Genomic DNA, 66,227 nt, shown 5'->3' with positions numbered 1-66,227 from the left:
GAAGTCTTTATAGATCAAGAGAAATAATTTTTTATTTATTCATTTTATTTAAATTTTTCTTTCAGTTTTATTGAGATGTGATTGACATATAGCACTGTATGAGTTCAGGTGTGGAGCATAGTGATTTGATTTACATACATCATAAAGTGGTTATCGCAATAAATTTAGTTAACATTCATCATCTCATCATTCATCATACTTCCAAAATTAAAGAAGTATGGGAAAAAAATTTTTCCTGTGATTTCATCATTAATATTGCTCTAATACTATTTCCTTAATTTCTTTTCTACTTAATAGCCTACTAATTTTTCTTCTCTTTAGGTGAAAAGGGGACAGGGAAATCAACTCAGAAGCCATTACATTATAAAAGTTGTCTCTTTCATCGAGTTGTCAAAGATTTTATGGTTCAAGGTGGTGACTTCAGTGAAGGTAAGACTTTAATTCTTACTAAACAAAATCAAATATTCTTTTTTTATAAATTTATATTCTTTTATTCTTATGTACATTGATCTGAAAGTTAGACAAGTATCTGGAAGTACTGGTCCAATTTTCTTTTCAGCCCACTTAATCATTTGGTCAAACAAAAAGTACTGGAAATTCCTTGGTGGTCCAGTAGTTGGGATACGAAGCGTTCACTGCTGAGGGCCCAGGTTCAGTTCCTGGTTGGGGAACTGAGATTCTGTAAGCTGCCTGACATGGCCAAAAATAAAAATTGGAACAACTCATAGAAATAGACATAAAGGAGGAAAAACGTAGGAAAAAAAATTCATCTTTGATGCATGAATTAATTTCAGAAATTTGCTTTTGGATAAAACACAAGACATTGGCTTCCCTGATGGCTCAGTGGTAAAAAATCACCTGCCAAAGAGGGGGATGCAGGTTCGATTCCTAGGTCAGGAAGATCCCCTAGAGAAGGAAGTGGCACCCCACTTCAGTATTCTTGCCTGAAGAATCCCATGGCCAGAGGAGCCTGGCAGACTACAGTCTATGGGGTCACACAAGAGTCAGACACGACTTAGCAACTAAACAACAACAACAACAAAAACCCACTATATATCTCTTAGTAGCCTTTCTGTGTTCATGTTTCATTTTGTCACATCCAGTTATCTTTTACTACAGTATAGTTTTTACTGTCTTTCTTTTTGTAAAAATACTGAAACTGTGTTTTTAAAGACACTTTGAAAGCTACTAGTAATTTCTGTTAAAGGACCTACACAATCATTAGAATCTGAACAGTCTTTTTTCTACAGATATTAATAGGCTTTGTCACACTCATATTGTTGTATCAGAGAATAGAAAAAGTAATTTGGGAACTTTTCAGTATTATCTTTTATGATTTGCTGTGAACCTTTGAGTATTGTTGGTATAAAGTCATTCAGGTACCTACTTTGTAAGAAGCATTTTGTTTAGGAATACTTGAAGGAAATTACTGACGAAACAGTTCTAAGAGTTCACGCTTTTCATTCTTAGGAAATGGACGAGGAGGGGAATCCATTTATGGAGGATTTTTTGAAGGTAAAAATATTTATGTTTAAATTAAACATTTAATGTTTACTTGTAAATTAAAAGCTTCATCTTAATCTTTATTAAAAGAGAGATTCAGCTGTATTTCTTAGTGATAATACCAACATTTTTGTGTGTCCATTTTTCTATGAAGATTTTTTAAAAAAATCTTTGATATTCTAAATTTGGCTGTAATGTTTTCCCCAAATTTACGTTTTCTCTGTGGAATTTCTATTAATGTGAAGATCATTTGAACGAGTAAACATGTGGTTGTGGAATTAATTTCATATTACCCATCTTTAACTTTTGGGAGTCAGTGAAATTTCACATTCTTTTTTCTTGTTCTAATACAATATTGGAAGACAATCTGCTTTCTTTGCAATAAGCTATTTTCTTTATCAATAGCAGAAATTAAGTTAATGAGTACCTCTGTGTGCTAAAAATAATATTGAAGAAAGATTGGTATAGTATTTGGATTTTATAGCAAATGATTGAAAATTAAAAATATTTTAATATGAAAAGATAGGGGAGGGAATTGGTTAATATTAGATTTCTCTTACCCTGACTTTTTAATCTAAATTTTGCTTGGCACTAAAGATCACATGATAGGAACCCAAGATATATAGAGGGGTGAAAATGAATTTTGAGGGGAAAATTATGCCTGTAATGTAACTGAAAACTTTGCTTCTTTATAGATGAGAGTTTTGCTGTTAAACACAATAAAGAATTTCTCTTGTCAATGGCCAACAGAGGGAAGGATACAAATGGCTCACAGTTCTTCATGTAAGAATTTATGATCTGATTTAAAATATCCGTTTTTTGGTGTGTCATTTTTCTGTATTCCTGCTACTGATCACTAATAAGAGAGGTACCTATAAGGGGGAGAATTTTTAAAGGTGGAAGAACAAAGAATTTAGCAATACAGCTGGCCTCCCCTTTTGCTGAAAGGGGAGGTCAGCTGTACTGCTAAAGTTTTCAAATGATGAAAGCTTTTGTGAAAAGGACACAGGAGCCAGTTTGAAGGGGTAGAGTTTCCACTGGCCAAATGAGGACAAGTTGAGCATTGATTATTTTGAAAATAAGTAGTGATGATATCATATTATCAAATAAAATAGAAATCCAGGCGTCCATTCAGAAATAAATAGTAAATGAATAAGAAGGGAGAAAGAAAAACTTCTTAGTAGAATGCAACTAATACATGTAAAAGAAATTGTAGAGTTAGAGATGTCCCTGTTTTGCAATCATCTCAGTAGTAATTGATCCAGGAAAAAATTATCTATGGAGGATAAATTAAGGAACAGAATATTTGCAGTGAGTATCTCTTTATAAATTACTTACTTAAAAGAGAGTAAAAAATGTTCCTCATTTTTCAAAGATTCTGTATTTGTGAATTTGCTAACTTACTAAGTTTATTTGTAATCCAAAGTCAATACTACTACTGTTTTCCAATTCTGACCATTAAAAAATTGTTACTAGGGCTCATGTCAGCAATTCATGTTTTTTATCATGTTCCATGGGTAAAAATTTGCTCTGCTCTTCAGTAACATAAACTCTTTTGGTCTCAGAAGAATTTAATCTGTAAGCACCATATGGATTATTTCTGTGTTTCCTATTTCATATTTGTAACTCCCTTCTTCAACCATGAGAAATCTCTCTTCCATTATGTTAAAAAAATTCTACTCATTTGTTGACTCCTAGATTTAAAAATTGCCACCCTATAACACTGGGAAAAGTAATGTACTAACTAGAGTTCACTGTTTATAGCAATTTTTGTTTTTAAAGTGAGGATATGTAGTTATCACATTTAAAAGTGACTTTTGTTAGTACTTTCTAGTATAAATTTTGTATGGTTTTATGACTCAAAATATGTTATATTCATTTGTTTCTGATTATATTTCATTTGTTTTTCCTGCCAGATTGATTTGGTTTTTGTCCTCTTTTTTAAGCTTTTAAAACATTAATATGATTCTAAGAGTCAAAGCAGAGAGAATACCATGGAATTATCACTCCCACCTAACTCTTCACTCCATTTCCATTCCCCCATTTTTTCACCCCTTTTTACACCACCTGTCCATATTAATAACCAACCTCATTAGTTTCTGGCTTATTTTTCTGTGTTTCTTTTTACAAACATAAGCACAGATGCACACTTTTTTCTTATTTTTCATTTTTTCTTATACAGTAGGTAGCATACTGTACATAATGTTTTTCTCTGTTCACTTGATATATCCTAGAAATCATTTCATATCAGTTCATAGAAATCTTTTTCATTTTTTTCATAAATGCATAGTACTATATTGTATTTTTATATACTGTAATTTATTTAGCCAATTACCTATGTGTGGATGTTCCTGATTTTTTAAACAGAAACAGCTTATATCACGTTTGTTGTTTAGAAGACACAGATTAAAAAGAAGAAAAACAATCCTCTCCCCAAATGCATCTTTTCATGGAATAAAAATACAGAGTTGCATATACTCTGTAATCAACTTTCGGATGTAATATAAATTTCTTTGTATGTTACTAAATATGAATTAGTATCATTTTAATAGTACATGTTAATCCATTGTTTGAATGTTCTATGGTTTTATTTATTTAATCTCAGTTTTGAACATTTGGTTGCTTCTTGTTTTCAAACTGCTCCAGTGAACACTGTTGTACCTATTGTTTGATGCATTTTTAAATTCTTCTATGTAAGTGACTGGAGGTTTACTTAGTCAGATATTTATACATGTTTAAGGCTTTACATATATATTGCTGCATTGACTTCCAACGTGAAAGTGAAGTTGCTCAGTCGTGCCCAACTCTTTGGGACCCCATGGGCAGTAGCCTGCACCAAGCTCCTCTGTCCATGGCATTTTCAAGGCAAGAGTACTGGCGTGGGTTGCCATTTCCTTCTCCAAAAGGAAGTGCTAATTTTACCAGATCCTCAGCAACACTGTTACCATTTATTTTCACTTTTTAAAATAAAATCATTCCTGTGCTAACCAAAACCCCTGTGTTAAATTCACATGTATATTCTCAGAATCTTCCTAGTGTTGGTTTCTCCTGTCCTCTTTCCAATTCTGGTTAACTCATCTTTACTTCTTTGTTTGTTTTTTTTTTTAACAGAAACAACTTCAGTTTTTTAATCTTTAAAAAAAATATTGTGGTAACATATAAAATTTGCTGTTTTAACTATTTGTAACTAAGTCAGTGATATTATTTATATTCACAGAATTGTGCAGCTACCACCACTATTTCCAAAACTATTTCATCATTCCATAGAGTAGCCATTTCCCCTTCCACGCAGCCACTTGGTAACCTTTATTCTACTTTCTGTCTCTGAGCATTTGCCTATTCTGTATATAGAAGAGGAATCATACAATATTTGTCCTTTTGTGTCTAACGTATTTCACTTAGCATGTTTTGAAGGTTTATCCATGTTTTATAGCATGTATCAGAACTTCCTTCTTTTTTGTGGTTGAGTATCTTTCCAGTATATATACATACCACATTTTGTTTATCCATATTTATTTGTTAGTGGACATTTGGGCTGTTTCTACTTTTTGTCTGTTGTGAATAATGCTGCAGTGAACATTGGCACATGGACGTATTTGTTTGAGTCCCTGTTTTCAGTTCTTTTGGATATATACCTAGAAGTAGAATTGCTGGATTATATGGTGATTGTATGGTTAGCTACTTAAAGAACCATCAAACTTTTCCACAATGGCTACATCATTTCACATTCCTACAAGCATCATACAAATAATGCTAGTTTTTAGCGTTATTTGTTCTAGTTTTGCCATTCTCATCACTTTTTCACCAGTCTGAGAATGACTGTGAAGCACTGCAAGTGTTGATTTAGGGGTTACAAATAAATTATAGTGAGCAAGCCCGTGGGCAAATATGCAGTCTGTGAAGTGAGGATTTACTATATCTTGATGCAAATTGTATATACTGAATATAACATAAATACATATATAGTGTACACCTAGGTTTTTACATTTCTAGGTGCTTTTATCAAGTTGAGGTGATTACAGCTGTTACAGTGAGAAAACAATAACAGGTTATCACTTTTTAAAAAAAGGTGAGCTTATTTTAAAGTTCTAACTTGTACATGAAATACATGTATACGTTAGAATTTTTTTAGTAGTATTGCTTGTGTTTTAACCAAAGGTTAGCTTAAATTGTGTTCCTTCTTTCAAATTTCTAATGCTTTTTAAAAGATTTTTTAAAATAATGAATCTTATACAGTACCCATCTTTAGTCCGATGTATCAGTATTCTTCATAGCTACTCAGATAGCAGCTTTCTTAACTACAAAGTTTTAAGATTGATGTGAAGAAAAAAAGGATTTTTTAAAATGACTTTGCTTATTTTAGATTTTGTCTAAATTTTAATGCAGATCTCTTTCTTCAACATGAGATTTACTTTATGTTAGGGATAACAAACTCTAAGACCTATAGGTCTTAGGCAGGTAACATAAGGGAATAAAGACTGCTGGGATGAGAAACTTAATTATTAATCTTTATATTAGAAAAGACAGGAATACTCAGCTTGACCAATTATTGCCACATGCCAAGTGCTGCATCTTCCAAGTTTTACAAAAGGTCTGGAATATGGATTTTTATATAGAAGTATCCAAATTTGTAAATCTTGGCAGCTAGTTTAAAAATTTATAATATACAGGATGGACCACTTCTGTTCAGGCCCCATGGAACACATGTGAATGCATCAGAATGTGACCTGGGCTCTAACTGTTTAAAATGCTAAGGCTGAAAAGCTCTGTTGTTAAACTGGTCCAATGTTTTGGTAAGTTATGGTATACCCAGATAGTAGATATTGTACAGTTACGGATATTCAGTAAGAACCCAGTTACATGCAAGAAACATGGATGGATAGATGTAACAACAAAGCATCAACTTTAAGTTCATGTATGTTTTCAATAATGTATAGGTGTTTCAGAACAAAATTTTGAAAATGCATTATGTCAAAAGCATCTTGCATTCGATTCTATTTAAGATTAAGGTAAATAAGATCCTATTATGTTAATGTATGTATGAATTCTTGTTTTCTACATTGTTTCCAATGCAGTTATTTTCTTTTCCTTTTTAGAGATGCTAACTTTGTTTTTCTCTGACTTTGTTTTTATTCTTCTATTTGATGACTTCCAAAAGAACAACAAAACCAACTCCTCATTTAGATGGGTAAAGATGATTTTCATGTATTTTACAACCTATTTTAAATTAATATATTAAAATAAGAAACTTTTATTTAATCATCTTTACTTGACTTTTTAGGCATCATGTGGTTTTTGGGCAAGTGATTTCTGGTCAAGAAGTTGTGAGAGAAATAGAAAACCAGAAAACAGATGCAGCTAGCAAACCATTTGCTGAGGTGCGGATACTCAGTTGTGGAGAACTAGTTCCAAAATCTAAAGGTAAATGCAAGTGTATATTTCTGCTAACTTTTATGTGCACAAAACAGTCTTAAATTAGTTGGCATGAACTTTATACTAGAGTGAACATCAGTATGACATTTTTGTGTATTTTTAATGTATTTTTGTATTTTTTAAATGTGTTTTACCTTACTCCATGTTTTGTTGATTTACTGTGAAACTGATTAACTTTCCTTGTCATTAATTTATAGTAATTCATCCTTCTGCTTCCACGTTATTTTTTAGATTTTTTGAAAAGTGTAGTTGTCTAAATAGTATGGTAAGTTCTCTTCTAGGAAAAGAGTGTGGGGAGGATGACAATTGAAGAGATTAACAGGCTAACAAACTTTATGGGGATAAATCATTTCCCCTTCATGCACTGCTTAGATTCATAAGCATCTGCCACGTTTGAGACACTTTTTTTACTTAAACAAGAACACTTCAAGTTAACACAACTGGTAGTTTGCTGTGATACTATCTGAAATGGTAAGAACTTGGTTTTAAGTATTTAAAATCTTTATATTAAATATGTAGTTTCTATTGTTTATTACACATATTGAGTCTGACAGTCTCAAAGTAATGAGGTGAGTTTACCTTCAAATCTGTATGGAAAGCAATAAAATATTGAATTGACCTATTCTTAACCATCTAAGAATAATAAGTAATATCAGTACTTAGTTTTTCATGTTTAACAAATGTGAGCATCATCTATAACCTTTCTTCTCTCAGCTTCATGAGAACTGTATAATACTATTTCTCTCATTTTACAGATACAGTCAAGGAAATTGTTCTTGACCACATCAGGGAACTGGACCCAAGTTTGCTGGCTCCAGATCTAAAGCTTTGTTTCTTAGGTGTTGCTAACTCATTAAAATCTTTAATATTCCTTTCAGGATTCCCCTAAGTAGAACATTCTGTTCTCAAGTTTTAAGTATACTGATGTGCTCTGTAATATGTACATTTCATTTTGCTTTAATATAAAAAGACCCACAATGTTTCTGGAGGAGAATCCACAGACACACAGACAGGGTTTGTGAGATCTTAGTTTCCCAACCAGGGATCAAAGCTAGGCCCATGGCAGTGAAAGTATCAAGTCCTAACCACTGGAGTGCCAGAGAAATCCCTGGAGAAGACTTATTTTTAATAAAAACTAAAAAGCAATCTATATTGAACTTCGAAAATTTTAGACCATGAATCTTGCCATTTTATTCTTCAAAGTGTTGTTGGTACAATTAGAATATTTTGGTTTACATTTCTTCCCATATCATGTAGAAAAGTCTTCATATTTTATTTTGTACTCAACAGTTGTTTTTTGGCTTTTTTCTTGTGTTTTATGATTTTTAAGGATCTTATGTTAGGATCTACTCTTTGCTTATAACAGTTAAGAGTGCTGTGTGGTTACATATTTAGAAAGAGATTGAGGTAATTAAAAAGCTTACATCTTAAACCATAGAAGTTATCATAGACTCTCTATTACATTTGGTGTAAAAATTCTTTTTGGTATTAACTGGTCAGTGTTTGAATATTTGCTGAATGGATGAGAAGGTGAATGAATGTCACTGTTTATATATTATTATGTTTTTATCATATATTTTCACCTGAAGTGATAAATACTAATTTTGCCCGTGCCATTGTGGCCAGGAAGTTGTGCTGAAAGCTGATGTAGTGTTCTAATGTGTGTTCCTCAGACTCATGCTAAGGAAGCATATCTTGCCCTTATCAGTTTCATCAGTTGAGGAAAATTTGTCCCTTTGTTAGTGTCTTCGCAGGAGTTATTGAAAAGTTCAGGTTTGTTTCAAGCATACTGTTCATGCCTGCTCTGTTCTGGATCATACTATGGAAGGATCACAGTTTGGCGCCTGTTACCCTACAGTCCTTCAGTTATCATTCAGAACACTGGTCATAATGAATTTTGTCATGCATATGTATGATCTTTTTTTTTTAGGCGTAGCTATGTCTTACATCCAGTTTATGTTTGATGGCCTTCTTACAGTCTTAAACTGGAAATAGTCAAAAAGCTTTGGGTAGCACAATGGTATTCATTGTCATCATATTCAAAACCTTGTTTGAGGGATACACATCCCAATTTAAAAAAAAATAAATATAGAATTTTTTTTCTTTTCTTTTTCTAACTTCCTTAAAGAAAACAAAAAGACTTCTGAAGAAATCTGACTGTCTGGGCCCACCTATATGTGGTCTTGGTGAGTCTGGGCAATCATCTTGTGCCTTTGTCCCTTTGCTGTTGTGAGATTGGAAATTCTACTTTTTCTGGCTATTTGAATGTGCCTGAGAAGGTTCAGAGTCAAGGAGAACATCCTTCCAACAGGTGCAGAGGGGGAACACTGGAGACTAACCAAAACTGCATCCATGTAGAGGCTATCAAGGGGCGGGCAGAAAGGAGGAGAGAACACAGACCACTGCTTTGATAAGAACACTTCCTGGTTTTTTAGAAGTTACCATGATCTCAGATCGTGCTGGTCTCTTCAGAGTTCACTGCAGTTAAAGAGATATCTGTACACCTTTACCATGCAGCATGAGATGGGACCAGTGATATATTAACAGAGTACATAGAAACACGAGTGCTGAGTTATGGCAAATGGCAGTAAACAGTTAAATGAGCAGAAATCTTGCATATATGTAATAGAAAACAGATTACCTGGCAATACAAAAAGAAGAGCACAACAGAGGAAGCAGCTGGTAAACCTTGTTCTTAGGGAACAGTGGAAAAGATCAGAGACTCATTTGTATGGTGACAGGATCCTATTTCAGTGTCCTTATTCTGGGATTAAGAGCCATGGTGATGGCACTTTTCATGGAAAATAGTGGGATATTAAACTTAGAAACTGTTTAGAGGGGAGACCCAGTAATTTTTAAATGAAAAGAGGGTTATTTTAGGTATAATTCCATTTTTCAAACCTTATTTTGATGATGGCCTGGAAGTTTTCTTCAATATAAAAGTTTCATGTGAAATTAATTGGTATAAAATTTATAGCTCTCAAAAAGCTAGTAAAGCAGCATTTTCTTACCTTACATTTTTATAAGTAAAATGTTCTGGAAACTTGTCTTTTCACCTTAACATCATACTAGTAAAGTCAGTATCTGGTAATATTACCACACCTACCAAGAGTTTAAAAGTGTTGCTCTTTGTAATTCCTTTTTTTCCATTAAATCCATTTATCCAGTTAATGATTCTTAACTTGCATTGTGTTTTGCTTTCAGTACTATTTCATTTTATTTTAAGGATAGTTACATGCTTATAAATGATGCTTTGAAATAGATTTTATTTAAGTGGTTAGACAGTAGGTTTGGGGGTTTTTTGGAGAATGTGGTGACAACTGTTAACAGATTTGAGAGTATTAAATTTTCTTCAATTTTAAAAGTTAATACATTTTGTTCAAAATTTAGAAAGCATAAAACAGTAGTCATTGAAAAGCCTTTCCTCATCTCTGTCCATGTCTCAGGCAGATTATATTGCCCTAAAAATAGTTATGAATCTCCTTCTGATCTTCTGTACTGTTGTGATATTTTGCTTCTCTCAAATGCTTACATGAAAAGTGATGTGAAAACTAAATAATGGTTTCTTAAATGTATTTAATACATTTAGAGGGCTTTCCTGGTAGCTCAGACAGTGAAGAATCTGCCTGCAATGCAGGAGATCGGGGTTTGATCCTTGGGTCGGGAAGATCCCCTAGAGAAGGGGATGGCAACCCACTCCAGTATTCTTGCCTGGAGAACTCTATGGACAGAGGAGACTGGCAGGCTGTATAGTCCATGGGGTTGCGAAGAGGTGGATGCGAGTGAGGAATTAACACTTGCATCCTCAATACATGTAATAGGGAGACTGGGCTTGCTTTTTAAGAAACCAACTGGAAAGAATCACAATGTAAAATAAGTATGAATTGGAGCTGGTGAATAAAGCTTTGTTAATCATGGGGTAAAGCATGACTATGTTTTGTCAGGTAATTTTAACAGCTGTATTCTGTGCTTGTTGTTGTTGTTGTTTAGTCACTAAGTTGTGTTCAGCTCTTTGAGACCCTATGGACTTTAGCCTGCCAGGCTTCTTTGTCCATTGAGATTTCCCAGGCAAGAATACTATAGTGGGTTGCCATTTCCTTCTCCTGGGGATCCTCCTGAGCCAGAGATTGAACCCATGTCTCCTGCATTGGCAGGCAAGTTCCTTACCACTGAGCACCAGGGAAGCCCCTTCTCTGCTTAGGTGAAATATTTTTATTTTGCCTGCATATTATATAGTCTCAGATATTTTTATTTAGAGTTTCTCATATTCATTATGAATTTATTTCCTTCCTTGGGTTTCTTTAACTTTTATTCTCCCTCCTAATCCCCGTACCTCAGGTTTTTAGTATATACAAGTAGGTTTTTCAGTTCACATTCCCACTCTGCCTCACCAGCAACAGTGGTCTTGGGATGAGATGAACAGGTGGATTCATGAGACAAGATAGGCTTCCCTCAGCACTAAGCGTATTGATCATTATGAAAGGATGCAGGACAAGAAGCAGCACAGCTTGAACAGCAGTGTCATAGTGGAGATCTCTGGTTCTAGGCAGAGCTTGCATATGTCCCGGGCATCTCATGCTTAGTATTAATAGGTTCATGGTCCTGAGAAGCATGATAAGGTGAGAAAAGACTACCTTAGTTTAGTGAAGCTTTTACCTCTGGTATCCCTTCAGCATTTATATCTAGTTGCCATTCTCCAGTGCAGCAGCATCTCATCATTACTAAATCTTGATGGTGAATCACAAACCCTTGGTCAAGTGTACAGTAACTTAGCCAGATCCTCATTTAACCTCTACAAATCAGTGCACTCCTATAAATTCTGAGGTAAGAGTTTCAAGAATCCCCAGCAAGATCAGCAGAGCCCTAGAACTTCCCTGGTGGTACGGTGGTTAAGGCTCCATGCTCCCAGTGCAGGGAGTGCGGCTCTGATCCTGCAGGGAACTAAGATCCCACATGCCACACAAAATGTCAAAAACAACAACAACAATAAATCAGTAGGTCTCAGGCCTGTTCAGCAAAGCTACTCAGCTGACCTTTTGATTTGTGAGAAATAGTAAATAGTTGTTGTTTTAAGCCACTAAATTCATTTTTAAAAAAAGTTTCAAGAATCATTTGGTCCAGTGCCAGATCCTCAGGTGTTCCTGAGAGGGGAACACAGAAAGGTTACAAACCAACTGTGAACCCTTTCAGTTAAGGTCAGTAAACAGAGAGCCAATAGTCAGTCCCAAAGATAGATTTTTTTGTCCTCTTTGATTTTTTAAATTATGGAAAATATTAACATTTACTAGAGTGGTTGAAATAGTATAACAAATCACCATGTTCATTACCCAGCTTTACCAATTAACTTATGACCAATTTCATGTTTCCTATCCTGGGCCACTTCCATTTCCTGTTTGGAGCAAGTTCTAAGCATAATGTTTTTATTGATAAGTTTTTCACTATTTATCTCTAAAAGGTGACTCTTCTAAAAAAAAGTAAGCATACCATAAGCATATGCAGGCATATACACATATATTCCTAAATGTAAAAAATCTTCACAGTGTTCACATTTCTAAGTTTACAAATGTTAATTTTTTTGATTTTTGAGTTTGAATCGAAATCAGGTTCAAACATTTGGATTGGTCTTGTCATTTTTTGGTTTGTTTTTCACAGATTTCCCACCATTTCTTTTTATGTTTTCTTGAGATTTATTTGTTGAACAAGCTAGGTCATTTTACCTGTAGGGTTTCTTTCCCATTATTGCACACACTGAATTTTACTACTTGCATTGTTGTATAATGTAATGTGTTCCTTCTGTGCTTCTGGTTCGTATAACTTTGTAGTTAGACCTAGAAAATTGATCAGATGCTGTTTTGTTTTCTTTTGGCTGTGTGAGTGTTCATTGCTGCGCAAGGACTTTCTCTCGTTGTGGGTGGGGCTACTCTGTTGTGGTGCGCAGAATTATCGTCGTTGAGGCTTCTCTTGTTGGGGAGCACAAGCTCTCGGCACGTGGAGATCAGTACTTGCAGCACGCATGCTCAGTAGTTGCGACTCATGGGCCCCGAAGTGCTGGCTCAGCAGTTGTGGCCCACAGGCTTAGTTGCCACGTCGAATGTAGGATCTTCCCAGAGTAGGGATCAAACCCATGTCCCTGCTTTGGCAGAAGTATTCTCAACCACTGGATCATCAGAGAAACTACCCCCCAGCCCCCACCCCTGTTTTAATTGGATAGTTGAATTCACTTCTTTAAGTCCACCATGGTTTGAATTAGAATAATTTTAGGTGGGCCAGGCTCTATCCAGTCTGTCACGTCTTTCCCCAGTTCCTGATTAACTTCACTTATTTGTGTTAGTTTCCTAGTCCTTAAATCATTTGAGTTTGGTGATCCCTTTTAAAAATTAAAACTTTCTTTGACCCAAAATAAAATTTCAATTTGAAATTAACTTTTTGGGGGGCTTCCCTGGGTCTTCATTGGGCTTTCTCTATATAATACAGCATGTGGGGGCTTCGTTTGTTGGTGAGCACAGGTTCTAATCATTAGAGGGATGCTTAGGCATTGAATAAGCCCATTCCAATGGAATCGTGTTTCTTACCTTTCCACATACATGCAAAGTATTTTTTCTGTTACTTCTCTCCTACAGTTCTGCTTCCAATATTGATAATAAGAGAAAAAGTTGAAAACTATAAAAATATTAGAATCTGAGATTCTTGAGTGTTATTTCTGTGCTTTAAAAAAATGTTATTCAACTAATTCCTGAAATTGACTTAGTTTAGTGTTTTTACCTGTTAACTTTCCCAGAATTCTTTAGATACAGATATAACTCAGACCCATGAATCTAGTGGATGTGTGCGTGTGCACACGTACGTTTTCAGTGATGCCCGACTCTGTGTGACCCCATGGACTGTAGCTCACCAGGCTCCTCTGTCCATGGGATTTTCCTGGCAAGAATACTGGAGTGGGTTGCCATTTCCTTCTCTAGGGGATCTTCCTGACCCAGGGATCGAACCCATGTCTCTGATGTCTCCTACATTGACAGGTGGGTTCTTTATCACTGAGCCATCTGGGAATCCCATGAATCTGAAGGTCTGGATTCTAATCTTGAATCTTAACTGCTTTCCTGTATGTACTGTTCAGTTCAAATAGCTGGATGAACTAAGTGTTAAATACTGGACTTGGAGAATCTGCCAAAAAAAAAATCTAAATTTCCTCTTACAAAGTTTGTCTAAAAAGTGTTGACCGAACCATTTTGCTTTTTATTAAAGCTAAGAAAGAAGAAAAGAAAAGGCATAAATCATCTTCCTCCTCATCATCCAGTGACTCAGATAGCTCAAGCGATTCTCAGTCCTCTTCTGATTCTTCTGATTCTGAAAGTGCTTCTGAAGAGAAATCAAAAAAAAGAAAGAAGAAACATAGGAAAAATTCTCGTAAACACAAGAAAGAGAAGAAGAAGCGAAAGAAAAGCAAGAAAAGGTCTTAATTTACTTTTACAGTACTGGCTTTGTATTCTAATTACCTGTTTATATATAAAGCTATTGGGATATTGAATCAATGAAAAAATAGAAATACTTCATAGCATGACATATAAGACCATTCTGATATTCTGCAGTCTATAGATTAAATTTGGGTACATTTCAATTTTCAACAAAATCATTCAGTTCATTTTGTCTGAACTCAATGACTTTTTGATTAGATACGTTTGTATTTTATGGAAGGAATTTAAAATTAGTAAGAATTGTAGGAAACCAATGAGTATTTTCCTTTTTTTTTCCTCCTATGATAGCATAAAGCAGATTATGTCAGCATATTTACTTTCTTTTCTGTTGTGTCTGAAAAAAATCTTTGTACTAAAGCTCACATTCATAAGCCCGTTGCCTCTAAAGCAGTTTCTTTTCCTATATTTTAAAGTATTTTAAATTTATCAGTGCAGTGCATTTGGAATATTTTGGTTCCATTTTAAAGGAAAGTATTTTTTGAAAATGTGATAATAGGTAGATTTGGTTTTGGTTTTAGGTTGGTTTGTCAGAGGAACGAGTATTTTCCCCATGTAACTGCATCTTTGGTCAGCAGTGGGGGGCCAGATGATAGATAAATAGAATATTTACAAAGGAAAGAAAGACCAACAATTGGAAACTTGAGGTGGGTACATAATAACCAAATGGAACTTGTTTGTGTATTTCTTTTAAGTGCATCTAGTGAAAGTGAGGCTGAAAATCTTGAAGCACAACCCCAGTCTACTGTCCGTCCAGAAGAAATCCCTCCAATACCTGAAAACAGATTCCTAATGAGAAAAAGTCCTCCTAAAGCTGATGAAAAGGAAAGGAAGAACAGAGAGAGAGAGAGAGAGAGAGAATGGTATGTCAATATGTTTATTTTACAAAGAGCCCTTCATTCTGTACCACAGAACTTTTCTTTAAAAAGAAAAAAAGCAACAGTTTTTAAAATTTTAGATAAGGTTTAATTGGTGACCTTGTCCTAAGATTGAAATTTTTTAATTGGATAGTGTTAGCAAAGCTCCTTTTTGCCAGTCACACAGCTGAAAAGATAAATTGACTTAATTTAGACAGATTTTTAAATAAAAGTGACTTTTTAAAAAACCACTACAAATGGCAAAAAGGTATGTTAAGTGGCATTCCAGACAAATTCCATGTAAAACAAATGTTTTACTTGGTTACTTATATACCTTAAATTTTTAAGCAAGTGAGAACCTTTATGTTTCAGTTTGTCTGGTGGGAGAAAATGCTTTTTTCCTTGCCTGGTTTACAATATTGTGGTATTGAAAATTGATAGTATATTCAAGTACTTTGACAATGTTTCTACATAATTCACATTAGTTGTGTTGGTTCTTTATGTATCATTTTAATATTCAAAAATAGGGAAAAAAGATAGATATCTTTCTCTTATTTTTGATCAGAAATAACATAAAAGTGATAAAAACCTGCTCATTCACCCTGTACTTTCACAATACAGTAAAAATATAAAAATAAATCTTGGTTACTTGAATTGTGTTAATTTTGATGGATTGAATTTTGTTTACTCAACTGTTAGGAAAGGATGTTTCTAAGGACATAAACATTAAGGAGAAAATATTTGAACTACTTTAAAATACATTTTCAAATATAGCGTACATAAATGTTGTTAGTGCTAATATTCATATTATTATTTGAAAATAAGTAGTTTCCCTTTTTTATATAAAGCATGATATTAAATATTTTTCTAATTCAGACCAAGTTATCTCTTTAATTCACATCAGTTGCACTTATCCATAGTTTTATCACCAGTGAATAACTGCTGGTAGGATAATGAGGTACTTAAGAATCAGATAGCTTTAAAATTGTTCTCTTAACAGCATACAGCCTACTCCAAGTTTTCTCATGTTCCTTAGCACTATCAAGTTGACTTTATCTTCGTAAAGATTATGTAACAGTATGTCTCAACAAAACAGTTGGCATTTGGGAACAGAATAGTTGCTCATCCTCATGCATTACAAGATTCTGGCATTCCTGACTTGTGGTCACTCAGTGCCAGTAGCACCCTCTCCTCACTGACAGTTGTTAAAATGCTCCCCTACGTTTCCAAATACCTATTAAAACTGATAATATTCCTCGTTGAGAACCACCATTTTAAGTTTATTCGTTTAGATTAATAGAGCGATGTTCTCCAGATTTATTTTTATTATATAATGTGTTTTAATTTTCCCTTTGCTTCCTTCTAGTAATCTACCTAACTCCCAGCCTCCTTCATACCAGAGACGACTTTTAGTTACTAGGTCTGGCAGGAAAATTAAAGGAAGAGGACCAAGGGTAGGTGATTATTTTCCCAGAAATCCTGATAATATTGCATTTATCTTAAATCTTGGAGTGTTTGATTTTTTTTTTCACATTAAAAAATTTTTTTAATTTAAAAAAATTTAAAATTAAAAATTTAGTTAAAATTTAGAGTAGATGTGGATATTGAATTGTATGTTCTCTTTTTATAGTACTTCTTTGTGTTGGTTCTTCTATGCTGAAAGTCCATGAGATGTTAATGGATTTTACATGTACATGGTATAAAATGAGATTGAGGTTTTTCTTGTGCCTCTTTATTACTTCCTGACCACTGTGTGTCTACTCTTATTAAAAATTAATCCTATTCTTAGGTTTCATGCCCTTTTTCTTCACTGGATTCTTCTCTTCAGAATTTAAATATCTTCTTGTGTTTGCAGCCTTTTAACAAACGAGGCTATACTTAGTATGTTATCTCTTCACTTCCTACCTGTTCCTTAGGCATTCCAGGTTGTCTTCTGCTGTTCTCCTGAAAACAGCACTTGCTTTATGGTCAGTTCCATGTCACAAAATCCACTGGATCCTTCAGCCTTTGTCTTTGTTAATCTCCCTCCTTGTTACTCTTTCTCCTTTACTTCCATTGTCTTTTCTCGCTGTCTCTGGCTAGGCTGTCTTAAATTCCCAATGCCAGTTCATACTCCTCTGCCTGATCTTTAAATACTGTAGTACCTTAGAGTGCTGACTCTTCTCACTCTCTTTGCTTCTTGGGCAGTCTCATCAGTCTCATAATTTCACTGGGTACCTGTGCACTGAAAACTCAGTTTTTCATCTGCTTTTATGGTACCAGAGCCTTATTTGATGACTGTTTAGGTGCCTAGTGGACACTTCGAACTCAGCATTTACAGGGTTGAGCATAAGCACTCTTCTTCTTCAGGCCTGACCCTCCTTTAGGTTCCTGGTCTCAGTGATCAACACCTCCACTTGTGCAGTTACTTAAACCTGAAGCCCAAGAATCATTTTATTTCTCATCTTTCTTTTCTACCGTTTATAACTTCTCTGTCACCAAATCCTGTTCGTTCAGCCTCTCAGATATGCTGAAATCCATCTACTTCTCTCAAGTTACACTCCTACCATCTGAGTTCAATTCACCATTATATATTCTCTGAACTATAAATGGCTTCCTAACTGGTCTCATGGCAGTTCTTAAACTTTTTTGTCTTAGGACCTCTTTACACTCTTAAAAATGATGGAAGATTTAAAAGAGCTTTTGTTGATGTGGGTTATAGCTGTCAATATTTACTCTTTTAGAACTTAAACTCAAGAATTATTTAAAACAAGAATATATAAGGACACATTTCATTAGCAGTGGAAACATATCAAACCATGTCATGCCTCATTGATTTCCTACCTGAAAATTGGGAGAGTTTAGTTATTTTAGAGGGCATGGAAATATCAGACATTTTTTGAAACCTAAAAGTACATACACTTTAGCAACTGTTGTAATACTTTCATGTTTTTATATGTTAATTTTTTTTCCCTCTATTTTTTTAAAGCGTTACCGAACTCCTTCTAGATCCAGATCAAGGGATCGTTTCAGACGTAGTGAGACTCCTCCACATTGGAGGCAGGAGATGCAGAGAGCTCAAAGAATGAGAGTATCGAGTGGTGAAAGATGGATTAAAGGGGATAAGTAAGATTTAACTCTTATTACAAATGTGGTAATAAGTATTGTTTTAACTATTTTAAATTATTTGATTTAGAGTCATTTCAGTAAAATCTTAAGGAAAATAGAATATTATTTCAGCTAATAAAGTCTCCCCAAAACTTTTTTTTCTTCATTTTTTAGGAGTGAGTTAAATGAAATAAAAGAAAATCAAAGAAGCCCAGTTAGAGTAAAAGAGAAAAAGATAACTGATCATAGGCATGTGTCTGAGAGTCCAAACAGGAAAAGCGAAAAGGAAAAGAAAGTTAAAGACCATAAATCTAACAGCAAAGAAAGAGAAATCAGAAGAAATTCAGAAAAAGATGATAAATATAAGAACAAGGTAAAGAAAAGGGCCAAATCAAAAAGTAAGAGTAAGAGCAAAGAGAAATCCAAAAGTAAGGAAAGAGACACAAAGCATAATAGACATGAAGAAAAGAGGATGAAGTCAAGGAGTAAAGAAAGGGATCATGAGAATGTTAAAGAAAAAGAAAAACCCGACTCTAAAGGAAAAGATCAGGAAAGGAGTAGAAGTAAAGAGAAGTCTAAACAGTTAGAATCCAAAAACAATGAGCATGATCATAATAAAAGTAAGGACAAAGACAGACGTGCACAGTCTAGGAGTAGAGAACGTGATGTCACTAAAAGCAAACACAGTTACAACAGTAGAACAAAGGAACGAAGCAGAAGTAGGGACAGGAGCAGAAGAGTGCGCTCCAGAAGCCATGAGCGAGACCGCAGCAGAAGCAAGGAGCATCATAGACACAGGGAACAGGAGTACAGGAGAAGAGGCAGGTCACGGAGCCGAGAGAGAAGAGCGACGCCAGGAAGGTCAAGAAGTAAAGATAGGAGGAGGAGGAGGAGAGATTCACGGAGCTCGGAGAGAGAAGAAAGTCAAAGCAGAAACAAGGAAAAATACAGAAACCAAGAAAGTAGAAGTTCACACAGAAAAGAGAATTCTGAGGGTGAGAAGAGAATGTACTCTAAAAATCGTGATCATAGTAGTTCAAATAGTAATAGGGAAAAAAAGGCAGATAGAGATCAAAGTCCATTCTCAAAAGTGAAACAAAGTAGTCAGGACAATGAATTAAAGTTCTCCACCTTGAAAAATAAGGAGGATGAGAAGACCAGATCCTCAGTGGAAAAAGAAAACCAAAAATCAAAGGGTCAAGAAAATGACCACGCACATGATAAAAATAAAAAATTTGATCATGAATCAAGCCCTGGAACAGATGAAGACAAAAGTGGATGAGTGAGTTATATAAACTTCTTATTTCCATTCTGTCTCAGATTTTAAGTTTTAGAGACTTGCTGATGATCTTCTTTATGTTGTTTTTTTCTTTTCATTGTTTTGGGATTGTCTTTTTTTTTTTTTTCCCAATGTGGACTTTATTGAGTTGATCTTTTGATAATCTGCAGCCTGGATAATTTGTACTGCTAAAGTTTTAATAAACTTGAAATGAGAAAAACATTTTGGTGTAATACTGTGTGCTGTGTTTAACTATTTCATGTATGCTTTTTTGTGTTGCAACAATCAGCCAGTAGCAAACATGCTCTTCTATTCCCTAATTTGTGTGATCAGCCAATTGGAAAGAAGGATAACTGATTGTTGGAATACATTATTATAGAAGCTTGTGTTTCTCATGATTAAAGTAACTTTAGAAGCCACTTGGTAGAAGAAATCTTACATAGATTTTTTTATTGCATTTATAATAGAGGCTTGCAACAGCAGCTTTTAATTATACAGAAGTGGGCCCCTAATAACTTGAGATATTAAGTCATCACTTTTGATTTTACAGTAATTTGTGCTTTAAAATATTTATATTGCACTTCATATGTTATTCTTTATAGTGCTACCAGTAGCTTGTTTCTTATTTTTCCTGTTTTATCAACTGTCTATAGATATAGTTGAGTATTTTTTTCAGTTGATGTACTGATTGGGCTTGAGTTGCTGTTATACAGCATCTAACAAGAGCTAAACCTTGAGGATCAGGTTGTAATTCTCAATTCTGTGTTTCTTTTGGTCTGAAGAGATGAAACTTACTTTTGGCGAATGTTCTGTAATTGTTGTTATTGTCATTGCCCTTCTCTAAAATGAAAAAAAATACTTTCCTCACTAAAACATACCACTCATGCAGGTCTTTGTTAGACAAATTCTAAAAATTGTTGGTACTGACCCATTAACTTACGAGAGTTCTCTTTTTGGCCACTAACCTAGAGTTCAGTGTTAACGTTGCATGGTGGTTGGTTTGTTTTTTTTAACTTTGACTGACCCCTCTAAGTCTCATAACTGAGTTTCAACTGGCAAGAAAACGCATCTCTTTTATATATGTACCACAGGCTGTAGCATGTTTATGACTCTGATTTCCTTCTCTTCAGGTGGCTTTGTATTATTACTACTAATCATTATTTTAACTTGGCATGTATAACATTGCCACATAGAGTAGAAAGTGGCAAAATTTGATAGCTTACAGAGTTAAACACTAAAGATATCCAAAGTCCATTTAGAAGTTTGTGTGTTGTATATTGCTATTTTAGTGATGTGTGGCCTTTTATTCTGTAATTTCTCTTCTAAATAGAATACTGAACATCCAGTAAACACAAAACCTGCCTCATTTGAAAAGAAATTTCAGAATTCCAATTAGTAGTTGCCTTTAGAGTGTTTTGTACTTTAATATTTGTCAACATAGTATCAAATAGCTACTTACTTATCCCTGATTTGATACTTACAGCTACTTATTACCAGGCAGCTTCTTGGTAAATCCAGTAGCTACTCATGCTATTTGTACTGAGCAAAGCAATGCTTATTAATATAATACTTCCCATTATTGATTAATACAGTAATGATACTTATGTAATAAATAGGGTGATGATTATAAGATTGTTTGGATTTCCTGAAACAAATATCCATATCAGGGTCTTACTGAATCTTTTTCCTAATGATAAAAGTAATAAATGTTTATGATAATCCAGGGTGATTGATTCCTTAGAGATTTTTATCACAAACCTTAGAGATAATTGAGTCCTGAGTCCCCAAGCTGTATAATGTGTTATATATTTTAGTTTTCGCTTGTCTTAAATTCAGTGAACTGCATTTAAAAAGTCTTTGTTATAAACTATTTGAGCTTCAAGAAGGGTGCTGTTTAAGAAAGGATTTCTAATAACAACAACAAAAAAAGAAAATCCATGCTAATTAAAAAATACTTGTATGTTGTCTGATCCCGGAACTTTTATCTACTAAGAATTTACAGATAAGTAACCACAGGGGGGAAAACTAGTAATTGCTTTAAGTAATATTCTATTTTGGTTATCAAAGAAGCAATTCCATGCTAAGCATTATTTCTAGACTTAGAAAAACTGTTAGCTGTTTTTACAGTTAGGTATGGTGAAGGAGTTGAAGTGAAGGATGACAATCAGCTAGATTTTATTTTCAGAATGTAAATAACATTTAGAAAATGAACAAACAGCATTAACCATACATACATCTGCCTTTGCATCTGAATACTGCACTGATCAAGTAATTCTTTCATTACCTTTTTAATAGTTGTGCAACCCTTTTTACTTTGAACAACTGTTTTCCTGAAAGTCAACTATTTGTTTCCTGCCAAGTTGGTATAATTACTTTGAGGTAAACTGTAAACTCAAACATGTTTAAGCGGATTTAAATCCATTTAAAGATTTTTAGTTTGCTTTTATTGCCTGGTTGGCAATAACTGAGAAATGAAAATTTTTTATGATTATTTCCTGTGAATTCTTTTTCTTTGTAAGTCATCTGCCACAGAATTGACGCTTCAGAGAGATTAATGTTAATGAGCTTGTAGGGAAGATACCAGGTTGCTTTAAAACATTTAAAAACTATAGAGCATGATAGTTTCTAAGTTGTCTTAATCAGATCCCTCACAGAGATTTCAAAGAATTTGTCTTATAGAAATCTTTGCACAAATGTAATATTAACTCATCTGAGCTTTGCCTAATGGCCTTTGATCCTTGTGCCCAGTAGAAAATGAAACTGAAAAGTAAAATTTTCTTTAATATTGGGGATAGCTACGTGTTGGTGTTCTGGTATTTGGAGTAGTAATATTAATTGGCAGTTCTAATTTGTTTTCAAGTTAGTGGAACAAATCAGTATATTTTTTAGTAGTTGATTTTGCTTTACTGTAGGTGGCAGTTTGTTTTTTTTGGTAATCACACTTTGAACTTTTATAGTAGATGTCTATAGAAACTTGTTTCCTTTACCTTCAATAGAAGGTACTTTAAATATACACCATATCATTGTTAAAAAGAAACATGAAATGGGCTGTTTTTCTGTCTCCTTTTGGTTGTATTTACTGTAATCATTCAGTTTGGTATTCCAACATTTACTGTTGAATAGACTCCCCAAGGGTAGTAGGTTTTAACCTGTTTTATTGTGAAAAGATTTGTTTTGCTACAAATTCTTGTTTGAAAAATAAACTCCAGGAGTGGAACATTGGCTAATAGTGAGTTCCCAGCTGCCTTTAAAGGATTGAGGCAAATGTAAATTCTGGCCTGTGTTGTGACACAAGTAAATACGAAAGGAAAAGAAAAATCACAAATTTTTAAAAATTCCATCAGGAAGGTTGAAGAAGGGAGTTGTCAGGGGATTTGTTTGTTTTCATGTACAGGGAGGTATGGTGGGATTGATTGGTGTGTTTCCCCACCACCACCTTTTTGCAAGCAAATACCTATATTTACCAAAAGCACATGCTGTATATTTTGTTTCCCCTTTGTGTGTTTATAGTATTTTGAAGGATAAGATAATTGGGTATTTGTATGTGAGGATGTTAAAAGTTGCGGCTGCTCTCTTTGTGGAAGGGAAAAACAAATGAGGTTAAAATGTACTTCTTTTCCTAGCTCAAAAGTCACTGTGATGTATATTTTTTTAATGAAATTTAGGAATAAAACTTGTTGCAGTTGTATAATTAGTTTCAAAATGCTGCTTCTCTTATCATTAGTCTAGTAACTGTTAAACTGTTTTATGCAAACTGCATTTTACAGACTTTAAACTCTGAAACTGTATCAACTTTTATAGTTAAACATTGTATTAAATAAACTATACTATCAAATGGTTTGTTTTGTATTTTTTAAATTATTGATTGTATTAGTTTATTTGGACTTTATTTTTATTAAAAGCTAATAATGAAATAAATCATTTAATACTTTTTATTTTACCCACAAGGATACAGAAATTGTACTGGGAAAAAACTGAGCAGAATTTTAACGGTAGTGAACTTCTTTTAAGAATTTAGCCAGCAGTGACAATTTCCAGGTTTAGGGATAAGTTTTAGTGTACTTGTTTAATCGTAATGCTTCATGTTGCAAGGTGTCTTTTGCCTCAGCAAACTTTTAAGGTTATACATGGAATTAACTATCTACTGGAATGGTACCATTTGCTTTTTAATTCCTCCAAATTTCTCAGCAGTGGGAACATTGTATTATATTCTGTGCCTGCTAGTTTTAATATAACACTTACCGTTATAAAGCCATATAAACGTTAACTAAGTTTTATAAAACATACTGTCTAGTTTTTGGTTTCTTCTTCTTTTTTTTTTTTTTTTAATTTAAATGAGACGTCGTTAGGGAAAATGAACCTAGTTAACTTGAGAGTCACTGAACATATATATGCTTAAATAAAAACATTTTGACCATTCAGTGATTTATATGTGTTAGTAGGTGAATATTACTAAATTTTCAAATTCTGGAGTGTTTTTAAATGTTTTATTAAGCCAGGAGAATATGTAAAATGTGAGTGTGTCATATGGACTGTACAGATTTATGTATTAAAATACTTTTAGTTTCACTTTGTGTTTTCTATTTTCATTGCTTTCTAGGTTTCTTTCCTAAACATATTTCCTAATACTGTATTTCTTTTTCAGTAGTGCTGATTCATAATTTTTACACCTCCCCCACCCCCAAGACCTCTCAATAACCCGAAATGTTTTAGTTCCAGTTTACATCTTTGCCACAAGTTTTAGCTATGCTTTATCGAATTAGTGGATTCGAACAGTTGTGTGCTAACAGGTATAGATAACAGGGTTTCCGTTTGGAACAATGAAAAACTTCTGGAACTAGATAAATGGTAATGGTTGTACAATATTATGAATATACTTAATGCCACTGAATATTCTTAAATAGCTAAAATTATACATTTTGTTATATATATCATTTATCAGAATAAAAAAATCTGACTTAATCTTGAATGGGGAAGAATCAATTAGGTCAGACATAATTGTACTTAGATGAAAAGCAGCTTTATTAACAAATTATAAGCATATAATTCACTTGAATGTGTAGCTCAGATTAGCTACAAATTAGTCTTCTTAATCTTAAAAATAAACTTTTTTCTACCATGTAAAACCTAGCCTTCCCTTAGACTTTTGAAAATTATTATATTTCGATCCCCGAGAGTTATAAAAAGGGAGCTGGACTCCAGTGATATCATTCGCCTGATAGCTGGGTCTTAATCCACCTCTGTCCACTAAAACTGGTCCATGGCCACCTCCAGGTCCTTCCTGTACAGCTTTTACAAGAGGATAAATATATTTGTTTGTCGATTCAGACTCAGATTCAATTACTTCTCTGGCATAATCCTGAAATTCCTTCTCCTTTTCAGCCACAAGTGCTTCAGTAAGTCTGCAGTACTCTGATTCTGCTTGTTTTGCTTGCAGTGCATTAAACTTATGTTTGGCCTGTTTGGGAAAGAGAAAATATAACTACATAGTGATACGTTTAGAAAATTGACCAATTTTCTAAACACACATAGCATATGAAGTTGTAGATACAGCTTTTAAATTCATTGACGTTTGACAAGTCCTGACTTAACTATATAATTTATTTCAGAAATTCTCCCATGCTTCTCCCATTATGTTCAAAGCAGTGGCTCAGTGAAGCTTACCTTACTATGTGATTGTACATCTTCAAACAATATAGCATGAAGTTAAGATTAAAATAACCAAGTTTAAAATCCTGTTTCTACCGATTATAAGGTGTGTTCTTTCACAGGTATAGAAGGCATACCAATCACTGTCCCAGTCATCCGCTATTCTGAAAGGATGCACCCAGACCTGCTATCCCAAACCAGCCACATACACCATGTGACCCAGCCACATAAGATTAAATCTTCAATGAATATCTGAATTAAGTTAAACTAATTACATTCTCTGTTTCCTAAGAATCTGAAGTTGGACATTTATCAATGTAGGCTGATCAGAAGCTAGGTAAAATAAGCAACCTGTCAAAGAACTAGTTTACTAGCATTTCATTTTTTCCTTTTTATAATTTACAAAAATGTTCTGTTTATATTATATGAAGTGACTGATGGCTTTTTAAAGATTTCTATATTTTGGTTGATAGCTTTTCATTGTATCTGATGCATTTTAAGAAGTGCTGAGTTTATAAAAAATTCACTTGTGAATATATTATAATAACATTCATGCAAATATTTTCAAAATCAGTAACCAAACACTTCAGCATAAAATAGTAGCTTAAAATCAAACTGAAATTTCTGATGAAATAGAACAACTATTTTGTATTCAATACAAAACCAAATTTTTATTAGAAAGCTGTATTTCAACGCTAGGACTTTTATGCTATTTGTTGAATAGGGACAGACACCAGGAATTTGAAAAAAATAGAAAATGACATTAAATAACATTAAGAAAAAACAGAAAAGGCTAAAAACTGTCTCATGAATGGTAAAATGCTAAAATTTGGGATCCTGACAAGGAGCAACTGGGATAAACTGATTTGGTAGCAGTTTTGTAGAAACATTGAGGGAACAGGGATAAATGTTTTTTAAGTACAGAAAGGAAATGAGAGTGGAAGGAAAGGATAACCATAATGGATCATATGACTGGTACCTCAAACTATATACGTCAAATACAGATTTGTAAAATATTGATTGGTTTAAAATCCTAAAAATGATCACTTGGGAGGTAAAGTAACAAAAGCCTTAGGAGATGTTAGAGAGCTAATCATTTGAAAACAAAAAAGTGAAATTCAAATATTTATCCTGTCTTAAAATTGTATTTAAGGAAACCAATTGCTGATCATGAAAATTTATTTGAAAAGCAGTCAATGAGAAGGAAGGAGAAAATGCATTTTGCCACCTACGAATTAAATCTAGGTAACAATCACCAAAGTCTGCTTGTGTCACAGAAAGTGAGACAACAGTTATCACATGCCTTCTAGGGGAAATACACAGCACCGATTGTGAGGGATTTTCAGCAAGAAATTGAGCCTGAATCTGACTTCCCTTGGATTTTGCATGAAATATAAGGAACTATACTACCCTGCATGGCTGCCCACAAAATCCAGACTGTAATTTGAAAAGACAAACCCAGTTCCTTCAACAAATTGCAAGATAAACATAATGAAGACAAGGAGACTAAGAACAAGAAGGATGGGAATGAAGGAAGAGTTACAGGTTACAAGAAACTTGAAAGATATATCAATCAACCAAATAGAATATATGGACCCTGTTTCATCCTCAAAAACCTTTAAAAAATAATTCATGAGACAATCTGGTGGAAATTGAAACAACACTGAATGTTAAATGTTACATATTTTTTGAATGTTTTAGGTGTGATAACAGGATTGTGATTATGTCAATTTCTAAAGAGTCCCTGGGTTTTAGAGATAGATACTGATATATACATTGAAATATACTGAAATATACATTGATAAAATGATAATGATATTTGGTATTTGCTTCAAAATAATGTGGCAGATCCTACTTCTGATAATGGCCACATGAGGTTGGGCAAAACTCCACAGAAAAGTTGATTATTAAAGTCAACCATTTCAGAGCATTGGTAAATGACTATGTACAGGCTATAGCTTGAAAAGTTTTTTTTCCTGAAAAACTAGATCAGAAGGTAAGAAGTACAAGTTCATAACATTCTTGTCTGGAAGGCATTGCTATCCCTCTAGCTCAGGTTGTGAAAACAGGCAGATTATTGGACAATGACGGCAGATTCTATTTGGACCAAGTGACAAAACAGCTAGAAATAGGATGAGGAGATTCTGGAATGAGAGAGAGCTGTGTAATCATAAATCTACACACATTCCTGACTGATAAAAATACAACCACACAGGAGAACTTTTGGACTACCAATCTCAACCTGCACACAGCTTTCATAGCAGGCATAGGAGTAAAAGCTTTACTGGCTAAAGGTGTCTGAACATAAACTCTACCCATATTACTGGATGAATGTCAAACAAAACCAGTACAGTGAGGAAAGAACCCTAGGGATCCAGGCTTTAAAACGTAAAAGTGAGCAAAGACATCAGAGGTACTATGGTGAAGGCAGATTTCATAGTTTGCATCCAGGGAAAGCAACTGCCTACTAAAAAAGCAACAACCCTCAGAACAAAACAATCTGCAACATATTCTATATAAAGTGTTCGATTTTCAGCCAAAAATCACTGCAAAGAAATAGGAAAATGTTATATTATTTTCAGGAAAGAAAGTTCAACAGAAAATTATATAACTTTAATAGTTATAAAAGTTACAACTATTAATGAGACTACATATTGACTTTGGCAATTAGATTTCAAAGCAGTTATGAAAATATCCAGTAAATTAAAAGAAATATGCTCAGAACAAGTGAATTGGGAATCACAGAATTAGAAACTATAGAAAACTGTAGAGTTGAAAGTTCAATAACAAATGAAAAGCTCACTAGGTGAGCTCAGCATCAGAATCAGTGAATTTGAAAGTAGGTCAATAGAAAGTATCTATCTGGAGAAAAAGTTATTGACTAAAATGAACAGAATGTCAGATTTCTGGCACAGTATCAGATGTCTCTGCATGTGCAAACTAGGTCCCTGAAGAAAAAAGGGATAAAGAGGTAGGAAAAAATACTTGAAATAGTAAAATACTCCCCACATTTGGTGATATTAACTAGCACGTCCAAGACCCACCACAAATCTCAAATAGGAAAAACTCAAAAAAAAAAAAAAATCACAGTCAATCTGCAGGAAGCCACAATAAAAAAGCTTGTAATCAGCAAGAGAGCAAGAGACAAATGACACATCACATACGGGGACAAACACTATTAACAGATTTCCAGTCATAAATGGTGAAGGCCAGAAGACACTGGAACAGTCAAAAGGCTGAAAAAACTAATGACATCCAATTAATTTCGTATCCAATAAAAGCAAGATAAAGACTTCTCCATAAAAACATTTGTCACTAGCCTACCTGGGCTATAAAACGTGCTGAAGGAAGTCTGAATGGAAATGGTCAGTAAGTATATGAAAAGATGCTCAATATCACTAATCATGAGGGAAATGCATGTGAAAACCGTGAGATACCACTTCAAATCCATGATGATAAGCAACAACAGACAGAAAACGAGAGTTGAGAATTTGGAGAAGGTAGAACTTGAACGTTGCTGGTGGCTCCATGAAATGCTGCAACTGCTGTAGAAAACGGTATGGTGTTTCTGAAAAACAACTGCACAGAATTACTATATGATCTCGCAATTCCACTTGTGGGAATATAAGCAAAAGAATGGAAAGCAGGAACTCAAACAGGTATCTATCTATATAACAGTGTGCACAGAGTCATTATTTGCAATGGCCAAAATACGGGAACCACCCAAATATCCACTGATGGATGTGTGGATAAGCAAAATCTGATATATATGTACAATGGAATATTATTCATCATTAAGAAGGAATGAAACTGACATGCTGCAATGTGAATGAACCTTGAAGACACTATGTTCAGTGAAATAAGAAAAAAGGACAAATACTGTATGATTTCACTAATATGAGGTACTTAGAATAGCAAATTCACAGAGACAAAAAGTTGAACAGTGGTTACTAGGAAATGGGAGGAAGACAGAACAGACAGTTGCTCTTTAATGTGTACAGAGTTTCAGAGTAGGATGATGAAAAAGTTAAGGTGACGGACAGTGCTGACAACTACATCTCAGTATAAATGTGCTTAATGCCCTTGGACTATGATTAAAAATAGTAAATATGTATGTTTCACCACATTAACAACCCAACTAAATAGCTGGCAAAAGATTTAAGTAAACACAAAATAAGGCACACAACAACTAAAAAGAACATGAAAAGATGTTCAACATCTTTAGTTAGGAAATGCAAAACAACACCATGAGATAACACTATGCTGCTGCTGCTAAGTGGTTTCAGTCGTGTCCAACTCTGTGCGACCCCATAGACAGCAGCCCACCAGGCTCCCCCGTCCTTGGGATTCTCCAGGCAAGAACACTGGAGTGGGTTGCCATTTCCTTCTCCAGTGCGTGAAAGTGAAAAGTGAAAGTGAAGTCGCTCAGTCGTGTCCGACTCTTAGCGACCCCGTGGACTGCAGCCCACCAGGCTCCTCCGTCCATGGGATTTTCCAGGCAAGAGTACTGGAGTGGGGTGCCACTGCCTTCTCCAAACACTATGCTAGAATTGTTAAAAATTAAAAGATGGCAATAACAAGTGTTGGCAAGGATGTGGAGTGACTTGTTTTTGCATACATTGCTGGGAAGAATGGAAAATGGTAGAGCTATTCCGGAAAACAGTTTTCAGAAACATGATTACATGCCCAGTCCTGCATACATGTTCTCAAATCTCTGGGACCCCCACTCACCTCAGAAGTGAAACCTATGAGATCCCAATCAACATATTCTCTGGAAAATAGTTATAAAAGAGGGGAAAAAGTAAAAAAAGCATTATGGCCTGCCATATGCATTTGTATTTTCTTTCACATTTACTAAAATGCAATTGAAACTGAAGAAAGATAAATATCTGTACAAAAGACATAAACCTAGTACGGAAACTTCAATACTGATAAAAAGTAACTTCACATTTTTAGTACATTTTATTGTGTCATAACCATAGCAACTGTCTAATCTTACTTGGTAAAACTGTTTTGGGAACCAAAGTTCATGAAATCTATATTACATATTTATTTATAAGTAGGAATAATTACCATTTGCTGAATATGGGCATCTTGAACTTCTCGACGTTCTTTATCAGCTTTCCGCTTTTTTTCCTTTTCATGCTCCCAGAAAATCTGGTCTGCTTTTAGGATAGCTAGCAATTGTTCTGTAGCCTCTGTTTTCCTTTGTCTTTCTTCTTCCTCTTTATTCTTCATCTAGATGACAGAAGGCAAAAGAAAAAACCATTTTTAGCAACCAATGGCCTTGAAGTTAGCAAGTTCCAAGTGGAAAGTCAGCCAGGCGCAATGAAAGCGCCAAAAGTTGGGGTGACTCCCACATGGCCAATTTACTTTTTGTTCTAGTAATATCAAGAAACAATGAAAACGTAAGTAGAATGATATTGGTTTTAAAAAATATAGGAACAGAAAAGCAAGACCATCTCAAAATAGGGAAACATTTATAGCATTATATAACTGCTATAATGCTTAAAAACTAAATCTTACGAAAGTCAGTCATGTAAGGGATAAATTCTGAAGTATTAAGATACACAGAAACACAATGGGGTAATTTTTACCTGGTTTATCTTAAAAACATTCAAATGAAAGTTAATAACTTTTTTACATTTCAGATGCTTCTGAAACCGAAGAGACTATACTTTGCATCTATAAAGATCTTATTTGTAATTATCATGTCATCTTCTATTAGAAAGTAAACATGGTCTGATTTCAAGAATATTGGAAGATAATTTTATGCAATGTTTTTCAAATCGCTTAGTTTTTTGTCAGAGAAGCAGAGGGAGTAAGTTAGGAGAAACTGCAGCAAAGGGCTCCATTTTGTTTGATTTTTACTTAGTGAATTGCTTACCACAAGAGCTCTATGTTCTGCGATTGCTTTTAATTCTGCTTTGTTTTTTTCATACTTTTCTCTTTCTCTTTTTTCCCACTCAGCCTCAGCTTCTGCAATATCTCTAGCAATAATCAAATCTTCATTGTCAAATTTCTCTTTCATTAGTTTACTCAGGAAGTTATTTATTCTTTCTCTCCGTTCCTCCATTAGCCTGTAACAAAATAACCATTTACTAGTCAAGTCTTCAAGAATGGTTTTGTTACGGAGCCAACATACTTTAAATGAAGATAGATAACTTTCCTTTTGCACCAGGTTAAGTCCTCTCTCTAGTTCAGGGCCAAGCATAGTGCCTGGCACATCATCAACAATAACTGCCTATCTGTTAAAGGAATGGGGGCATTTTGGTTTAGGAAATTGGGCAAAAACTTTTAACTTGAGTTGTGACATATTCACTGATCAGAGTGAGTTTGCAAAGCCACACTGGAGAAGCGAAGAGAAAGGACACAGTGCATGCCCCAAGGAAGTGACAACCTAAAGTGGGAAAAGGGCTTCCCTGCTGTCTCAGTGGTGAAGAATCTGCCTGCCTGTGCAGGAGACACAGGTTTGATCCTAGTCTGGGAAAATCCCACAGGCCATGGAGCAACTAAGCCCAATCCACAACTGCTGAAATCCACATGCCCTAAAGCCTGTGTTCCACAAGAGAAGCCACTGCGATGAGAAGCCGCGCTCTATGACTAGAGAGCAGCTTCTGCTCCCTGCAACTAGAGAAAGGCCACACAGCGCCAAAGACCCAGAACAGCCAAAAAGTAACGAATAAAAAAATAAAGTGCAGAAAAGGCAGTTACGGAAATAACTATGCAGGCAAAAGGCCACAATAAACCTAGAAAGTCATGTGGGTAAATGGAAAAGGAAGCCTTCGTGGAAAAAGTCACATTTCACCTGCGCTTTCAAAAACAAAGTGTTTTTCTAAACACTTTTATTGATCATCTACTATGTGCCAGGGACTATTGCAGCTATTGGGACATAGAAGTAAACAAAAACATTAAAAATCTCTGCCTTTGTGGAGCTTTCACAATAGTTGGGGTAGAGACACAGCAAACTAAATAATTAAAATAGTATTGGATCACCAATGAAAAAAAGCCATTAAAGTGATAAGCAATGTGGGGTATGGGGTTATAATTTTAAATAACACAGGGATGTCTGGAATGAGAAGACAATATTTGAGTGAAGATCTGAAAGAGTCAAGGGAGGTGAAAATTTCCCAAAGAGGGTACAGGAGAAACTCAGTGTAAGTGAGGAAGAGGGAAAGAAAGAGAACAGTAAGGGATGAGGTTTGGGAGAGGGAGTTAGGGTCACTGGGAATTAGGATGGGTACAGAGCCTTATGGGCCATAATCAACACTCTTAAGTGTGGTGTGAAGCCACCAGAGGGTTTTGCACAAGTGTAAAGCATAATCTAGGCAAAAACACGATGTACTGTATCTTCACTCATCTCATCCCAAATTGCTCACTAAGGTAAGCAACGACCTCTACATCTGTTGAGTGCTGTACTTTAAAACTCTTTCCCTCTAGTCACCTAACACTGATGACTGCTCTCTGCTTAGTAAATTCTCTCTCTCTCTCACACACACACCCTTTGCAGTTTCTTTGCTTTTCCTCCATTCTCTGGAAACTATTCCTTGGTCTTCATATTATCTTTGTTCTCCATTTGACCTTTAACTATGGATTTCCACACGGACTATGTCACCTTCATTTCTTATCTACTCCCCTAGGTGAGCTCACCTGTACCCACAGTTCCAGCTGCCACTTGTATATCAATGGCTCATAAAGCCATCTCCAGCTTTTATACAGCTCTCATACCAATCTCCTAAAGCAGAGATATTCAGTATTTCCAGTCATCTACCACATAGATGCAGAGACATTACTTTGCCAAAAAAGGTCCGTCTAGTCAAGGCTATGGTTTTTCCACCAGTCATGTATGGATGTGAGAGTTGGACTGTGAAGAAAGCTGAGCGCCAAAGAATTGATGCTTTTGAACTGTGGTGTTGGACAAGAGTCTTGAGATTCCCTTGGACTGCAAGGAGATCCAACCAGTCCATTCTGAATGAGATCAGTCCTGGGTGTCCTTTGGAAGGAATGATGCTAAAGCTGAAACTTCAATACTTTGGCCACCTCATGCGAAGAGTTGATTCATTGGAAAAGACTCTGATGCTGGGAGGGATTGGGGGCAGGAGGAGCAGGGGACGACAGAGGATGAGATGGCTGGATGGCGTCACCGACTCGATGGACCTGAGTTTGGGTGAACTCTGGGAGTTGGTGATGGACAGGGAGGACTGGTGTGCTGTGATTCATGGGGTCGCAAAGAGTCGGACACAACTGAGCGACTGAACTGAACTGAACCACAGAGATGACATCAATATTCCATCGGAACCCCCATTCACATGCTCCAAGCTGAAATCACAAAGTCACTAAATATACATAAAATAATAAGTCCTTTATTCCTAAAGACTGCACTTTCATATCATAACTTCTGATTTAAAATAATTTCAGATAGTACTTTATTAAGCACAAAAATTATTTTAGACACTGACCTGTGTTTTTCAGCTTCCTTCTCTTTCCCCATTTGTGTAAGACGCTTTTTTGCTTTGATGAATTTTCTAATCTTTTCATCTTCTTCCTCTTGCTGCTGCTGTTCTACAGCTTTGATGATATGTTTATCATTCAAATGTTCCTGGGGCAAGGGGGAAATTGTGTTATCACAAAGAAGAGTCTCAACATATAGATATCTAATAGGAACCTGTCAAATGGTCAGCTTCTAATATAATTATTTCTCTCTTGGAAATTTATCTCAAGGAGATAATCATAGCTGGGCATTAAATTTCCTGTACCATGTATTTCATCTCAGAGTTATTTATAATATTGAAAAATTGAAAACAACTTCTAAATATTCAATGATGGAGAAACAGTTAAACTATGCTCTCAAGGACATTGGAAGATATAAATAACAATCAGTAACTAGGAGGAAAAAGCAGAATATAAAGCATTACCATAGTGTATTTTAGTTTTTCATGCACATATAAGTTTATACTGAATATATAACTGGAAGAAATGCATCAAATGTTAACAGTAGTTGTCTCTAGGGTATGAGATTATAGATGACTTTTACATCTTCTTAATTTTCTGTATTTCTTTTCAAATATTTCTTTACAACTATGTAATCTAAAACAATACTATTAATGTAATTTTAAAATACAGTAAATATATATAATCTCATTTAATGTTTGAATAGTTAATACAGTCATATGCTATACAAATTTATTTTGTTGTTGTTTTTTTTTTACAAATTTAAAATATTTTAAAAACACAGTGTAAAATTTTTCCTACCACATCTACTATCTTCCTATGCCTAATTCCACCCTCCAGGCTCGATTACTCTGAAACGAATTTCTTGTCTAGGCTTTCTTTTTACACATATACAAAAAATTATACAGATGTATATACTGATAAAAATTTTTTAACTAGGTCATTTTTTAAACAAAAAATAAAAATCTGTTCATATCAGCACATATTCTACTACCTGACCTCAGTTAGCCATCACAATAATAAGTGCCTTTAAACACAACAGCCGGAAAAAAATAAAAATAAAAAAATAAACACAACAGCCGGGATATACAGGCAGATCTGTGCTTCTGTTACCATGGGAGGGGGGTTCAGGGTTGGGAACTCATGTACACCTGTGGTGGATTCATGTCAATGTATGGCAAAACCAATACACTATTGTAAAGTAAAAAAAATAAAATTTAAATTAAAAAAAAAGAAAAGGGGAAAAGGAAAAAAAAAAGTAGAAGTGAATTCAAGGTAAAAGTAACTAGGTGCAATTATTTATTATTCCAACATATTTATAACTCAAGGTTACTATGTACCTACTATGCTTAAGTAGTCTTCTATTTTATGGGATATTACTTTTAAAAGCCTGTAATCTGGCTAGGAGATAGATTAGTTGACATGAAAAGGTAATGAAAATATCAAACTCTTAAAAGTGATTGTTTTGAATTATTTCTTAAAAGCTTTATTTTACTGTTCTTTCTAAGTTATTGTAATGTTCATAAGGATTTTTATAATAAGAAAAGACTAGAATTTAAAAGTTAATTCTGATTTTTTAAAAGTTGAAAGCCTCAGCTCAAGGTCACATAGCTAGTAAGAAGCCAAGTTAGCATTCAAAACAGGTCTGTCCTATTCCAAAGTGACTTGGAGAGATAAAAATATTATATTCATGAACCAAGAATAAGATTTCATGCAAAAGGAATAATGATATTACTGGTATTCTATAATACTTTGAAATTAAAACTTTCATCACTAAAATTAAAAATTCAATAGAATATTTAGAAGACAAAGTTGGGGATAACTCTCAAAGTAAAAAAAAAAAAAAATGGCAGGAATAATTAACTGCCTACTGAAGAGTCTTTCTTCCCTTCTGCATAAGTAGCAGAACCCAGATTTTGTTCAGAATGGTAACAGTCTCAGCTAGAAGACTATATTTCCAAGCGTTCTTTTCAGCGAGGTGTCACTAAATTACAACCAATGAGCTTTAATGGAAATTGTTAAGTGGGAGTTCTGAAAAGGTTCCTTAAAAGGAGAAAAGATAGAACACTCTTTTCTGTCCTTCATCCTTTCTTCTTCCTGCTGCCTGGAGTCTGGTCAGGACAGGGGGAGCTCCAGCAGTTATTCAAGGCCATGAGGCAATCCTGAGAACAGAAGCCACCTCTGTTCTGAGAATAGGAAGGCAAAAAAAGAAAAGCTGTCTCATTCCTTGTTGATTCTGGAGGAATCATATCAGCCTTGGAAAGATTAGCTCTGCTCTTCAAATAAAGGATTAATTTTTAAGGTACTGTTGCAATTTATTTTGTAATTTTTTATATTTTTCATTTTGAGTTTTCTGTTATATGCTTGTACCCTAACTAATAATATGAGAAACTATTTTTTAAAAATTACAGCATCACTTCAGAAAGTCCAGAGGGGTTTTAGAACAGAGAAAACAAAATAGAAAGGGACAAAATTATAGAAGAAATAAGAAAACTTGACACATTTATGGGTTAAAGCATCAACTGAGTGCTTAGCAAAATGAAAAAGACCTACACAAGGTATGTCCCTGTGAAATCTTAGAGACTCTGAGAGCTTTCAGAGAAACAGAGAAAAGGAAAGAAAAAGCCAAACACAGTAGCTTACACACATAAGATGAAGACCATAAATGGGATATAACTTCTCAATAGCAACACTGAAAGCTAAATGATTAAGAAACTGTAAATACACAACTCTGAATTCTGAACCCAGAATTCTACATCCAAACTATAAAGCAAGCATTACCTTAGATGATAACCTTTCCAGATAAGAAGTCAAAAATTTCACCTCCTCTATAGCCTTTCTTCAGAAGCTACTCAAAGATGTATTTCAGCAAGATGAAGGAATAAACCAAGAAAGAGGAAGGCTTAAGGTTGAGGAAATAGGAGCTGTGACCCAGGAAATTGGCACAGGGAAGGCCCAGAATGGCAGCTGAGCAGCAGGCCTAAAGAGCAGGGACTCTGGATGTGGGAGTACCAACAAAACCAATAACATAGATAATTTAATATTACTTAGTTGAACACTTGAAAACTAGTATCATCCATTTGACAGAACATGGAACATATGGAAAAAATTGAGGTGTACAACTTTAAAGCAAATGAAAACAATGACAATTATTTTAATCACAGAAGCATATTTATGGAAGCAAAAAATACAGTCATAGTATATTAACTCTTTGATGAACAATATTCATTTAATCATAATAATGATTAAACTAAAATTATACCCTGATTATTTAGGGAGAAGAGAATGAGAAGAGGGTAGTATCAGAAAAGAGCTAAATCCTCTTTAGGACAGAGAGACAGAAAACATTTAAAATTGATAAATCCAGATACATATCTTAAAAGCTTAATATATTTTTAAAAATATGTGGATTATTTAGAATATAATATTCCAAGAAGCAGACGGAGTGGAGCAAGGACTGCTACTCTAAGCGATTTGTGATGTTTGATGTTTTAAATCTGTATGTATGTAACTTCGTGAAAGTCAGACACAACTTAGCGACTAAACAACAACAACGAATATGTTACTTAAGAATAAAAACTAACTTTATAAAGAAAAGGATGTTAAATATTACAAAATAAATTACAACAACCCTAAAACAATTATTAAACTACTGCACAATTACACTCATCTCACATGCTAGTAAAGTAATGCTCAAAATTCTCCAAGCCAGGCTTCAGCAATACGTGAACCGTGAACTTCCTGATGTTCAAGCTGGATTGAGAAAAGGCAGAGGAACCAGAGATCAAATTGCCAACATCCGCTAGATCATCGAAAAAGCAAGAGAGTGCCAGAAAAACATCTATTTCTGCTTTATTGACTATGCCAAAGCCTTTGACTGTGTGGATCACAAGAAACTGTGGAAAATTGTTCAAGAGATGGGAATACAAGACCCCTGACCTGCATCTTGAGAAACCTATATGCAGGTCAGGAAGCAACAGTTAGAACTGGACATGGAATAACACACTGGTTCCAAATAGGAAAAGGAGTACGTCAAGGCTGTATATTGTCACCCTGCTTATTTAACTTATATGCAGAGTACATCATGAGAAATGCTGGACTGGAAGAAACACAAGCTGGAATCAAGATTGCTGGGAGAAATAGCAATAACCTCAGATATGCAGATATGCAGATATGCAGATGACACCACCCTCAGATATGCAGATATGCAGATATGCAGATGACACCACCCTTATGGCAGAAAGTGAAGAGGAACTAAAAAGCCTCCTGATGAAAGTGAAAGTGGAGAGTGAAAAACTTGGCTTAAAGCTCAACATTCAGAAAACAAAGATCATGGCATCTGGTCCCATCACTTCATGGGAAATAGATGGGGAAGCAGTGGAAACAGTGTCAGACTTTATTTTTGGGGGCTCCAAAATCACTGCAGATGGTGACTGCAGCCATGAAATTAAAAGACGCTTACTCCTTGGAAGAAAAGTTATGATCAAGCTAGACAGCATATTGAAAAACAGAGGCATTACTTTGCCGACTAAGGTCCGTCTAGTCAAGACTATGGTTTTTCCTGTGGTCATGTATGGATGTGAGAGTTGGACTGTGAAGAAGGCTGAGCGCCGAAGAATTGATGCTTTTGAACTGTGGTGTTGGAGAAGACTCTTGAGAGTCCCTTGGACTGCAAGGAGATCCAACCAGTCCATTCTGAAGGAGATCAGCCCTGGGATTTCTTTGGAAGGAATGATGCTAAAGCTGAAACTCCAGTACTTTGGCCAACTTATGCGAAGAGTTGACTCACTGGAAAAGACTCTGATGCTGGGAGGGATTGGGGGCAGGAGGAGAAGGGGATGACAGAGGATGAGATGGCTGGATGGCATCACGGACTCGATGGATGTGAGTCTGAGTGAACTCTGGGAGATGGTGATGGACAGGGAGGCCTGGCATGCTGCGATTCATGGGGTCGCAAAGAGTCGGACACGACTGAGCAACCGAACTGAACTGATGGAGCACAAGTTAATAGTGCGTCAGATACTGAACACGTATCACCCCATTCATTGCTTGTAACAGCTCTCATTTTAAAGATAAGAAAATTCATTGGACAAAACGTCTCCTTCTCTTAATTCTTGTTCATAAGTAATAGCACATACATGTGAAACAACAGCAAATATAGTTCCCCTCAAACTATACCTAGAAACCCAACTTAATAGTAAACTTGTTTTCTACTCCACTATTGTTTATAAAAAATATACTGAAAATTAGGCATTGGACTTTGTACATTTCTTGAAGAGATACATTTCTGAATAATATCTACTTACAAAAAATAGCCTCCTGCTATCATTGATCTCTTCTTTTTTCTTTCCTTGTTTTTTTTTCATTTCTATTTCATATAATGAGTTCTGTCGTTTTATTTCCTCAGCATCCTTTTCTTCCTCTTTCCTCCTTTTTTCTTCTTCCTCTTCATGTTCTTTTATTCTAAAGAAAAAAAACAACAACAACTAAAACTGAGAGTGAAGCAGAAAAATAGAATATATTTTAATGAAATGAATTAGATTCTGACTGGGATGATTTGAAGCTGTAAAAGAAAACTTCTGGATTTCTTTGGGAACAAGAACAGATAGGTAAAGAGCAGTGATAAAAACCAAATCCAAACTTGGTTATCCCAGGATTGCCAATTATTTTTCTTTCTTCAAATTTGCTTCATTACTCACAATAATTAAGCCCTAGACCAGATTTAAATGTTTCTTTCCTTTAGAAAGAACCAGCCTACTGAACAACAGACAGTATGCTGAGATGGTGACACTGTGTTACAGAGAAGTCCCTAATCCCTTCTGCTTTTCCACTTCAGCACTACAAGACACTAAGCTATGGACCTTGCCCCTTAGAAAATGGGGTTTGATAGAAGAAAGGCAACGATTTCCTTACCCTGCTGGCCATTCTGGCTGTTATCCTCGCCCTAGCTAACACTACTGATGCCTTCAGACTGATGAGTCATCTAGTGCTGGTTCTCTCACAGGCTTGCCTGTGAGTTCTTCAGAGATCCCTGAGCAGCCTCCTCACTGCAGAGCTCCGATCTGGATTTAGCACCAGCTCTGTACAATCCACAACAAAGCTGACTGTGGCTCAGATCATGAACTCCTTATTGCCAAATTCAGACTTAAAGAAAGTAGGGAAAACCACTAGACCATTCAGGTATGACCTAAATCAAATCTCTTGATTATACAGTGGAAGTGAGAAATAGATTTAAGGGCCTAGATCTGATAGATAGAGTGCCTGATGAAATATGGAATGAGGTTTGTGACATTGTACAGGAGACAGGGATCAAGAACATCCCCATGGAAAAGAGACGCAAAAACGCAAAATGGCTGTCTGGGAAGGCCTTACAAATAGCTGTGAAAAGAAGAGAAGCAAAAAGCAAAGAAGAAAAGGAAAGACATAAGCATCTGAATGCAGAGTTCCAAAGAATAGCAAGAAGAGATAAGAAAGCCTTCTTAAGCGATCAATGCCAAGAAATAGAGGAAAACAACAGAATGGGAAAGACTAGAGATCTCTTCAAGAAAATTAGAGATACCAAGGGAACATTTCATGCAAAGATGGGCTCGATAAAGGACAGAAATGGTATGGACCTAACAGAAGCAGAAGATATTAAGACGTGGCAAGAATACACAGAACTGTACAAAAAAGATTTTCATGACCAAGATAATCACGATGGTGTGATCACTCACCTAGAGCCAGACATCTTGGAATGTGAAGTCAAGTGGGCCTTGGAAGCATCACTACGAACAAAGCTAGTGGAGGTGATGGAATTCCTATTGAGCTGTTTCAAATCCTGAAAGATGATGCTGTGAAAGTGCTGCACTCAATATGCCAACAAAGTTGGAAAACTCAGCAGTGGCCATAGGACTGGAAAAGGTCAGTTTTCATTCCAATCCCAAAGAAAGGCAATGCCAAAGAATGCTCAAACTACCGCACAATTGCACTCATCTCACACGCTAGTCAAGTAATGCTCAAAATTCTCCAAGCCAGGCTCAGCAATGTGTGAACTGTGAACTTCCAGATGTTCAAGCTGGTTTTAGAAAAGGCAGAGGAACCAGAGATCAAATTGCCAACATCCGCTAGATCATCGAAAAAGCAAGAGAGTGCCAGAAAAACATCTATTTCTGCTTTACTGACTATGCCAAAGCCTTTGACTGTGTGGATCACAAGAAACTGTGGAAAATTGTTCAAGAGATGGGAATACAAGACCCCTGACCTGCATCTTGAGAAACCTATATGCAGGTCAGGAAGCAACAGTTAGAACTGGACATGAAATAACACACTGGTTCCAAATAGGAAAAGGAGTACGTCAAGGCTGTATATTGTCACCTTGCTTATTTAACTTCTATGCAGAGTACATCATGAGAAACGCTGGACTGGAAGAAACACAAGCTGGAATCAAGATTGCCAGGAGAAATATCAATAACCTCAGATATGCAGATGACACCCCCCTTATGGCAGAAAGTGAAGAGGAACTCAAAAGCCTCTTGATGAAAGTGAAAGAAGAGAGTGAAAAAGTTGGCTTAAAGCTCAACATTCAGAAAACAAAGATCATGGCATCTGGTCCCATCACTTCATGGGAAATAGATGGGGAAACAGTGGAAACGGTGTCAGACTTTATTTTTGGGGGCTCCAAAATCACTGCAGATGGTGGCTGCAGCCATGAAATTAAAAGACGCTTACTCCTTGGAAGGAAAGTTATGACCAACCTAGATAGCATATTGAAAAGCAGAGACATTACTTTGCCAACAAAGGTCCGTCTAGTCAAGGCTACGGTTTTTCCTGTGGTCATGTACGGATGTGAGAGTTTGACTGTGAAGAAAGCTGAGCACCAAAGAATTGATGCTTTTGAACTGTGGTGTTGGAGAAGACTCTTGAGAGTCCCTTGGACTGCAAGGAGATCCAACCAGTCCATTCTGAAGGAGATCAGCCCTGGGATTTCTTTGGAAGGAATGATGCTGAAGCTGAAACTCCAGTACTTTGGCCACCTCATGTGAAGAGTTGACTCATTGGAAAAGACTCTGATGCTGGGAGGGATTAGGGGCAGGAGAAGGGGACGACAGAGGATGAGATGGCTGGATGGCATCACTGACTGGATGGACATGAGTTTGGGTGAACTCTGGGAGCTGGTGATGGAAAGGGAGGCCTGGAGTGCTGCAATTCATGGGGTCTCAAAGAGTCAGACATGACTGAGCAACTGAACTGAACTGTACAACCCACAGCCTCAGTCCCCCTACCATCACCACCAGGAGCATGCACCATCAGTGGTTTATCACAGATTCTGACTGCCCACGTTTGGTAGTCGATTCTCAGCATACTGCCAAGTCAGCTCCAGCCTGAGGTGTCTGTGTGTAGGCATCCACACATCCCGTCCAGCCAATCAACACATGTTCCTGCCCTCAAGCAGCTTACATTTGGGACTTCCCTGATGTAATCAACCTCATCTATATTTTTAAAGTGTCTTTACAATAATTTTTTTAAGGGTGTTGATCAAAAATCCTCTTTGGGGGGATTTTGGCATCACAGAGTCCCTTATTTGCCCTGTCCTCACTCATCATGCCGACTGTGAGTCACAGGCAGACTCTCATACTAACTGAAGACAAACAATAAAATAGGCCATATTTTCCAAATACTGATGACAAAAATCTGCAATATGTCTAATAAATTAATATCTGCTGCTGCTGCTGCTAAGTCACTTCAGTCATGTCCGAGTCTGTGCGACCCCAGGGACAGCAGCCCACCAGGCTCCCCCGTCCCTGGGATTCTCCAGGCAAGAACACTGGGGTGGGTTGCCATTTCCTTCTCCAATGAATGAAAGTGAAAATGAAAGTGAAGTCGCTCAGTCGTGTCTGACTCTTCGAGACCCTATGGACTGAAGCCTACCAGGCTCCTCCATCCATGGGATTTTCCAGGCAAGAATACTGGAGTGGGGTGCCATTGCCTTCTCCAATTATTCATTCATAGTTTATGAAATTTAAAAGAAAATTTTGAGGAGCAGATGAATATACACTCATATGTTAATAGTACTTAATCTGGATCACAGCATTTCTGGTGATTATTAATTTATATCCTATTTTATTTAATTATATTTAAAAATAATTAATGATGAATGAATGATGTAATAAGTATAAAAATATTTTTTCTTTAAAAATGGTAAAAATGTCCTTAAACAGTACTATTTATTTTTTGATACATTAATACAATGTATATATTAATACATTTAAACTATAGTATGAGGAAAATGGTCTGATGGACGAGGAAGAGACTTTTCACTGAATCCCCTCTGTGCCTCTTCCTATGTGCATGCATCAGTTATTTAGAAAAGTAAGTACAATAGCACCCAAATATTCTCTTCATATGTACAGTAATAGCTAGGTTAAAAAAAATCAGCTTGGATTTCCATTTACCAACATGGCAAGATTTCATGACATACTAGGGACTTCCCAGGCAGTGCTAGTGGTAAAGAACTGCCTACCAATGCAGGAGACACAGGTTTGATCCCTGGGTTGGGAAGATCCCCTAGAGTAGGCAACGGCAACCCACTCCAGTACACTTGCCAGAAAAATTCCACAGACAGAGGAGACTGGTGGGCTACAGTCCTCTGAGCCACAAAGAATCAGACAAGACTGAGCACAGAGACTACTGGTGTGTGAAGAAAACATTCCGTAAAACAATAGTGTGGATCCAGTGTTATTTTATAGAATGTGAGCATACATGCTCAGAAAAAAAGTCTGTATCAGTGGGTCAATGATTACCAAGGGCCAAGGGTGGGGGACCGAACTTAATGCAAAGGGGCATGAGGGAATTTTGGGGGGCAGTCAAGTGTTCTACATCTTGATTTGGAGGTGATTATACAGCAGTATGCTTTGCGGGGGCATAGGGCATGACTTACGGGATCTTAGTTCCCCAACTGGGGATTGAACCCTAGTCCCTTGGCAGTGGAAGTACAGAGTCCTAATTAATGGACCACCAGGGAATTCCCAGCAATATGCTTTTTAAAGAGTGGATTTTATTAAATATAAATTATACTTCAGTGAATGAGACCCTGTCTACCACTATCATCAAAAAAATCTATATGGCTACATACCAAGACAATAACAAATTACTGTGTTGGATTAAATTATTTGCCGGGGGCCAGCGTGAGGAATCCCGCCCGTGACAAGGTCATGCAGAAGGAAGCCTGACAAAACGCAAGGACGTGATCAGGCTTCAGGGGTTCCCCCTGGAATTTCCTGAGCATCCACCCCACCAAGACCAGAGTCTGCCTGCTTTTCCACTCTTCTGATATTTGCTGGAAAAAGTCAAATCAGGGCTTTAGTCTTCTGCATTTGAAAGGGATGTTTCAGTTAAACCCCTCTGGTAGCTCTCTAGCTTGCCTAACAGGTTCCCCCGGACCTCTTACAGCTTGTGAATTGCTTACAGCCCCCCAACTGCGAGAGGCACAAAGCTTAAAAGCATCTTAAAGATACAGAGCCTTTTTTAAAGAGCTAAAAATCATATTGGTGACAGGATTTCACTGTTGAGTCAATGATTGCTGCCAGGCCTCCATATTCTTTATCTTTTAGGCACCTGGGAGAATGTTAATCAATGTAAACGGGATATGGAAAAAGATATATAGTAGTTTTGATGTTAGCAACACTAGACTTTTGAGTTAATTACTTTTCTTTTGTTATAAATCACTGTACTCCTTTTACTTGTTATAAATTGTGGTATCTTTGCTGTGTAAGAATGTAACTTTATTTAGTGTTTTTCTGAGAGTGGCACCAGACTTTGGGAAGATCAACACAAATAAGCCTTCTGGTTGACAAACCTTATCAGAAAAGGACTGTAAAATGTTAATTGGCCCTTTTGGCCGGAAGATAATGTAAATTACCTAAGATTTGTGTATACAACTAGGTATGCAGAGAGAAAAGCCTGGCTTTTGATAAGAATCTGGGCTGCTAACGCTGCATAACTTTGTGTTACCCATTGATCTCCATGTTTTATCAAAAGTATAAAAGGCCTTCTGAACAATAAAGGATGGACCAGTTTCTCGGACTAGTCTCTCGGCCTAGTTTCTTGGGAATCTGGCTCCCCCCCGTGTCTCTCTGTCTCTCTTTTTCTCCCTCTCCCTCCCTCTCCTCTTTACTCTAATTTCAGGGTGAATTCCCATGTGGAGCGGGGTGGCTCACCAAGTCTACTTACTTGTCCTGGCTTCTAAGACCCACGCGAAAGGGAGCCTAAGGCGGGGCACCCTTCGATATTCAAGTGGGCGCCAGTGGCCCAGTGTAGATGGTGCAAATCTCTTGTCCTGAGATTTTATTGGTCTTCCCCGTAAGCCAAGTTACTCAGCCTCCTTTCTCCACTTAATTTTCCTACTACACTATTTCTTCTTAATCTCTTTTATATTTCTATATAAATAAGTTTTTCCCTCGCCTATCCGTCTCTCCTTCGAATTACCCTGGTTCCACCGGGGCTGGACCCCGGCAATTATTGTTCAAAAAGATAGACTCCCTCACGCCTCACTTCCATTCTAAGTCTATGGCTCTGTCCCACTGAAGTCAGCACAGTGATGTGACTAGAGGCTCATGATAGGCCAAGTGTATTTCCTTACCCTTTGACACTCTTTGGGTTTAGCCATTTGCTTGCAAGCTAATTCTTTAGCATCTGTCAATATCATAAAAGCAATTTTCCCCTGGTGCTTGCTGTCCCTCCATCCTAGACCTCAAAATGAGATCCACATGGAATAGGATCAGAGCCCTTCCTGCAGTAACAAGCAAACCCAGCTGTCCTACAGTTTGAGGAGAAGCTGCCCAGCCAAGCCCAAACCACCATACACACATGAAAAATAAATGTTTACTGTTGAATGCCACTAGATTGTGTGGCATTATTATAACAATTGTAACTAATATATTATCTTTGGATAAAGCAATAATCCACCTGCAATGCAGGAGACCAAAGTTCGATCCCTGGGTTGGGATGATCCCTTGGAGAAGGAAATGGCAACCCACTCCAGTATTCTTGCCTGGAAAACCCTATGGACAGAGGAGGCTGGGAGGCTAAAGTAAACGGGGTCGCAGAGTCAGACACGACTTAGCGACTACGCCACCAAAGGAGTAATAGTGATTCTTAACCTCTTTCTTGTTATTTTTTTTCTACTTACTAAGTATATCAGCATATGTTACTTTTATAATCAGAAAAAAAGCTGTATCTTTATGAGAAAAAGAAAAAGGTACAAAAAAAGGTAATTTATATATACATACTGTTTTAAATGATCTTTAGCAAGAGCCACTCTTTCTCTGCGTTGTTTTTCTGCTTTTTCTCGTTCTTCTTTAAAAGCTTTTTCAACATTGAGTTTCAGTTGTTCCTCCCATTTTTTATCTGATTTTATTTTACTCTTTTGGAATTCAATCTGTGCATCCCGTTCTTTCATAACTCTACTAAGAAGAAGTCCTGACTACAAAAAAAAAAATTGCAATATTTTAAGAAAATGAAGTCTAGTTATATACAGATGTGTTAAATATACATAAAATGTAAGAAAACCCAAGTAGTACATGAAAGTTTTTCACTCGTTCTGTCTGGTAAAATTGGTATTGCTTTGCAAGTTCAATGGCCTTTTTCCTTTCTCCTTGTTTGTATATTGCTTCTTCTATATCAAGAATTTGTCTTTCTGCTTCTATTTCTTCATCACGCTTCTTCTTGGCTTTAAGTTTCTGTTCTTTCATCCCCTACAAAAAAATAAAAGCAGTAGTCTGTTTTCATTTTGTAATTTAACCTTACAAAATTTAACATTATAATTAGAGCTTTCCCTGAGTATTGTATTTGCACCATTAATAAATAGGAGGTTATACTTATGAGCTAATCTTTAATTCAATTTTTTAGGTAATACATTTACATGGTTCAAAATCTAAAATATTATAAAAGTATATAATGGAACTCTCCCTCCAATCCTGGAATCTCTAAGATAAACACCTTAGTTTCTCACATTTATTTCCATAATTCCATTCTATATTTAATAAATAATATTGCTACTTTTGTCCCTTTCTTTATCTATCTATTCCTGGCTGTGCTCGGTCTTCGTTGCTGCGAGGGCTCTTCTCTGCAGTGAGCTGGGACTACTCTCTCGTGACGTGTGAGCTTCTCATTGGTGGCTTCCGTCACTGGGGAGCACGGGCTCCAGGGCGTGCGGGCTTCCGCGGCTGTGGCTCCCGGGCTCCAGGGCAGAGGCTCAATAATAGTTGTGGAGCACAGGCTCGATTGCTCCACAGTACGTGGGATCCTCCTGGATCAGGGATGGAACCGTGTCTCCTGCATGGGCAGGCGGATTCTTTACCACTGAGCCACCAGGGAAGCCCTTTAAAAAATCAGCAACAGCGTACTTCACATGTTCTCCTACACCCCTGTGGAGGTAGCCAATGTCTCGTGTGGATGAAGTCATTTTCTCCTTTATGGGTCATATTTTCTACATCTTAAGAAAATCTTGAAAGTGAAGTGAAGTCGCTCAGTCGTGTCCGACTCTTTGCGACCCCATGGTCTGTAGCCTACTAGGCTTCTCCATCCATGGGATTTTCCAGGCAAGAATACTGGAGTGGGTTACCATTTCCTTCTCCAGGGGAGCTTCCCGACCCAGGGACTGAACCCAGGTCTCCCACACTGTAGGCAGTTGCTTTACCGTTTGAGCCCAGAAACCTTGAAGCTATCCTATGATTTATTTTTAAATGTTCCATTTTTCCACATGTAGGTCTTAAATCCAGCTGAAATTCATTTTTGTATATTCTGTACCATTGGGATATAATTTCATCTTTTCCATATGCCAGTTATTTCAGTATCTGTTATGGAATTTCCATCTTTTTCCATCTAACTTGCAATGACATTTCTAGCACTTGGCAGGCTCCCATGTATAACACAGGATTGCTTCCAGGCTCTCTCTACTGATGAATCATTTTGCCAATCCCTGTGCCTATACTGCAGTTTTTATTATTATGTTTCTACTAGACTTACTACATATTTTTTCTTCTTTAACACCCATGAAAGTGTAAAGTATTAGGTGTAGTGTGGTACTTCTGGAAAAAAAAACCAAATGGAGTATATTTCACACTTCCATCTATTTATGGACCAAGGGCTTTTCTAAAATCAAATATTTTACAGTATATGTCATATACGCTCTTTTAGCATACAGTTTTACAAATGCATAGTCACTTATAGAACAGTTCCATCCTCCCCTCATGTCCTGTTAGAGTCAACTATTCCCCCCAACCTGTACCCTTTGGCAATCACTGATCTGTTTTCTCTCCCTGTAGGTTTTGCCTTTTTCAGAATGTCACATATTATATTACATATATGATATCAGTCATGATGTAACTCTTCCCTCTTTTAGAAAAAAGAGACTTCATAAATTATGAACACTGTTCCTAAAGCAAGGAAAGACAAACTTTCTGTGTCCCCTCCTAAAGATAGATAATGTACCTTGCAACACAGTGAGGAAATATGCAAAGTTGGGGGGTAGGGAAAAGTGAGAACTCTCTAAGCAGATATGCTTGCACAGAGTTTTAAAAATTTAAAACAGGAAAAAATTCTGCCTCTCAGTTCCTCAATGATCCAGGCAAGTGCTGTAGGGGGATGAGAATATCTTTTCCCAGCATTTCTCCCCAGGTGAGATAATAAAAGGAGTCAGAGGACATCTCCCCACTTTGAAGTAGATTCCCACTCATGTACATGGCACTAAAATTCAGGTTACGTACCTCTTAGGTACAGAATCTTACAGATGCACAGAGAAGGGCACAGCAAAGACATATATCATTCTAGAAAAAGATGGAATGTCAGACAAATCAGAGACAGATGAAAAGAAGCTGCCTGGATACCTTAAGAAGCTCCTTGGTTCCTCAGTTTCAAGACCTGTGTTTCTGCACAATCCTCCATCATAACAATAACCAGCATCACCCTGATATCCAAACCAGACAAAGACATTTCAAGAAAACCAATATCATTTCAAGACCACCAACATCATTTCAAGAAGACCAATATTCCTCATGAACACATATGCAAAAATTAACATTTTAACAAACTGAAACCATCAAAAAGATAACATATGACCAGCAAACATTTATCCCAGGAATACAATCTTGCTTCAATGTTTGAATACTGATCAATTCACCATATAACAAAATTAAGAATGAAAACTTCATGATTATGTCAACAGAGACAAGTAAAAAAAAAAAAAAAGCACTTTAAAAATCAAACATCCATTCCTGTACAATAAGGCAAAAAGAAAAGAAAGAGAAAGAAAGAACTAAAAGACACCCCGAATGGAAAAGAAGTAAAATTCATAAAACTGTCTTTATTTTCTGATGCAGCTCAAATGTCAATATCTCCTTGATGTCTATCCATCAACAACTGAGCATAATAACAAACTGTGTTATAGCCATACAATGGAATACTGCTCAGCAATAAAATGAATAATTGATACAAAACATGAAAGAATTTCTAAATAATTGTCTGAAATTTATAATAGACAGCAGATCAGTGGTTGCCTGGAGACACTGGAGGAAGCATGGGGAAAAATGAGAGGAAGTAAAATGGGGGTTCAGGAAAACTTTCTGGGGGGCAATTATATGTTCATTCTCTTGATTATAATAATGGTTTCAGGGGTAAATAAACACGTCCAATCTTAAAGTACACTTTAAATATATCCAGTTTACTATATGCCACTTATACCTAAATAAAGCTGTTGAAAATGTGTTTCAATGCACTGTAATGCTATTTTACATCTTAGAAATATTTATAAAAGAGTACTAAGAAGAGTCAGTCTTCAGCGCACATGCACCCTCAGGTGGTTAATACTTACTGCGTATGTATTAGTCCAGTGTTTTACCACTTCTTGGGATCGTAAATGCATTTCTTTCTTTGCTTTTCTTTCTGCACGAAGGCATGCTGCTTCTCTGGTCAAACTGTCTAGGCTATCTCGAATCCTTTCCCACTCATTGTATGGAATTATGGTGACCTGCCGGAGATCTACTTTGCTAGGCAGTAGAGGTGGATAGAGAACTTGATCTTCTTCACAGTACTTCATTTCTAATAAATTTTTAAAAATGAGTTAAAAACTTTCAAGAGAAATTTAACCGATTTTTCACAGACATTTCTATATTGGCATACTATCTGGAAGTTGTTTCAAAGAATAATTTTATTCTTGTTATCTTAAGAACAGCTGGGATTAGGTGGAAAGTACTTTGGGGCTCCAAAATCACTGCAGATGGTGGCTGCAGCCATGAAATTAAAAGACGCTTACTCCTTGAAAGAAAAGTTATGACCAACCTAGATAGCATATTGAAAAACAGAGACATTACTTTGCCAACAAAGGTCTGTCTGGTCAAGGCTATGGTTTTTCCAGTGGTCATGTATGGATGTGAGAGTTGGACTGTGAAGAAAGCTGAGTGCCAAAGAATTGATGCTTTTGAACTGTGGTGTTGGAGAAGACTCTTGAGAGTCCCTTGGACTGCAAGGAGATCCAACCAGTCCATTCTAAAGGAGATCAACCATGGGTGTTCTTTGGAAGGAATGATGCTAAAGGTGAAACTCCAATACTCTGGCCACCTCATGCGAAGAGTTGACTCATTGGAAAAGACTCTGATGCTGGGAGGGATTGGGGGCAGGAGGAGAAGGGGACGACAGAGGATGAGATGGCTGGATGGCATCACGGACTCGATGGATGTGAGTCTGAGTGAACTCCGGGAGTTGGTGATGGACAGGGAGGCCTGGTGTGCTGCGATTCATGGAGTTGCAAAGAGTCAGACACAACTGAGCAACTGAACTGAACTGAACTGATACAAGATTTAAAAATCAGAGGACATAAATTTGAGTCCTTGCTCAGTCAATTCCTTACTATGTAAACTTGGGCAAGTTATTTAACTTCTTGAAATCTCAGTATCAAATGAAGATATAATGTAGCAGTGAGGCTCAGATGCAAACTTCTGGACCAACTGCCAGAGTTAATCTATCAGGTAAATATTTTCACATGGCACTTTTTCTTTCCTTTTTGCTCCCTGAGGTTTGTGGGATCTTAGTTCCTCCACCAGGGATTGCAAACAGTCCAGGCAGTGAAAGCATCCAGTCCTAACCACTGCACCACCAGGGAACTCCCAGTGCAGTACTTCATATACAAGAAAGTGAATATGTCGGAACAATTGTGTTTTTCAGTACATGCCCCTTGAGTACTGTCTCCTACATGTCGTGATCCTCTGCTGGTACTTAAGTTTTCCACAGCATAAATATGCACTAGTGCCCACTGGGTGGGAGAATGGCTGGCTCTCACTTGGCACAAGGGACTCGATTGCTACTGAAGCAATGACATGAAGATAATCTAAGTTCCCAAGGTTCTAATGTCACCATGAGAACATTAATTGGGAATTTACAGACTTAAGAAACCAAAATCACTGAAATTAATAGAGTTCTTTAAGTGTTCTAAGCTACTTCTATTACAAAATCAAATTTTTATAAAAGGTCATGTTTGTTAATGCATCTTAAATAGCATTATTTTTACACTCTGATATATCAGAGTATATGCCGTAGGGTGAAACATTACTTTCATTCTAGATTTGAAAATGAGACTTTCCTTCAGACACTTTCCTAAGAGCACTCAGTAGGTTCACAGTAGAGCTAAGACTCTAATGAGGTCACTTATATTTCCAAAATACATTCCAAGTCACTCAACGAATAACAAAGCTTAAGTGCGAGAGAATTCAGCAAACACCAGACTTTTGGAGCTGCAACTGCGCAGCTTGAGACCCAGACGAGCTAGTCAACTGTTAAGTTTCTGACTTCTTTTCTCTACCCTTATTTCTGTAAACTTCCCACCTACCCACCCATCCATGGTCAAAACTGTTTAATTCACACGGAGACCGACGATGCCCACAGTGCTGTTTTTATATGGTGGAGCCCGTTTCAGAAGGTAATGTACCCTCGCCTCTCCCCCCATGCTTGGGAACCAGAAACAATCCCTGTGCCGGGATGGGCCAGTTCAGCTCACCCGTGCTTTCCTTCGCCTGTCCACTGCGCCTTCCGAATCGCACCAGCATCCCTAAGGTGCCCGCGGCGTGCTCAAGCTTGGAAAGGCGATTTGAAGCGAAAGCTCCGCGGCCTCCAGGCGGCAGTTTTCGCCAAACCACGCAGTTGCTTAGCAACGCCACAGGAAGTGACGGTAATCGTCTCCGAGGAACGAAGAACGCGCCGCTGTAGGCTCCAGATGGGGCTGGAGAAGGGAGATTGCGCCTGCGCGGAAAGTCGAGGCCGGGTGTGCGAGTCGAGGGCCCTCTTTTTCCGGCACCCGGACGAGGCTGGAGGACAGAGTACGCGGGAGCGGCGCCGAGTCTAGCATGGCTGCGGACCCCTGGCCTGGGTCAGTGAGGAGTCCTGGGGACCCGGCCGCGCTCGGCCAGGTGCTCCCCTCGTCATCCTACCCCGCGGGAAACGACACCAAACTAGGTTCCAGCCCCTATTTTCGGGATGTACCGGGCAGGTGTGTGGGAGAACGAGGCCTGGGCTTGGCGTGTGTGGCCCCCGGACCTTCTCGCGGGAGTAAGAAGGGCAAAGCCCGGCTCCCTTAACTGTGGATACTCAAGAATTAATTGACAGAAAATCTATTTTTAAATACTTTGGTTTCTAAGGCATGGTCCGGGCTAGATGGGGCGTAATTGCTTTTGTTTTTTTATCAGAATGTTAAAACTTGGATTGAAATATTCATGTTAGGACCTTTAAGAAATCTGTAATCGCTCGGTAAATGCCGTATACTAAATTGAATGTATTTGGAGGACCAGTCAGACCTCTAAGGACACAAAAACCTGTTAAGAGTGGATACAGACTTGATTTCAAAAGATCTTTCCTAACAAATCGAGGTACAAATGATTACAAGCTAGTTGGGTAGGACACTTACACATTAGGCATCAAATTGGAGTTGCTCAATTTGGTAAGGGAGGTAGGATTTTTAGTCACTAAAGTTCTAACACATAGTTGTACTATTTTTATTCAGGTTTTCTATCAGATGATCCATCGTAATGCTGGTAAGTGTGAAAGGATTAATAAAAATACTTGTTGACAGAAATACAGTTTTGCACATATAACATTGGTGGGTTTTTGGAAGCATAGTTTTTAAAAAGTCAGAAACTGGCAAGAGAGAGGTTTTACTCGGCCTGCCACAGTTTTGTAGAAGATGCAGCCCTCTAGATAGGTGATAAATTAACAGCAGTAGCCAGAATAGCAGTAATTTTGCCTCAGTTGCCATAGGATGCATGCCTTTCAAAACGGTTTGCTGTACATAACATTTTTGAGACAACAGTCCGGAGCAAAGGGCAGTGAGTACCTTGCTTACAAGGTATGCAGAACCACTAGAGACCCAAGGAGATTACTCTCAACAAAAATTCTGTGGAATTTTAACTAAATTGGTTACAAAAAGTATTGAATCTTACAAGATTTGGTGTCAGTAATTTGCCAGTTTGACATAATGTTCAGTTATGATTTGACTTAACAGCACTTGGTTCTAACTGGTCCATGGATCTTTACAGCCAAGTGTATCTAAAATTACACCTCCACTCCTTTTTTTCCCCTTTTGTTGTGAAATTAAGAAGGTAGCATATGCACTTTGAAACAGAGCTTAAATTATTCTGGGGGGTGGGGGAGCACCTTTATTACAAAATAAGTATAGAAACTGCATTTGAGGCTACCACTGTACATAGATATTTCTTTTTTAAAAACAAAAATGAGGTTATACTGTAAACACTCTTTTGTGACTTGTTTGTTTAATTTGAACGTTTTAACCTTTCACTGCTGAAATAAATGTTCTGTTATGTGACTGTCATGTGCATATCTTATTTAAGCAGTTTCTTATTCTTGTATGTAGCTTCTAGTTTTCCTTATTGGAACTTATATTCACATAACACTCCCTGTTTTGTATTTAAACTTTTTGTTTAAACAAAATTTTATTTCTCCCATTGCCAGTAGGTACTTTTCTGATGTAAAAGAAAGCATATTAGAAAACATAAATTTGAAAAGGCCTTAAATACCTTTATTTTAGAATTTAAGAAGTCTCCATTCCCTTGCTCCAAACCAGAAGACTCTTTTCCCCTGCATATAGCATAGGAGTAATGTTGGTTAGAAACTGGCCGGTGTTTAAAGCTGAAGATAGTCATGACTATTTAACTGAAGCTGTATGCTGAAGGAAGATTGTCTTGGAAATACTATATTGGGTAAGTTTTTTTTTTTTTTGAAGGTTTGTGTTGAGTGGTGGGGAAAAAAACTAATAGAAAAAGATCTGAAATTAGGAAAAGTACAGTTGATAAAAATTAATACTTAGCAGTGAAACTGAGTTAACACAGTTGGAACTTTGTTAACTTCAGATTTATGATACATCTTACTTGGAGGTTAATATTGCAGGGATTTTAGTAACTTGTGGCTGATTAAGTCTAGGCTTGAAACACTTTTCAACCCAGTTACATTTGCAAAAATTTTTTAAATTATGTATAAATTCAGAATGCCTAAAAAGCATTTTAATTTAAAATGTGCTTAGGTGCAGTCCTAATGGGATTGTCAACTGTGCTTTATTGTTATTTATTATATTGTTTCTAGGGAAAGTGAATTCTGCACTTAAATCTTTGAAAGCTAGAGACCCCTGGATAGACATTTAGAGATTGAAGGATCCAGACTATCAGAATATTTTATGCCATCTAAATGCATACAACAGGAGATACAACCTCTAGGTTAGTTATTCTCCAGATATTCTAAATTGAGAGACCAAAAATGCTTACTTGTATATGAGTCATAAGCTCTAGTCTCAGTTTCTACTAATGGATATGTATCATTATAAACCAGAGAATACATATAGATGTGATCATGTGTGGCTCAGATGGTAAAGAATGTGCCTACAGTGTGGGAGACCAGGGTTTGATCCCTGAGTTGCGAAGATCCCCTGGAGAAGGAAATGGCAAACCACTCCAGTATCTTGCCTGGAAAATCCCTTGGACTGAGGAGCCTGGCAGGCTACAGCCCATGGGGTTGCAAAGAGTTGGACACAACTGAGCAACTTCACTTCACTCACATATAGATAAATATCATGTTTTCTATTTTTAATTGATCTCTTCTTTTTTCATTTTGAAACTTCTTACTAAAACCTCATAAAGGTTGTAAAGTAGATCACAGATACAATATCATGGTTAGTGTGTACATTGAAATTAATCAGTGTTTTTATATTTAACATCTTTTCGTCAATTGGCTTACTTACTATTTTATTTTTAAACGGATGAATAGTCTTTATTCTATTTCTTAGGCACTAGAATGTATTACTAAAGCGTGAACTTTGGAATCAGGCAGACTTGAATCCAAATTCTAGCTCTGCCATTTAACTAATACCTAACCAACTTAATACTTGAGCTCCTGTTTACCTATCTTTAAGCTCAGTTGCGTCTGACTCTTTGTGACCCCATAGACTATAGCCCACCAGGCTCTTCTGTCCATGGGGATTCTCGAGGCAAGAATACTGGAGTGGGTTGCCATGCCCTCCTCCAAGGGTTCTTCCCAACCCAGGAATTGAACCCAGGTCTCCCACATTGCAGGCTGATTCTTTACTGTCTTTGAGCTACCGGGGAAACCCTTACATATCTTTAAGATGAAGATAATAATAATTCCTACTAAATGAGCTGCTGACAGTTAAATGAGGTGGTGAGATTGTGAGGTTTTTAGTCCAATGTCTTAGTCCAGATATCTCAAAAAATACAACTTACTCTTAAAAAACAATTTTTTTGTTGTTGTTGTTTACAGACATTAATTGCAGCTTTTCCTGGGAATTCTGTATAATTACCTTTTTTACATGATGATATTCATTCACACCATCTATGACCAGTTTATTCTTTCCTTTTCTCTTGAAATTTATAGCTAATGACCTTTATTATCTTTTAATGAAAACAGAGACTTGAGTAATTGTCAAATCAAAAGCAATGTGATTGCTCATGTATATCCAGATTATTTGGCACTCCAGAGTTAAACTATCTAGAGGAAATATAAATAAATGTGGTTTTGTTAACATGTGTTATTTCTAGTCTGGGAGAATTTAATCCGCTTCCAGTTCAAGTAATTTGAGAATTTCAGGTACAGCATCAAGCAACCATTTGATTAACATTGACAATGATTTCAAGCTAAAAACCTTTTTAGAAAAGTTATTTAAGGTTTACAAGATTTCACATTATGTTAAATGTGGTCAGAATTTTGGTTAGTTCACAGAGAATCTGTATTGTACATGACCTATTATTTAGTATGAAGATTATTGTAAATATTTTAAACTAATAAGTTTGTGATCAGTAATTTAAAGACAATAAGAATGATTGACCTGCATTTTTCCTGTCTTATTTTACAACTTTTCTGAATTAAAGTTTAAGGGAACAATTGTTTAATTTCTTCTCTCATTGAATTGCTCTGTAGTTTAATTCTGAGTGCTCGAAGAAGCACTTCCTCAGGAACACAATAATATCATGAGTATCCTTTTTAGATATTCTGTTTTCCATTCATTTAACATACTCAGATATAAACTTTATTTCTTAGGAAAAAGTGCTTAAATAGTGGGTCTTCTAGTGCTTGGTCATTTTAACTTGTTTATATTCGTCCTTTGTTTTTTAGCAGATTAAGAGTTGTTAAATAGATAACTATAGCTAGGTTGGGCTTCCCTGGTGGCTCAGATGGTAAAGAATCTGCCTGCAATGTGAGAGACCCAGGTTCCATCCCAGGGCGGGAATCCCCTGGAGGAGGGAATGGCTACCCACTCCAGGGTTCTTGCCTGGAGAATTCCATGGACAGAAGAGCCTGGGGGGCTACAGTCCATGAAGTTGCAAAGAGTCAGACATGACTGAGTGACTAATACTTTCACACTTCACCTCATAGCTAGATACATAAAACAACATATGTTTAGGAAATAATATTTCTTCTTTTCCAGGGTAACCCAAATCTGTTTCTGGAACCATGAAAATTTTGTTGGTTTTTGACTTTGACAATACAATCATAGATGATAATAGTGACACCTGGATTGTACAATGTGCTCCAGAGAAAAAGCTTCCTATTGAACTGCAAGATTCTTACAAAAAGGGATTTTGGACAGAATTCATGGGCAGAGTCTTTAAGTATTTGGGAGATGAAGGTGTAAGAGAAGATGAAATGAAGAGGGCAATGATATCAATGCCTTTCACTCCAGGGATGGTGGAACTTTTAAACTTCATAAAAAAGAACAAGAATAAATTTGACTGCATTATTATTTCAGATTCAAATTCAGTCTTCATAGATTGGGTTTTAGAAGCTACCAATTTTCATGATGTGTTTGATAAAGTGTTTACAAATCCAGCAGCATTTGATAGCAATGGTCATCTCACTGTGGAAAAACATCACACTCATTCTTGTACTCGGTGCCCCCAAAATCTTTGCAAAAATGTAGCTTTGGTAGAATTTGTAGGTGAGCAGTTACAACAAGGAGTGAATTATACACGAATTGTTTATATAGGTGATGGAGGAAACGATGTCTGTCCGGTAACTTTTTTAAAGAAGAACGATATTGCTATGCCACGGAAGGGATATGCTTTACAGAAAACTCTCTATAGGATGTGTCAAAATCTTGAGCCGATGGAATTTTCTGTTGTATCTTGGTCCTCAGGTGTTGAAATAATTTCTTATTTACAATTTCTAATAAAAGAATAATATGCCAGCAATTGAAATGTGTATCGGTTAAGATTAGATACAGCAGCATAAAACTCCAAATAAGGCTTTAAAAAAGAAAAAGTTTTTGCTCTCACTTAAAAGAATTTCAGAATTTAGTATCTCAAGGTCTGTTTGTTCCACCAACCTCAGCACTTGGCTTCCAACTCATGATCCAAGATTGTTGTTCAGACTCCATCTGTCACATCTACATTCTGGCCAGCAAGGAGGGTAGTGAGAGAGAAGGTTGCAACCTCATTTAAATTTCATTGGCCAAAACTTACAATACCTAACTACAAGGAAGGATGAAAAATAGTTTTTATTCCAGATAGTCATATGCCTAGGAAAAATTGGGGGGAAATGGAGTACAAAATTGAGGTAAGTGCAACTAGTGGTTTCTACCAAAGATGGTTAATAGATTGTATTTTTTAATTTATTCCCAGAGAGAATAGTCTGAGTTTTGCTTAGGTATTTATTTCCAAAGTATATCTGAAAAGTTACAGATTTTAAAAATATAACCAAATTCTTAATTCACGTAAGAATTCACTAGTTCCAAATCAATTAATTTTAGAGGTAAGAATTCAGTATCTTGCCCAAGATCAATTTCACAATTTTCTTTTGAAATGAAATACAAATTAATGTTCTTCAAATATTTTATTTTTTTTTACTTGAACTTCGTATATTTGGAATACAAATGAACAAGGGAAATTCACACAATTGATAAATGATAAGTACTATGCTTTGGGTGTAGGAGATAACTGCAAATTCCATTTCTCAGAAAACTTTGAACAATGCATTTTATAAAAAGAAAAAAATTACTACAAATAAAATGATTACCAAAACAGAGAACGAGTTTATGTAAAGGATAAGCCCTCTGAAACAAAATCACTCCTGCTAAAACTGTTGCTGAACATTATAAGTTCAAATGATACTAACTTTCTACATCTTTGAAAGGCCAGATATTTTAAATTTATATCATCATCACAGACTATAACTCAAGAATGCTGATTTAATCAGTATGTTATTACTGTTTGGCAGTTAAGTATTGAGTGATGTAATATACAATTTGTAGGAATATTCAGTATTTAAGAAACTGTTTCATATAGGGATATTAGCAAAATGTCAACTGACCTAGAAAGTTTTGTAGTACCATGTTAATTTCTAGGTTCACATGTTATAGGCATAAATATTCATTATATAATAGGATTTTCTTTTCCATATGGAAAGCTCCAGAAATAAAAATGTTCAATGTACTTTTATGGGAAAAAATCAGTACTCTTATTTTTTTCCAAGTTGAAAAAGTAAACTTTGTCTTGCTTTAAATTAATAGGTTAGATTATGTTGAAACACTGTTATAAATTGGAATTTCTCTACAAGTTGAAGCCAGTAACAAATGATAAATTATAGATGTTAAAAAAAAAAAAAAGACTTTCTTCTATAGTTGTAGATCAAGTAATTTGGACCAGATCTTCTACAGATTGCATCTGGGAAGCTGATAGCTGAACAAATTTTTAAAATATCTGCTTAAAGACATGAGAGAGCTAATGATGATAAACAATAACTAAGGAACCCCCAAAACTTAGGTAGTGAGCTGCTTTTACCTGAAAGGGCTGGGCATTCTCTGAATGGCATCTGAGATACTGAGTGGCTGTCTTGACAATCTTAATGGGACCTGGGGGAAGAGGTATTGAAGTATGAGGCCTGCACTCATAAACCCTTGCTTTTTGAATAATGATCCCAAAAGGCTGCCCATGATGTGTAACAGTGACCTGCTTGCTTCTTAGTTAACAGAAGTAAGCAGGGCTTCAAAGGGTAGGCAGCTCACTTCTGAATACTCTCAATCCCTGAAATTGGACTGAAGTTATCTACAGTTTTTAGAGTTCCCAGATGCTTGGCTAAAGCAAATCTGAACTGTTAGGAGGAAGTTACTATCCCTAGTATGGTGAGCAGTCAGTCTATCAGGTAACCCCCCATAATCTCTATAAGCTGGTCTTGGCTCTGCGTGTGTGGAGAAGGTCTGTCACCTAATCAATACATTGCCACAAAGATGATGGGATATATTATTAATGTGTCTGTGACTATATTATATCAGATTCTTATGCTGATCTTAAAAAACTCTCCCTTGGTGATTTTGAAGAAGCAAGCTGCCATGTTGTGAACTGGCCTTCCGAGAGGGCCACGTGGCAAACAACTGAGGGTGGCCTTTAGCTAATAACAAGAAGTAGGTCCTGGGTCCAAAAGTCTGCAGAGAACTGAGTACTGCAACCAGGTGAGTTTGGGTAGTGGAACCTCAGCTGAGATCACAGCTCAGGCTAACAGCTTGATTTAGCCTTGTAAGACCCTGAAACGCCCTTTTGAGCTATGCTTGGACTCCTGATCTACAGAATATTGTTTAGTCACTAAGTTGTGTCTGACTCTTTGTGACCCCATGGACTGCAGCATGTCAGACTTCCCTGTCCACTATCTCCCAGAGTTTGCTTAGGCTTATGTCTGTTGAGTTGGTGGTGCCATCCAACCATCTTAGCCTCTGTTGTCCCCATCTCCTGCCTTCGATTTTTCCCAGCATCAGGGTCTTTTCCAATGAGTCAGCTCTTTGCATCAGGTGGCCAAAGTATTGAAGCTTCAATTTCAGCATCAGTCCTTCCAATGAATATTCAGGGTTAACTTCCTTTAGGATTGACTGGTTTGATCTTGCTGTCCAAGGGACTCTCAAGAGTCTTCTCTTGACACCACAGTTCGAAAGCATCAATTCTTCACCACTAAGTATTATTTATTGTTCAACTCTCAAATCTGTACATGACTACTGGAAAAATCATAGCTTTGACTATATGGACCTTTGTTGGTAAAGTGATGTCTTTGCTTTTTAATAGATGGTCTAGGTTTGTCATAGCCTTCCTTTTAAGGAGCAGGCATCTTTTAATTTCATGGCTGCATTCACCATCTGCAATGACTTTGGAGTTCAAGAAAATAAAATCTGTCACTGCTGCTTCTTTTTCCCCTTCTGCTTGCCGTGAAGTGACGAGATTAGGTGCCAGGATCTTAGTTTTTCGAATGTTTAAGCCAGCTTTTTCACTCTTCTTTCACCAACATCAAGAGGCTCTCTAGTTCCTCTTCACTTTCTGCCATTAGAGTGGTGTCATTTGCATAGCTGAGGTTATTGATATTTCTCCTGGCAATTTTGATTCCAGCTTGTGATTTATCCAGCCTGGTATTTTGCATGATGTACTCTGCATATGAGTTCAATAAGCAGGGTGACAATATACAGCCTTGTACTTCTTTCCCAATTTTGAACCAATCAAATTATCAGGTTGTTCCATGTAACGTTCTAACTGTTGCTTGACCCACATGCAGGTTTCTCAGGAGATAGAAGGTGATTTGGAATTCCCATCTCTGATAATTTCCCACAGTTTGTTGCGATCCACACAGTCAAAGGCTTTAGTGTAGTCAATGAAGCATAAGTAGATGCTTATCTGGAATTCCCTTGCTTTCTCTATGATCCAACAAATGTTGGCAGTTTGGCATCTGGTACCTTTGCCTTTTCTAAACCCAGCTTGTACATCTGGAATTTTTCAGTTCACATACTGCCGAAACCTAGCTTGAAGGATTTTCTGCGTAACCTTGCTAGCATGTGAAGTGAGTGCAGTTGTCCAGTAGTTTGAACATTCTTTGGCACTGCCCTTCTTTGGAATTGGAATGAAAACTGACCTTTTCCAGTCTTGTGGCTACTGCTGAGTTTTCCAAATTTGCTGACATGTTGAGTGCAGCACTTTAACAGCATCATCTTTTGGGATTTGAAATAGCTTAACTAGAATTCCATCACCTCTGCTAGCTTTGTTTGTAGTAAGACCCACTTGATTTCACGCTCTAGGATGTCTGACTCCCTAGGTGAGTGACCACACCTTTGTGTTTATCCCGGTCATTATAGAATATATGAGAAAATGTATGTTGTTTGAATATGCTGTTTGTGGTAATACTGTTTGTAGCAATGCCAAATTAATGCAGTAGGTTGCAAAATCTAAACCGTTTGGTAAGTATATTGTAGGACACATGGTAAAAAGTAGCCACACCAAGAGAGAAAAATGAACACCAGCAGAAGCTTGTACTTAAACATATCTGCATGAGCTTCAGGAATTGGAGTTTTCAGACACAAACTAAACTTATGAGAATTTTGGCAGAGCTGAAAATTACATAATTTGGAAATACTAGAACTAAAAGTACCATGACTAAAATTAGAATCTTGATAGATGGATTTGATAATAGAACAGGCATAGCTCATGAGAGAACTAGTGAATAAACACAAGTTAGAAGAAAACACACAAATACAGCGGAGAAAAAACAATGAAAATGCAGAAGAGAGATTAAGAGGTAGAAGATATAGCGAGATCTAACATAGGAAATTGGTGTCTCGGAAAGAGGAGAAAATGAAACAAGCAATATATTTGAAGATAATGACAGAACCTTATAAAGCTGATGAAAGACATCAAACCGCACATTCAAGAGTTCTTATGAATCCCAAACAGGAAAATAAAACCACATGAAACCACATCCTTTTAAAACTACCAATAATCTATGATGGAAAAAGCATAAAGCAGCTAGAGAGGGGGATAAGATGACTTTGAAAGGAGTAATTTATAACAGCTGATTTTTTTTTTCTTAAATGTTCAATAAAGTTGAAGAGTGAAGACATCTAGACCTGGAGTTCTCTTTGTTGGAAGGTTTTTAACTACTCATTCAGTTTCAGTTGTTTATAGATTCAGGTTGTATAGTATTTCTTGAGTAAGCTTTGGCAGTGTGTGACAGTTTGTTATCTTTTGCTGCATAGTAAATTACCTCAGAATTTGACAGGTTACAACTCAGCATTAGTTATCTCACAGTTTCTCTGGCTCAAGGGCACTTAACTGGATTATTCTGGCTCAGGACCTCAGGTCAGGATGTCACCTCCAGCTCTAGTCATATGAAAGCTTGACTAGAGCTGAAGGATCTGCTTGCAAGGTAGCTGGCTTACATGGTTTTTGGCAGGAGGCCTCAGTTTCTCACTGATTGTTTCTGGGAATCTCAACTTTTTGCTGACTGTTGGCAGAAGGGTCTCAATGTTCAACCACATGGGTGTCTTCAGTGTTGCTTGAATGTCCTAAAGACATAGTTTCCTGCCAAGTGACCAATCCAAGAAAGAGGGCAAAGAGGAAACCACAATGCCTTTGTGACGTAGTCTCAGAAATCAAACATCATCAATTCCACCATATTTTAGTTGTTAAACCAATACAAAGTCAAGCTCACTGTCAAAGGGAGGGGAATTAAACTCTACCTTTGAGGGAGAAGTTGAAGGATGTTGGATATGCTTTTAAGCCAGTAAAGTGTCTCTCAAGGACTTTGTCCATTTCATGTGAAATTTATGGGCATAAAGTTTTTCGTAATACTGCCCTACCAGTCCTTTAATTTTACAGTGAACGCATGGATACCTGCTGTCTAGATTTTACATTAACATTTTACTCTGCTTATTTTATCACATACCTGTCCATTCCTCTATCTAGCCATCTTTTAAATTTTTTTTTCTTCTTTCTCTTTTAACATAAACCTTTTTTTGTCCCCTTTCCTTCTTTGTTTCCCAGTGTAAAAAAACCATGTACTTCTCTGGCTTCAATTGGAACTTAGATCTTTTCCAGCTCTGTGTGAACTCTGGGAATAACTTAATTTGTGATGGTCTTGGGATCATTCTTTGCCAGACTTACAGTGTTTTGCCCTATGCATGTGTGTCTTAGTATCTAACCATAGAGTCAAGGGGACAGTTCCTCCTCCAGACTTCTGAAACTCTTTCTCCATTTAGCTCCTTCCTATCTGATACCCTGTCCTACAAATTGCAGCCAGTTCTCCTCCCCCAAACTTACCTCCAGCTCCTCGACTCAATGAGACTACTGTGGTCTGGTTGGGATTCCCCTTGCCTGCACCTCAGGCTGGAAAACGTCTCCAGGTAGAAATGCAGGCAATTATAGGACTGACTTCATTTGTTTTCTCTTCTCTTACGGATCACATTCCTGTGCTGCCTGTTGTTCAGTGCCTGGAAACTCCTGTTTCATATATTTTGTCAAGTTTTCTTATTGTTTATAGTGGGATGGTTAGACCAGTCCCAGTTCCTCCAGAAACAGAAATTGTAGTATCTCATTTTTAATTCCTAATTTTACATGGTGATTAAAAGCTCTGCTGTATGTTAGACCTGAATTTGAATTCTAGCCCTGGATTGGGTTAATTCCTGGCCTCCAAACATCTCAATTTTCTTATCCTTTATGTGGAGATGATAATGGAACTTACCACCCCTAAGAGTGCTGTAAAGATATACTGAACTGGACATGCTATTAGCTTATTATGGCTGCTCTAACAAAGTAACACAACCTGGGTAGCTTAAAACACTCACAGTTCCAGAGGCTAAAAACGCGAACAGTTTCGCTGGGCTGAAACCTGGTGTCAGCCCGGCAACCCTCCTGAAGACCTGAGGGGAGAGTCTATTGTCTCCTCCAGCTTCTAGCGCTGCCTGCCCTCCTCGGCTTATGGCTGCATCGTCTTCCCAGCCTTTCCCTTCGTGACCACACTGCTCTCTCCTCTTCTGTGTCAAGTCTCCCTCTGCCCTGTTCCTATAAGGACACTTGTAATTGCATTCCGAGCCTAACTAGATACTCCAGGACAATCTCCCCAAGTCAGGATCCCTAACTTCCATCTCTAAAGACCCATTTTCCCTACTGTTCACTTGCTCAGTCACGTCCAACTCTTTGCGACCATTTATGGGTTCCAGGGAGCATTTATGGGTTCAAGGGATTAGGACGTGATATCTTTTGGTGGCCATTATTCAGCCTACTACAGGTAATGAAGCGTTTTGCACACAATCAGTGGTAATGGTCAATGTATTTAGCAACTACTGCAGCACAGGAGCCAGCTAATAAAAGCAGAAGCACCAGACAAGAACGGATGCTGGCCACAACCACAACAGTGTCTGGATCTGAACAGAAACGCTGCCCTTGTCATTTATGCCAGCACCTCACGCACATAGTATACACTCAGTGTTAGTTCACGGAGGTCCACCTTTATTAAGTTAGTTCTATTTCCTCTTTTTTAAATGTCTGGACATGTCCTTTGCTCATTTACCTATAAGATCTGTGTTCTGCTTATCTGCTTTTCTGAGTACTTTGTATATGGAAGATACTAATGTTGTTATATCTGTGATAAATATTCTTTGCATTATATTAATATTGTGTTCATCTTTTCTAAACCTTGTTTTATTATTTCTAGATAATTTGTTCTTAATCTTTATTTTTAAATATGAACATCTAAATTTAGTGTGTACCTTATTATCTCATTAGATTATGTTAGATTTAATGAAACAAATATATTGATACACACTAATTAGGATTTGTAAAAGGTAAGATTCTTGTTCTCTAAAAATTTTCCTTTGAAAGCAAAAGAATCTCTGTTTCCATGAAAGCTACGTGGATTTTCCATGGCCAATTTTATTATGCTAAACTGTGAGCTTATAGAGATGCTAGAATTAAAAATAGAAATTAAGAAAGACTATTAATATCATAATAGGATTGGACAGAGAAGTAGAGGAACTTCCTGTTCTTCACAGGAGACCCTAGGATAGCCATGGTAGGCAGAATTCTAAAATGGTCCCTGAGATGTCCCATGCCCTGGTGTACACACTAAACATAATCCTTAGTACTGTGAATTTGATGTATTTTACTACTATGATTAGGTTATGGTTTATGGCACAATTGACTTCAAAATAGATTGTCTGGGTTGGACCTGATCTAAACACATGAGCCCTTTAAAAGCAGAGCGTTTTCCTGGCTGGTAGCGGAAAAGGAAGTCAGTGATTCAAACCACAAGAAAGATTCAACATGCCATGGCTGGTTTAAAGATGGAAGAAGGCATATAATGAGGAATGTGGACAGCCTGTAGAGCTGAGAGCAGCCTCTGGCTGACAGCCAACAAAGAAACAGGGACTACAATCCTACAATAAACTGCAAGGAAATGAATTCTGCCACCAGTCATGTGAGCCTGAAAGAGGACTGTGAGCCCCAGATGAGAAACACAGCCCAGGCTGGCACCTTGATTTCAGCCTGGTGAGACCCTGAGCTGAGAACCCAGCTACACTGTGCCCAGATTTTTGACCTACAGATACTTGTGACAATGTTTTTGTGTTGTTTTAAACTGCTAAATTTGTGTTAATTTGTTACATAGCAGTAAAAACTAACACAATAGCTAATCTCAAGGAAAAGTCTGATTTTCATACACCTTGCTCTTTTGTAATTATGTGTTTGGCAATTTATACAGTAACAAATTACTTTTTATTCTTCTGACCAGACACTGAACATCATTGTGACCTATGGAGAGATGCTTGTAAAAATGTCTCTGCCTTTGAGAGTTTAACAGGGACTTAACTTTTCCTGCTAATATCTTTTCTAATTTTTTATAATATGACTGTACTTTAAAAAGAAAAATAAAGAAATCAAGACCTCCTGAGACAGAGCACACCCTATAACCCTAAGCTGCTCACACAGGACTGACTACACGTAATTTGTGAGACCCAGAACACACTGAAAATATGAAACCTCTTGTTCAAAGATTATTGAGGATTCCAAGACAGCAAAGCATTAAACCAAGAGTGGGATCCTTCTGACTGCACAGGTCACACATGCACCCAAATCTGTGCCCAGACCTTCTCCAGCAACTTCCAGATAAGAACTTTGCCAAGCACTGCTTACTATTGTCCAGACACCCCAGTGCTGCTTC

General features: G+C 36.7%; 3 protein-coding genes across 6 annotated transcripts in view; 2 read left to right on the top strand and 1 right to left on the bottom strand.

Annotated features, from left to right (window-relative positions):
• The window catches only part of PPIG (peptidylprolyl isomerase G), a 20,589-nt gene extending 841 nt beyond the window's left edge, over positions 1-19,748 (top strand). Inside the window, exons 4-13 of the mRNA XM_052635437.1 lie at positions 322-429; positions 1,471-1,515; positions 2,199-2,286; positions 6,662-6,691; positions 6,785-6,924; positions 14,179-14,386; positions 15,101-15,268; positions 16,629-16,716; positions 18,231-18,367; positions 18,524-19,748. Of these exons, the coding sequence (XP_052491397.1) occupies positions 322-429; positions 1,471-1,515; positions 2,199-2,286; positions 6,662-6,691; positions 6,785-6,924; positions 14,179-14,386; positions 15,101-15,268; positions 16,629-16,716; positions 18,231-18,367; positions 18,524-19,631 (2,120 nt within the window). The 3' untranslated portion in view covers positions 19,632-19,748. The remainder of the gene's footprint in view (positions 1-321; positions 430-1,470; positions 1,516-2,198; positions 2,287-6,661; positions 6,692-6,784; positions 6,925-14,178; positions 14,387-15,100; positions 15,269-16,628; positions 16,717-18,230; positions 18,368-18,523) is intronic.
• Positions 19,749-24,741: 4,993 nt separating this feature from the next.
• On the bottom strand, positions 24,742-51,802 carry CFAP210 (cilia and flagella associated protein 210). The gene is made up of 9 exons (XM_052654043.1): positions 51,754-51,802; positions 49,576-49,802; positions 46,286-46,459; positions 45,995-46,188; positions 39,035-39,191; positions 33,737-33,876; positions 31,165-31,357; positions 30,351-30,515; positions 24,742-25,086 (listed from the first exon to the last, which is right to left on the bottom strand). The coding sequence occupies exons 1-9, from the start codon at positions 51,800-51,802 to the stop codon at positions 24,742-24,744; spliced, it is 1,644 nt and encodes a 547-aa protein (XP_052510003.1).
• A 249-nt stretch (positions 51,803-52,051) lies between these two features.
• Positions 52,052-57,449, top strand: PHOSPHO2 (phosphatase, orphan 2). 4 transcript variants are annotated; one of them, XM_052654084.1, is made up of 4 exons: positions 52,052-52,122; positions 52,753-52,783; positions 53,794-53,965; positions 56,698-57,449. In XM_052654084.1, exon 4 carries the CDS (start codon positions 56,724-56,726, stop codon positions 57,447-57,449), a length of 726 nt encoding a protein of 241 aa, XP_052510044.1. In that variant the 5' UTR covers positions 52,052-52,122; positions 52,753-52,783; positions 53,794-53,965; positions 56,698-56,723. The 4 variants fall into 4 exon arrangements, with proteins under 4 accessions (XP_052510044.1, XP_052510036.1, XP_052510052.1 ...); XM_052654076.1 differs by having other exon boundaries at positions 52,061-52,242; XM_052654092.1 differs by having other exon boundaries at positions 52,066-52,162.
• Positions 57,450-66,227: the final 8,778 nt, after the last annotated feature.

Source organism: Budorcas taxicolor, chromosome 2, assembly GCF_023091745.1.
Source record: "Budorcas taxicolor isolate Tak-1 chromosome 2, Takin1.1, whole genome shotgun sequence".
Taxonomy (NCBI): Eukaryota; Metazoa; Chordata; class Mammalia; order Artiodactyla; family Bovidae; genus Budorcas; species Budorcas taxicolor.
This window is presented reverse-complemented; position numbering and strand designations above follow the sequence as displayed.

Coding starts and splice junctions, on each gene's coding strand:
- PHOSPHO2 (XM_052654084.1), top strand. CDS start 56,724: ATGAAAATTTTGTTGGTTTTTGACTTTGACAATACAATCATAGATGAT.
- CFAP210 (XM_052654043.1), bottom strand. CDS start 51,802: ATGCTGGTGCGATTCGGAAGGCGCAGTGGACAGGCGAAGGAAAGCACG. Junction 49,803..51,753: donor ACAGGCGAAGGAAAGCACGG/GTGAGCTGAACT, acceptor AAAATTTATTAG/AAATGAAGTACTGTGAAGAA. Junction 46,189..46,285: donor AACGAGTGAAAAACTTTCAT/GTACTACTTGGG, acceptor TTTTTTTTGTAG/TCAGGACTTCTTCTTAGTAG.